The 72,089-nt window shown below is 41.6% G+C and overlaps 2 protein-coding genes across 9 annotated transcripts in view; both read left to right on the top strand.

The window, feature by feature from the left end:
- The window catches only part of chd9 (chromodomain helicase DNA binding protein 9), a 162,600-nt gene extending 134,260 nt beyond the window's left edge, over nt 1–28,340 (top strand). For 5 of the 6 annotated variants that reach the window (XM_080428483.1, XM_080428484.1, XM_080428488.1 and 2 more), the window contains 16 exons: nt 3,982–4,071; nt 6,576–6,679; nt 7,172–7,289; nt 8,991–9,048; nt 9,700–9,748; nt 12,158–12,446; nt 13,451–13,656; nt 15,065–15,976; nt 18,851–19,032; nt 20,119–20,355; nt 21,441–21,621; nt 22,888–23,042; nt 23,637–23,903; nt 25,571–25,723; nt 26,289–26,393; nt 26,748–28,340. In XM_080428483.1, the coding sequence (XP_080284609.1) occupies nt 3,982–4,071; nt 6,576–6,679; nt 7,172–7,289; nt 8,991–9,048; nt 9,700–9,748; nt 12,158–12,446; nt 13,451–13,656; nt 15,065–15,976; nt 18,851–19,032; nt 20,119–20,355; nt 21,441–21,621; nt 22,888–23,042; nt 23,637–23,903; nt 25,571–25,723; nt 26,289–26,393; nt 26,748–27,845 (4,204 nt within the window). In that variant the 3' untranslated portion in view covers nt 27,846–28,340. The remainder of the gene's footprint in view (nt 1–3,981; nt 4,072–6,575; nt 6,680–7,171; nt 7,290–8,990; nt 9,049–9,699; nt 9,749–12,157; nt 12,447–13,450; nt 13,657–15,064; nt 15,977–18,850; nt 19,033–20,118; nt 20,356–21,440; nt 21,622–22,887; nt 23,043–23,636; nt 23,904–25,570; nt 25,724–26,288; nt 26,394–26,747) is intronic. The other variant, XM_080428485.1, reaches the window with a different exon arrangement.
- A 5,057-nt stretch (nt 28,341–33,397) lies between these two features.
- On the top strand, nt 33,398–64,014 carry LOC308083326 (retinoblastoma-like protein 2). Of its 3 annotated transcripts, XM_080425610.1 has the most exons (15): nt 33,398–33,536; nt 34,033–34,164; nt 40,735–40,871; nt 42,632–42,741; nt 44,719–44,822; nt 49,100–49,237; nt 50,876–51,040; nt 53,032–53,128; nt 53,365–53,414; nt 55,139–55,315; nt 56,009–56,080; nt 56,825–56,888; nt 57,300–57,460; nt 58,739–58,969; nt 60,621–64,014. In XM_080425610.1, the coding sequence occupies exons 3-15, from the start codon at nt 40,798–40,800 to the stop codon at nt 60,843–60,845; spliced, it is 1,668 nt and encodes a 555-aa protein (XP_080281736.1). In that variant the 5' UTR covers nt 33,398–33,536; nt 34,033–34,164; nt 40,735–40,797; the 3' UTR covers nt 60,846–64,014. The 3 variants fall into 3 exon arrangements, with proteins under 3 accessions (XP_080281736.1, XP_080281735.1, XP_080281737.1); XM_080425609.1 differs by lacking the exon at nt 34,033–34,164; XM_080425611.1 differs by lacking the exons at nt 34,033–34,164; nt 40,735–40,871.
- The last annotated feature ends 8,075 nt before the right edge of the window (nt 64,015–72,089 follow it).

Below are 72,089 nucleotides of genomic sequence, written 5' to 3'. Positions count from 1 at the left end.
CTCCCCCAGAAGCAAAGATTTGAGTTACAAATGTTTGCTCTAAAAATATATATATTCAAAGATTTGCACACATTTTCACGATTTTTCTAAAAATAGCAGATCTACAAGCTATTATACAAGCTATATATATATCTGCTATTTTTTGAATAGCCAAAGAAATCTAAAAAATGACACACAGATGGTTCCCCGGTCTTAAAGGGTTAACGGTTGTGTAACGGTTATGTAATCTTTTGAAAAGGTGGGTACAGTAGTGTGGCGGTGAATGCACAATGGACTGCAGGGGAGGCTCGATTATCTTTGAATAGTAACATAATTGAGTTGATGTGGATCACAATCCGTTTAGATTCCATCGTTATCAAGTAATTGTGACATTTGGAGATATGATTCTACAAAAGACTGAGATTTTGGATTAACCCATTCAATCCGGGCAATGCATCGGTGTCATTTTTAGATTTGAGCTATAACCATTATTTTATACCTTAGCTATTCAGAAATAGCAGATCTGTGCCACGCTACGAGCTTGTAGATCTGCAATTTTTGAAAAATATTGAACATTTGTGCAAATTTTTGAATACATTTTTTTTTAAACAACATTTTTTAACTCAAATCTTCTGGAGGAAAATATTTTACTAATGTTCGCTTAAAAAATATACATTCAAAGATTTGCACACATTTTCACGATTTCCCAAAAATAGCAGATCTACAAGCACAGAGTGCCGCGCTATGAGCATGTACATCTGCTATTTTTGAATAGCCAAAGACATCTAAAATGACTGAGATGCATGCGTTCCCGGATTGATTGGGTTAGACATTATTGCCATGGTGCCTAGTCGTTTTATAATTTCTAACAATGCAGAGCATGGTCTCAAGAGTAACACGACTTAATACTCCAAGACCTCAAGTTCCAAACAGCAGGTGTCACATTCTTCCAGCGTGTGTGTGGTGGTGACTCATATTTCATTCAGCGGTTACCACACATAATTCCCTGCGATCACCGCGAAAATCTCAAGTTAAGCTTGACATCGCAACAGCAGGGTATGGTGCCGCCATTGTGCTGTCATCCCGCGGCTCGCTTTATCATCCGTGTCTCTCCCTCTCTCTCTCTCTCTCTCCTCACATCACGCCCCGCTAGGCTGTGATGTGTGACCAGGCATCACACAGTGCTAATGTGTCCCCTGTGACTCAGCCCTGTCGCTGCCTCCTCCTCGTCAGCCCCGGGGGGGCAGTGGTTCTCAAACTTTTTTTGTGCCAAGGACCCCCAAATTGATATGTGCCCACGGACCCTCTACCCTAATCTACATAACGTCACCTTGCTAAACTAATGGCCTAAGTAATTTTTTGAGGAAAATTATATTTTTGCCTAAGTCAGCTCCTCATGACACTGGCCACCTCTGGTAAAATCGCCCATCTCCTAATTGAAAAGGATCATGCTGTTCACTCCCCTTTTAGTATAATGGCCTAACACCCTAGTGTGACTTAGGACAAAATAGGCAATTTTTTGGGCCTAAGTCAAATGGTTTTGTGACTTGCAAGAAAAATGCCTAAATCATTTGGCCTAAATCAGATTTAATCTCTTATGTTACATAACTGACAGTGTTATTTTTATTTTAATAGTCATAATTTGTTATAAACATTTTGGGTGAAATGATTAAGAAATATCATATAGTTTTGTTTTGGATCAGTTTTTTTTTTTTTCTAAAAAACTTTAAAAAATGACATGGGCCATTAGTTTAGCAAGGCGACAATAATAATAAATACATCTACATTATTATAAAGTTTCCGTTTTTGCCTGGACCACTGGCGTATCGGTCCAAGCACTTAGGCTCAGTGTAGCCTGACAGCGCGTCGCGGATTCGAGTCCCGACGGCCTTTGCTGCGTGTCACTCCCCGTCGCTCTCTCCCCATTTCCTGTCAGCCTACTGTCCTGTCAATAAAGGCATAAAAACCCCAAAAGAAATATAAAAAAATATATTATATATTTTCGAAAATAGCAGATGTACAATCTCGCAGCGCGGCACAAGAGTGACGCGCCGTGAGCTTGTAGATCTACTATTTTTGAATAGCCAACGTATAAATGGATAAAGTGTTATGCTAGGTTAACTTGAGTACAAAGGACTCCAATGGAAACAAGCCATGGGCTCTCTTGGGTTTTAAATCCTCTTAGCTGACCTTGTATTGAACTGTACTTTCATGTGCTTTTTTTCTGCAAACTGCTAATAAAGTTTTCAGTCAATCAAACAACTACTTTTGCTGGGGACCCCCTGGTACCAACCCCACTTTAATGAGCCAATACAACTACTGTACTGTACATCTCTCTGAAGAGAGTGGCACTCTTCCCTGCGCCTCACTTCTATTCTCACCCCTCACAATGCCCCTTCCCCCCATTTCTGCCACGGTAACGGTGCCTTTTGAAATACTGGGCTATACTGTAATTCCCCTACATGGTCCTTATACAGTGTGTAGTTTGAAATAACAACGTATTTCACTCAAGATGATGGATTGAGTGTGTAGAATAGCTGTCATGAATGGTGTGCTCTGCAGGGAAACCATGAACGTATGTGTAATAATCAACGAGAGAGAGAGACTGTGTGTGTGTGTGTGTGTGTGTGTGTGTGTGTGTGTGTGTGTGTGTGTGTGTGTGTGTGTGTGTGTGTGTGTGTGTGTGTGTGTGTGTGTGTGTGTGTGTGTGTGTGTGTGTGTGTGTGTGTGTGTGTGCGCGCACAGTACAATCCTCAGAGTTATTGTAACAGGTAAGTTAGCCCTATATACTGTACTTCATCACATGAAGTGTGAAAATATTGCTTGATTGATTGAATACTTTATTAGTCAGAAATGTAAACAGCACGTGGTACAGTCAGACATTAAGGCTAAAAGGATGACACAAAAAAAGTCCTGTGGTCTTGTTTCCATTGTGTATTCAATTCAACAACATAGCATGGAAAATTAAGACATTAAAACGGAGAAAAAGGAAAAAACGGCAGTATAGTGAGCGACTCCTCCTTTCGTTGGGGATTTACATTTACCTCCTCCTTGTGGCTCTCTTGATGTTTTTTTCAGGCCAATTTTGAAAGAAAGCAGTGATTCACATATTTTAATGGATGGTGTCAGGAGGACATTCCCATGTTTGTTATACATTTTGGGCGGTACCAGATCATGGTACCCTCTACCCTCTAGTGTTGTGGCTGTGGGTGTCACTCACGTTGGAGAAGTAGTTAGTCAGGTATGAGGGTATTGAGGGCACTAGCCAATCTGCAAGCCCACAAACCGCTCTACTAGCTCACAACTTGTGAGCAGCCATTTTTGCTACAGTATATTTAAAAAAAGATAATCTTTACAGGTTTTGATGGTAACTGGAAGACTCACCCCAAAACACACTCGCCCCCAGTGGTTCTTGTATTCTTATATTTGTTTTTACTGAGGATAAGGTTAGACATCAGTTTAGGGTTAGGCATAGTTTTGCTGAGGTTAAGTTTAGGAAAAAGGTTAGTTTTTTGGCACCGTTTTACTGAGGTTAAGTTTAGGAATAAGGTTAGGTTTTGGCACCGTTTTACTGAGGTTAAGTTTAGGAAAAAGGTTTTGTTTTAGGCATAGTTGACTGAGGTTACGTTTAGGAATACCAGGTGGCGACTGTTCCGAGGTCGCCGGATTTGCCCCGGGGCAACTGTGTTTTGGGGTGAGCGTTTTGGTATTCGTTTTGATAATATAGGGGCGCCAGGTTGAAAAAGTGGTTAAATTAACACTCAGGATTTTATGCTGTGTACATTAGTGTGTGCGTGCGTGCATGTGTGTATGTTGTGGTGGGGGGTGGGGGGTGGGTGCTGGGGTGGGACTGTGTGTGTGTGTGTGTGTGTGTGTGTGTGTGTGTGTGTGTGTGTGTGTGTGTGTGTGTGTGAGTGTGTGAGAGAGTGAAAGGCGTTCTGCTCGCTCAGCGTTTGTGCACGGTCAGGCTTTGTGGTGACCACTGGGTTTGTCTCTGTGCAGGGTTCTGCTCCGGGTCAGAATGCTCTACTACCTCAAACAGGAGGTGATCGGCAGCCAGGCCCAGACGGTGCTGGACGGCGTGGATGCCAGGTGAGCTCAATCACTACCGGAATGAAAAGAGAAAAAAAAGAAGAAAAAAAAAAACACTTCATTATTGACAAGTAATAAAAGAGGATAACACAAGGATTTGATTTAAATTTTATTACCATTAATGCAATACTAGTGAAAATGTGGCAATATGATTTTTTATTGTATTTCTCATACATGGTGCAGCTTGGATTCACAAATTAGGGAAATGGGGTGCTGAAGCCAAACATTTTGCTTAAACGGCTCTAACCAATGCCACTGTGAGGATTTGAACCATGTAAGAAAGAGAATACTTTGTGTATTTGTGTGTAGATTATCCCCAGTTACTGGTATACTGAGCAACTGAAAAGACTGTATGAACCTGTAGAAATACACTACCAACACGGACAACCAGCCAAATAATTAACTTTCAGAGGACTAAGAGGTTTTACTGGCTGTGCTGTTCAGTTTCCGTGTCGTCTCCTGCTTGTCAAATACAGTGGAATTGCGTTTAAACTTTGTGATGTTGATGGAGAGACAAAAATGCCACTTGTTGAAGTCAGTCAGACTACTTGAGAACAGAAAGGTAGCTGCAGAGCTCCCCCTGCTGGTCAAATATGTATCAATTGCTAATAATCATTATTTGTATAATGGTTTTATTTAGTATGTAAATTACTGTATTACCTACAGTACGATCGCTCACTAAGGCTGTCAGTGATGAGAACAATCTTTATTCTAATATGTATGTGAAAACGAGATGATGCATCTCAAGGGGTTTATCCTTCTAATAAAGGTATTATATAATAGTGTGAAACATTTCTTGAGCTTAAATTGAAGGTGATCTGATTGTGTGTGGGAGTTGCATTTAGTTTTTTAAAGAAAAATCCCGATAGCATGAAAACAATATTTGTTTTAAAATGTTGCTGATGTAATCCTATTGCTTTCTGTTATAAGTTGTGTCCAGGAAACATTTTAGCCATTGGGCTCATTTTTTTTTGGATTTGGCTAGAAACAATGACCCATTTCCACAGTGGCAGCATTATACCACATAACCTGTCCTTTCAGAGGGGTTATAACCCCGTACTTGTTGTGCTGTATAAAAGCAGAAACTTCATTGCCAAGTAAGGAGCATACAAAGGCCAGTGGTGACGTGACAGCTCGACCTAAAACAATACAACACTTCGTTGCTGTCTGGTGCAAAATGTTTCCAAAACTGTTACTTTTCAGGATTCAAATTGAAAAATAGCAAAAATGGCAGATCTACAAGCTCAAAACGCGTCACGTTTTGAGCTTGCAGATCTGCTAGTTTTGCTACCTTTGTGTTGCACTGTAGTATGGCAAAGTAGGGCATTCATTTACGGGAAAAAAACATAAAAAGTTAAAATATGATGATAAGAGGTTTCTGCATGACAGCAACGACTTATAAGTGCACACACCACCGGCAAAATACTGTACATGGATATACAGTACAGGATTCACATTGGCGCCTTTAAAGGATAACTTTGTTTTTTTTACAACCAAGGTTTATATTTTAGCTTGTAATTAAAGTAAATAAAAGATGAGTGTTATTTCTTTTTCATTTACTGCTTTCTATAGTTTTAGCAAATTTCGCGATATTTTTTACAGTGGGCGGGGGCATTCTGTCCGGTGGCTAAATATGCCTTTTTTTACACAATAAAAAAGGTCCTGTGGTCTTTGATGGCCAGATGTGAGTTATTGGGGGCTAGAAGAGCTACTGTAAATAATAATAAAGAAAACGCGGGGTTATTGTGTAAAAAAATACATATTTAGCCACCGGACAGAATGTAAAAAAAGATCGCGAGAATTGCTAAAACTATAGAAAGCAGTAAAAAAATATATATTAACACTCATCTTTTATTTACTTTAATTACAATCTAAAACATAAACCTTGGTTGTAAAAAAAACAAAGTTGTCCTTTAAGACGGTTGACTAAACCTTGCAGACCTGACCTGCTGCAGAAACTGAACTCAAGCAGGCATTATAACCCTGTACTCCTCCTAGTGCTCTATAGCCTGATTTATACTTGGTTGCGCACCAGTGTAGTAGCCAAAAATAGCTGAACCATAAGCTCACAACACGTCACAATGCGACTCCTTGTGAGCTTGTAAATCTTCTGCTCAGTCTATCATCTGAGTAGATCTGCTGCTGCACTCCGTACACTGGCATGCAGCTAAGTATAAATCAGGCTTTTGAAGTCTCTGAAGCAAGCTTCATAAGATTTGTATAAACACTAGAGCAGTGGCTCTGCTCCCGAATTGATGTATATTTGGCCATGGACCTCCTTTTATAAAATATTTTTAAGACGGCCCGTAAGAGAAGATTTGTGTCCAAAAATATTTCAAGATTTTTCAAAATGTTTCAAAAATAGCGTCGCATAGATCTGCTACTTTCGAATAGCCAAAGTTTAAAATAGTCTAAACTTGAACCCTAAACCCCCCCCCCCTATGAGGTGTCTTATGTTATGTAACCCCTAACCCTCTCTGACTAACTCTCTCTCTCCCCTTCAGTGAGGTGAAGATCTGGGTACCAGAGCCAGACAACTCGGAGCTTCCAGCCCTGTGGTGGGATGCCATCGCTGACAAGTGTCTGCTGCTGGGGGTGTACAAACATGGTGAGTCTCCTCCAGGGCCCTAGGCCACAGGGCAGGCTGTCTGACTTCATTGAAAAAGTGAAAATAATGTTACAGTTGCCACAGTACTGAGAACTATTAACCCCAAAAAACGCCATTGTGCGTAGCTTGGTACTGGGGACCTGGAGGAGGAAGCATAGACATAGAGACGTTTGTCAGTCATTATCTCTGGAATATACCCAATAATAATGTCGCTAATGCTACGTGTCATCTTGTTAGCATTTTGTAAGAGCATGGCGTGACATTCATGAAGTGACACAGATGTCACATTGGAACGGCGCTCCTCATATGAAGTTACACACATGGAGGAGTTTTCCATATCCTATCAGTATCCATGACATGTACGCAGTGTGCCTGCCTCTGTGGGAAACTGTCCAGGTTGCATAGACTATGTTCTGAAGGTCATGCCATATGCATGGAAGGCTTCCATGCGCTATCCGTTTTAACCACGTCGTTCCTCTTATGTGATTGCAGGCTATGAGAAGTACAACACCATCCGTGCAGACCCTAAACTGGTTTTCTTAGAGCGCGTGGGGCGGCCGGACGATAAGGCCATCGCTGCCGAACAGAGAGCCAATGACTTCATGGACGGGTGGGTACAAACACCAGACACTGTGTTTTTTTTAATGTAAATTAATGCCCTACTTCATCATGCTACAGCGTCACACAAAAGTATCAAAATTAGCGGATGCACAAGCTTGAAACGTGGCGCGTTTTGAGCTTGTGGATCACATTTTTTTATTTGAATCTTGAAAAGTAACAGTTTTGGACATGTGAGGTTTCCAGCCGACAGAGACGAAATAATAGTTCTTGTTCTCGATTCTTTGTTCTTATAAAGACAAGAATTTGATTGAACCACATGAACCCTAGTGACCCTATTCTGGGCATGTCATAGTAGACGAACATTCTGCAAAACTATAGGCGAAAATTTGGTGAAAAGACACTTTTAGATCAAGAGCTTGTAGATAGGCTATTTTCTCTATTTTGATGTACAATAGGGTGTTAGTGGTTAACCTGGTGGGATTCTTTCCAGACGGTTGTGATTTATTATGGTCAGATGGTGTGAGCCAAATTGGCCGTCACACAACTAATTTGTCTTTCAAACGCTTTGTTGTAAACATCTAAAGGTTCTGCTTGTCATTGCATTGTCTCATGTGGCCAGCCGCACCCATCTGGCGCTCGGATATTAAAACGAAACCTCGACAACACGTTTGCAAATTCCATTCAACCACTGGCACACACACACTGTTGAAGCTTCTCAGTTTACTCATCAGAAGTAGCACCTCTAATCAGCAGCACACAGAAACAGGCTGCAGTGGCACATGGACTACATGTCCTAAGACAGTGTTTCCCAAACAATGGGTCGGGTCTTTGTATCTAAAAGAGTGAAAATAGCCAATGTATAAGCTCCTGGGTTACCACGGTCATGAAATTCCTGGAAATATTTTGAAATTAGAAACACAGTTTTCCAGACCTGGAAAAGGTTTGGAATGAATCAAATGCTTTGTAAAATGTTTGGATATACATACAGTTTTTGGCTACTGATTTTGTTCATAAAAAACATGTCCCAAAACATGTCTAACATTATGTGAAATACCTGTGACCTAATGTGTACAGGACATTGTGTGACAAAAATAATAGAACTACAAGCTGACAACAGGTTGCATTGTTAGCTTGTATATCTGTTCTTTTCGCTCGAGTCTGTTTTGGGGCATTGATAGCACACATGTGTAACAGCCTCATTATTGCACCGTATGGGCCTGTGAATTATATACTGTATAGGCCTTGAAATGGGGTAATATACTTTGGAAAAGTTCTGGAAAAGTTTTGAAAATATGTGGGAATCCTGAAGCTCATGACGCTTGTAGCTAAAGCTATTTTCACTATTATTGAAACAGGGTTTACAGGGTTTACAGTAAGTGATTCATTCATGTATTTTTGTGTGGCGTCCCGGGGGAGACAAAATGTATCTTTTGTGTCTCGAGCTGAAAAGTTTGGGAACCCCTGTCCTCTAAGAGAACAAAGTGTACTACCGTCCATTCCACATTATAGTTCTTCATAACACCACCTGTCACAAAGGTCAAAATCCTGTATCGTTCACATTTATTAGCCAAATTCTCCACTTGGTAATAATCACACAACAGGGCTGTTTCCTGTGCCAGGCACTAGGCAGTGGTGAATGTGAATGTTGAGTGGGTGTTTTTTTTTTTGGGAGCCAGTACCAGCTGCTGCTCTGCCAGCAGTCACCTCGTGTGGCCCCAGCTGACTGGGTCTTTTTTATCTGTGTGCACAGGGACGTAGATGACCCAGAATACAAGCCTGCCCCTGCCTTGCTGAAGGACGATATGGAGGTAAGGCCCCAACGGGAGAGAGAAGCGAGGCACCTCTCTGATAAGACCTGCCGAGCACTCTGGACTCATACCTAGGCAAATGGAACACTGTTCTCTCATTTTGCAATGTGTAACTTGGCAAGGTGAGATTAAATTAAATACACGTGTATATCAAGCAGCTAAAAGAAAAGGGGAAAAAAGAAAAGCATCTCACTAATGAAAACAACAACACACGAAACCACCCAAGACCTCCCAAGAAAGCTATTTTTTAGATTAACATTATTGTTATGTAAGATAGCATTTGTTTTTTTTAGACAGATGCTAGGTTTGATGTTTATCTGGTATCTTAATTAATTTGTAGCACTTAATTGATTTAGCTGCATTTCTCTATTTACTTGACCATTTACCCTGCCATTTGTTGACTATAGGGTTCATGTCATTTAATGTGTGATCTCGCACTTTGTAAGACGCTCTGAATAAGAGTGTCTGATAAATGCCTAAATTGTAATCTCTAATAGGCCTTGTAGAAGAAAAAGTAGTGTGGTAGCGAACTGCATAGGTGTACGGTTTTTCGGTTGTTGTGATTTGCCCATAAGATTATAGAGTTGTTTATCGCACTATTTATCGACTTCAATCTGTAAGTAAACATCCTCCCTTCTTCTCCACTTGCAGGATGATGCCTCTTCTCCTGGAGACCTGGTTGTCACAGACAGTGCTGGAGGTGAGTGGGATTAGTTGCTATTAGTATACTTCACAGGGGATTAGTATTCCTATCATAAAATATTAACCCATTAAGACCGGAAACTAGGCATGTAACGATTCACTCAACTCACAATACGATCCGAATCACGATTTGAGGTTCACGATACGATTTTTCACGATTTTTTTAAACTAAAATTATTTTCCAGACAAATGACAGATTTTTTTTTTTTTCTCCAGTATTCCAGTATTTTCTTCTCTTTTTTATATGTATATTTTTTTTACAATACTGTGTTTTCTCTTATCCTCTTTTAAATACAGTAGCAAATGACTGAAAACTCTTTATGAATTCTCCTGTATTTTCTGTTGCACATACAGTATCAGTGACATCACTGACGAATCCTTGGTATCTTTATAACCAGCTTTGAACATAATGGCGTACATCTGTGCTACTTTCAGGTTGCATAGTGACATCACTGTTGAATCCTTGGTATCATGATCCCAGCCTTTCAACGTGTCAGTGTTTACCAGCTGCGTCACTACACGCTGTGTTTAGATTTTTTCACGCTCGCACTAATGAAACACTAAACAGAATTATTTCATGTCAACATTCAAGTACAACTATCAGAAGATGTAAACCAGGTAAAGTAATGCGTCACTCTGCAAGTTTAACTAAATTTACGATAAATCGTTACATGCCTACCGGGAACGCATCTGTGTCATTTTAAGATTTCTTTGGCTATTCAAAAATAGCAGATATACAAGCTCATAGCGCGACACCGAGTGCCGCAGACAAATACATATCATTTTGGGTGGTCAATTCAATTCAATTCAATCTTTATTTCAGACCCAAGGGGGTCCTTGACATGAGAAAGAAGTTTGAGAACCACTGATATTATAGCAACATAAGTTTTTTTCAATTTTATTTTTTTAGGATTTAGAAGACATTTGTAGAATCCCCAGAAGCAAAGATTTGAGTTTAAAAAATGTCGCTTTAAAAAAAAAATATATATATTCAAAGATTTGCACAAATGTTCACGATTTTCCCCCAAAAATAGCAGATCTACAAGCTTGTAGCGTGGTACTTTGTGCCGTGCTATGAGCTTGTATATCTGCTATTTTTGAATAACCCAAAGTACAAAATAATGGTTATAGCTAAAAATCTAAAATGACACTGTAGCCTATGCATTCCCGGATTTAATGGGTTAATGCAGGCTTTGCACAGTCATTAGAAAACCCTGGAAAAGTAGACTTAGAAAGGTGTGTTTTCCAGTCCTTGGAAAGTTCTTGTAAATGATATCCAAAATGTATTTCGGGATGTCTTGGAAGCTTGTTTATCGTCTCTGTCGGGTGAAAACCTCATATTATGTCCAAAACTGTTTATTTTCAGGATTAAAATTCTAAAGTAGCAGATCTACAAGCTCAGACAGCTTGTGGATCTGCTACTTTTGGTACTTTTGTGTGGCGCTGTAGGGCATTACACAAAAGTTAAGTAGGGCATGAATTTACGAAAAAACACAAAACGTTCGAATATGAACTAACTCTGCCCGACAGCAACGGTATACTTCTTTAACCGGAGTCCCCCAGGGGCCTATGATAGGCCCCCCTTTTCCCCACTGCGTCAAATGTCTCTTAAAATGATCTCTTAAAATAGTCGATATACAATCTCATACTGTAACTCAAAGCATAGCAACACGTTGAGAGCTTGTACTGTAGATCTGCTACTTTCACCAAATATTTGCCCCAGAATAGGGACATGTAGGGTTCATGTGGTTAACTTCAACTAACTCGGGTGCCGATGACCTAGTGGTTAAGGCACATACCACATATAGGCTCTAATGTAGCCACGGGTCCGATTCCCGAGCCCGTCGACGTTTGCTGCGTGTCACTCCCTGTCTCTCTGTCCCTGTTTCCTGTCTGTCTCTACTGCATTGGTTCTCAAAGTGGGGTCCGGGGACCCCCAGGGGTCCTTGGGGGGGTTCCAGGGGGTCCCCAGCAAAATGTGTTAATATAGCATCACAATAATTTTAACCACTTTAACCTTTTATACTTTGGCTATTCAAAAATAGCAGATATACAAGCTCATAGTGCGGCACCGAGTGCCGCACTATGAGCTTGTACTGTATATCTGCTATTTTTTTTAAATAGTGAAAATGTGTACAAATCTTTGACTAGATATATATTTTTTAACCAAACATTTGTATCTCAAATCTTTGTTTCTGGTGGGTCCCTGGACAAAATATTTTGAGATGGGGGTCCGCAGCCAAATACATGACATACAATTTTGGGGGTTCTTGACATGAAAAAGTTTGAGAACCACTGCTCTACTGTACAATCCAAAATAAAGAAAAAAAGAAAAGCAACCCCCCCCAAAAAATAAAATAAAAATTGAGCTAACTCCCTGGCTTGTTGTGTGTGTGTCTCCATCCAGATGCAGCTCCAGTGATGGAAGGAGGGGACAACACCACCACAGCCTTCTGGCCCTCGCCCTCTGTGCTGACGGCCAGGCTGCGCCGTCTGATCACGGCCTCCCAGCGCTACACCAAGAGCCGGCAGATCCTGCACATCCACCAGGCCCAGGTCCAAACCCACCCCCATGAAGCCCCGCAGACGTCCACGTCGTCCATGATGATGACCACGCCGCTCCTACCTCTGCCCCCCATCCTCAACGACACCCTCATCAACCCCAAGATGGCCGCCAAGATAGAACGCCAGCAGAGGTGACAAGGCAACACGACACAGAACTGAACTGTAGATCTTCGTTGTCCATTGGCCACAGTGGGCTCATGAAGTCTTACATTCACCGGCTTTTTTTTGCATTTCAAACAGGGTTAAGGAGGGTTTTTCCTTAGTTGCACACTGTGAATAGTCGATCTACAGTGTTGTGAGCCTGTAGATCAGCTATTTCCGGTGTGCAACACGGCATGCAAACAAGTATAAATCAGTCATTAGGATCATTGAATGATAGGTGGTCATCTATGCTGCGAGGGCCTGATCGTCATATGACAATCAGACTTTATATAGTCAAAATGTATCAGCGTGTGGATGTTTGAAAGTGTTAATATTCCACCCTGATATGGGATAAAGAAAACTGGATCACCGGAGGTACAGTACTCGTAGATTAAAATGCACACAACCAGCTCTCTGTGCTTAAAAGGTTGGACCAATAGGTCCTCAAGGACCGCCAGGGGGTCCCAGTGACATAGGTGCACTCAGTGGCTGTATCATTGACATCTTATATAACAAAATCTAACTATTTTTGCTTTCTTTTCATAATACAAAAATGGCGATTCGTAACTGTAAAATATCATGGGACTGAATGGAAATGCTGGTTCAGTCAGTCTAACCGTTAGATTGGGAGTTATACCCAAGACAAAAATGGCAAGACATGCCATCTCCGGTTTACTTCCTGTATCTGCGTTAAGTAGGCGGACGCCTTTTTAGGAGAGCGGAAGCAGGTTGGAGTCTATTAATTCCAATGGAAGAGTGAACGTGAACACATCTTCTGAACCATTCTTTAGCTCCATGGTCACTGAACTAAATATTGGATCCAATCGTCACACAATATTCCCAATATTTTCATACTAAAATGGCTTTATTCAGAGAGACAAATCGGAGAAAATCAACTTTATTATCAACGTTTCTCAATTGGGATGGTGTATCTTCATAAATTAATCATCTTTGGTTATACTAGGCTAATAAATATCTCTTCCTCTCTGTGCAGATGGACCAGGCGAGAGGAGGCCGACTTCTACCGCGTCGTCTCCACCTTTGGCGTGGTGTTTGACCCGGACCTGGGCCGCTTCGACTGGACCAAATTCAGGGCCATGGCTCGGCTGCACAAGAAGACGGACGAGAGCCTGCAGAAGTACCTGTGGGCCTTCACCGCCATGTGCAGGAGGGTGTGTCGCCTGCCGCCTAAAGACGGAGGTCAGAGATTCACACACACACACACACACACACACACGCGCACACGCACACGCACACGCACACGCGCACACACACACCATTTTTTTACTGCAAGCATAAAGCCGAAAAATAGCAGATCTACAAGCTTGTGAGCTTATAGATGAGCAATTCTTCGGTGCATGACACTGTTAAGCAACTAAGTATAAATCATTTTTAACTCTTAATTCCAACCCCTAAACCTAACCTCTAAATGTCTAATCCTAACCCTAAACCCAACCTGAATCTTTTTGTAATAGTAAATCTTATCTAAAAAAATTATAATTAAGCAACTTTTTTTCCCGTGAGGACTACGGAAATGGTCCTCACTATTTAGCATATTCTAGTATACTTGTGGGGACATTTGGTCCTCACAAGTATAGTAATACACACACACACACACACACACACACACACACACACACACACACACACTAGGGCATTCACGAATAGTGATTTTTAGCATTCGAATTATTCGACCTATAAGTATTCGAATATTCGATTAATCGATTTGATTATAAAAAATAAAAAAACGTCACACCAGAGCTCACAGCTGTGTCTGCTGTAGAAAAGCCACAATTTTTTTTTATATATATATATATATATTTAATTTTTTATAGAATAATCGACTTTGATGTACAGTGGTCGAATAGTGGTTTGATTGTTGAATATTCGAATATTCAATTATTCTGTTAATGCCCTAACACACACACACACACACACACACACACACACACACCCCCACACACACACACACACACACACACACACACACACACACACACACACACACACACACACACACACACACGCCTACACACACACACGGCTGTCAGATTATGAGGTGCCTGTTTTTTGTTGTTGTTGTTACTGCTAATCATTACCTGCATTAATGTAATGTTACTTTGACTTCCCGATGCCTCCGCTGCAACAGAATTCACAGTTCTGTTATCACCACCTTTCAAAAACATGGAAATGTGATTTTGACAAATAAATTAGCCTTCTATTAGGCTTTAGCAAAAATAAGATGCTGCATTGTCTAAACTCTGTTGTAGAAACATGCAGCCAACGTGATGCACTGTGTTGGCCAAAAGGGCACAAAGAGCACAAGCCTTTTAAAAGATTTCTTTCTTTATTGCAGTCTTTTTTACCTTTTGAACAGTAAACATCCAGAGACAGAATCCTTGTTAAACAAGCTGGCTCTGTGGTGTTCTCATGTTGGAAACGCCAATATAAGATTAATCATTCATAGAAAAGCAAACAGTCTGGCACTTTAACTCCAGACACAAACAGACGCACTGTATAGTTTGTTCCGGTGGCTCGGCCCTAACGTTCCTCTTCTCCTGCGTGTTCCCACGTTCTTAACGCTTTGCCTCTCTCTTCCCTCCTCCAGACTCCGCCGTGGACCCCGCGCTGTCCATCCAGCCCATCACGGAGGAGCGAGCGTCTCGGACCCTGTACCGGGTGGAGCTGCTACGGCAGGTGCGGGAGCAGGTGCTGCGCCACCCGCTGCTGTACGAGCGCCTGGCCCTGTGCCAGCTGGGGTCCGACCTGCCCGTGTGGTGGGTGCCCGCCACGCACGACCACGACCTGCTCTTCGGCGCGGCCAAGCACGGCGTCAGCCGCACGGACTACCACATCCTCCGGGACCCCGAGCTGAGCTTCATGGCCGCCCAGCGGAACTACAGCCAGACCAAGACCGCTCAGCAGCAGCAGCAGTCACGCACACCCACGCCTCTTTTACACCCGCAGTACCACCAGACTGCCAGCGGTGCGGTGCTGAGCGGGTCTCCGCTCCCCACCCTACCCACCCAGCAGGACACAGGGATCCAGACCACTGCCGCCGCGGGCATCGTGCCCAAGGAGGAGCCGGCATCGGAGGGAGAGGAGAGCCAGGAGATGCAAGGGGAGAGTTGGACGCCTCCCCCGGCGCCGGCCACGCCCACGGGTCTAGAGGAGAAGCCCGTCGTCGGCATCAAGGAGGAGAGCGAGATTCGGATGGAGTCGGCGCGGACCAAGCCCCTCACGCCCACCTCGTCGGAGAGGAAACCCAAGAAGGAGAAGAAGAGGAGCCGCAAGGCCGCCAAGCGTGGCTCCGGCTCCGACTCGGGCGGGTCCTCGTCCAGCTCTTCGTCGCGCTCCTCCTCGTCGTCGTCGTCGTCTTCGTCGTCCACCTCGCGCTCGGGGTCCGGCTCCTCGTCTTCCTCCTCCTCGTCTGGCTCCTCAGGTTCTTCGTCGTCCTCGTCGTCCTCCTCCTCATCCTCAGAAGACAGTGCGGACGAGGAAGGGGAAGGAAAGAAGAAGGGTGAGTGTTCTGTGATCTGTAAAACTCTCTACACCTGGACATATGAAAGCTATATCATGATTAATAATATGTCAATAGAATATAAATATTAGATACAGTGGAGGAAAGTAGGGTACAAATTCTTCAATCCACCAATGACATTTTACAGTTGCACCATCTAGATCAGGGGTGGGCAACCTTATTTTCCAAATAATAATACACTTTATTTGTATAGCACCTTTCATGACATCAAATGCAAAAAGAAAACAAAAGAAAAATGCAAGCAAAAGAAAATGAACAGAACATTAAACAAGAATATATTATATATATTTTTTAGAACAATTAAAAAGGAGGCAAGATCAAATTAAAACAATACAAGAAAATAGCAAGAACAAAACAGAAATTAAATGGAACAAGGCAAGTGTGACAGTGAAAACCACCATTGCTTTTATGTCTTATGAAAGGCTGCTCAGTAGAATAATAAGTAAGTGGTAAACAATAAAACCTAACGATGAATCGGTCCATTTTTGTATGAATAATAAAGGTAAGTATTACCTTTCTGCGAAAAGCTTTATGCATATCAAACAATAATGGTTAATAGTGTTTGTGATCACTTGGCATATAAAACATTGGTCGTTGACCACCCCTGACCTAGATTGTTATTGTTAATTGAACAACCTGCTTAAAGTTTTTCTCAGTTTTGTTTTTAGCTGTGATCTTGCGGCTAGTATAGGTCTGTTGGTCTGTCTAGAACATTTTTTAACACAGTCCGAGAGCTGGTCACTACTTACGGATTACATGCATGTTCATTTTGTAATGCTTTTACACAGGCCAGTGTAGAGAGACGGGAGACTAAGCACACAGAGTGTGAAAGACATGGCACAACATGATGTGATGTGATACAACTGAAGTGTACAGTTTAGCAGACTCATTCATTCATGTTCCTTGGAGAGAGATTCTTGGAAACGTGAGTTATTGTCAGAATGGAACGACGTATAAGACGACGACAGCCAGCGTAACTTCTTGTTTCAAAGGGGATTTCCCCTGAGGGGGACGTGATTAGAGGAAGTTAATTTATAGCGGATTGGAATGCAGCCTTGAACTGGTTGGCTACAGGGTCACCTCTCTAAAGACATGTTTTCATCCAGGGTTGCCATGGTATCGGAAATTATTAACCTCTTAAACCCTTTATGTTTTCTGTTGTTGTAGGGAAAGCTTTCGCTGGAAATAGCTCACAAGCTTGTCGATCGGCTATTTTCCTGCAAAAGCTAACCTCACAATACGGATGCAGGGGTTTTAAGTGGTTACGCTGGCGTATGGTGGCTACTGCCTGGGCACAAGTTACAGAAACTGTCCCGTTTTTTTCCCTCCTGAGCCATTCCAAGTGCCTAGTAGTGTTTACAAATGTAACAGCCTTGCTAAAAATGTACCCACATTTTGCAAAGTACTGTAGCTTGTTATTATTATTACATTGTTTTTATAGATGTTTTAGGTTTCAACAACAACAATACATACATACACCACAGGACTACATATAACCACACAGTACATTAACATATCTTAAATAAAAAGAGACAGTAACAAAACCAAAAACATAAAAGTAAAAAAAATAAGAAATCATGTCATTCTCATACAGATTATCACTTGCCATTTTTGATTAAAATAATCCAAAAATGGCTGCCAAACCTTGTAGAATTTCTGGACTGAGCCCCTGGTGGAATATTTAAGCTTCTCAAGTTTTAAATGCCATCACATCTCCAACCCAGCGTCGATGTTATGGAGAAATGGCTGATTTCCAATTGAACAAAATAAGGCGTCGAGCCAATAAAGAGGAGAAGGCTATAGCATTAGACTGAGCGAAGTGCTGTAGCTTGTGCTCGTTTTTGCTAGTTTGAATATGGTACTCTCTGTGAGGTTGATGGAAGGGAGCCTGCTGTGCCTCATAACCAGATCTCCTCACATGCTGGGTTAGAGCAAAGCACTCTGAAAGGGTTCTGCACACTGACAGCATCTCAGAGCCCAAACAGCCCCCAAACAAACACACTAATATTGTAATGTTGTATTAAGCGCTAAGACTGTTCTCCTCTTCTTGATTATTCCTTTTTTGGTTTATTTTACTTGATGTATATCTTAGCGTTCGTACAGAAACTATTATTCTCCATATTCTAGCTTTGTTAACGCCCTACTTGATCACACTGCAGCATCACAGTAGATATAGTCGCTAAAACACCTTATGATATTCAGTCAACTAAAACTAGACTAAAACTAAAACATTTCAGATGACAAAAATACGACAAAAACTAAATGGAATGTTATTCAAAAGACTATGTTATGACTAAAACTAAAGCGAAATGTTTTGTACTGTATGTTGTGTGTGGTGGAAAGTAACTAAGTACATTTACTTAAGTACTGTACTTAAGTACAATTTTGAGGTGTTTGTACTTTACTTGAGTATTTCCAATTTCCAATACTTTTACTTCTACTCCACTACATCTCAGAGGCAAATATTGTACTTTTACTCCACTACAATTATTTGAAAACTTTAGTTACTTTGCAGATATAAATTATTATATTATAAAACATACATTAACCACTTTAGCCCTATTTTATACCTAGGCTATTTGAAAATAGCCAATCTACAAGCTCAGAACGCGTCGCGACGCGTTGTGAGCTTGTAGATCTGCTATTTTCAAATATTTTAGTACTTTTACTTTTGGTACTTTAAGTACATTTTGATGCCAATACTTTTGTACTTTTACTCAAGTACATTTTTTATTCTGGACTTTTACTTTACTTTTACTAGTATTGGTACTTTTACATGAGTAAAGAATTTGAGTACTTTTTCCACCACTGATGTTGTGTCTGAAGATGGTGTTGTGCCCTGTGTGTTTCCAGTGCCGGCGGTGGCCAGCATCGTGAAGGGCTTTGACGAGGACAGCGTGGCCTCGCTCGGCGCCACGCAGGACGAGACGCAGGACAGCCACGTGGCCCAGAACGGCATCAACAACAACTCCTCACATCATCACCATCATCCCTTCCAGGGAGGCTACATGCTGGCCGCATCCTACTGGCCCAAGGTAAAACATTACAACAAGCTGCAAAATAATCACCCAAAAAATTAATCATGCTGAATGATGAAGAAACATCATTGGAGTTTGTCCCCCTCTGGACTTTTCATGTCAAGGAACCCCCAAAATGTACATCTCTTTATTTGAAAAAAATAAAGTTAAATGTTCGCTTTAGATGTGGTTAACCCATTAAGACCTGAGGCCGATTCTACAAATGTCTTCTAAATCCTAACAGTTTTCTGAAAAAGTTATGTTTCTATATCAGTGGTGCTCAAACTTTTTCATGTCAACGACATTGGCCGCCGACCCCCATCTCAAAATGTTTAGTTCCAGGGACCCCCAGAAGCAAAGAATAGAGTTAAAAATGTTCGCTTTAAACAATATATATTCAATGATTTGTACACATTTTCACGATAAAAAAAAATAGCAGATCTACAATTTTCTGCAATTTTTTAATAGCCAAAGTGTAAAATAATGCTTTTTAGCTCAAATGAAAAAGTGACACAGATGCGTTCCAGGTCTGAAAGGGTTAATAGGCTACGTGTTAACATTATAAGTACCAGTGGTATAGTTGGTTGCTAATGTTATATCTACTGTATGTTCAGAAGTAAATCCCAAAGGAGGGGTCTTCAATCACACCCACCTGTGTAAAGAAAACACAGCCATTCCAATGTAGTTAATATTTAGTCACAAGCTCTTGTTAATACTTTTCATTGGTTAAATATTTATAAACCCCACAGACAGACAGACTTAACCACTTTTCATTTTGGGCAAATCATCAAAGACTTTTTTCATGAAATAGCGAAAATAGCTGATCTACAAGCTCACAACATGTCTGTCAACAGGACATGCTGCGTGCATGCAGACGCTATTTTCACTACTTTTGCATCGGACAATAATTTATGAATTTTGTACTTTTACTCAAGTAAATTTAGAATACCAGACTTTTTACTTGTAACAGAGTATTTCTACATTGCAGTATTGATACTTTTACTTGAAAAATATGAGTACTTTTTCCACCACTGTCCAGCACTAGTCTGACCCTCCGTGTGTGTGTGTGTGTGTGTGTGTGTGTGTGTGTCCTCCCTCACTCAGGACCGCGTGATGATCAACCGTCTGGACAGCATCTGCCAGGCCGTGCTGAAGGGGAAGTGGCCCGGGACGCGGCGGACCTACGAGCCGGGTGGGGCCGTGGCCTCCTTCTACACCACCAAGCTGCTGGACAGTGCAAACAACAGCCTGGGCGAGGACCCCTCTGCCTCGCCCCAGGGGTCAAAGGTGAAGAAGCTGCATGTTGCAGAAAACAAGGAGTTCTCGGTCAAACTCAACGATGTATGTTGATTTTTCGTTTCTCCACCAAAAACAAAACCCTCCTCGCCTGCCCTGTGCTGCCGCTCTGCCCTTCCAACCTGCTACTACTTCTTCTAACCAACATTAGTCGCCAGTGTTCAGCATGTTTCTCTCTCTCCGTCTTGGTTTTTCTGCCTTTTCTTTTTTCCTTTGGTGATGATTGGTGGTTTTGACCACTTGAAGTGGGCTTAATTTGATGGCAGCCTCCCTCAGTCTCTAAATAGGTTTAACCCACTTGATCTGAAATGGCCTCCGAGGTTGACATTATGCCACTAGAAAGCCCTCGTTTCTTGAGAATATAATAATGGCTTATGTTTTGATTATATGTAACGGTTTTGAGCATCTGGATTATATTGTGCTTGAAATTTAGCCTTTCGACTGTGGGTGCTGCCTTGATTTATTTAATTACAATTTATATTTGAAGCACTTAGCAGGGAATCTTCACTCTCCAGTCAGAGTGACTTAACAAAGAGTAAATGGCAACAAACAACAGGGTACATTTTCAACATTAATAGATTTCAAAGTAATACAAAGTAATTAGGATACTAAGTAAACTTCAATTAATTCTTAATTGTTTGATCTGAATTCAGCTTAACTTAATACCAATGTGACGGATGAGTCAGTCAGTGATGAATATGCTGATAGCTGCTACCCTGTGACGTGGCTTATCACCGCACACTAGAGTGTGATTGGATCCCTTTTCCCTTTACACCACTAGCCACTACCCCCCACTTTTATTGTTTTTTACTTGTGTGTAACTTTGAGGGAATGTTTTCCAGGCTTTCTTTGTCATTGCTTTGAGTTCTGAGTCGCATCCTTTAACCACTTCCACGCCTCTAGTCTTCTGTTCAGACCGGCAGCCCAAATCCAGCCCAAATCTGATTTGTGGCCTGTCCAGATTCGATTGGAGTTGCATTGTTTTTATGCAGTCTGAACAGCAAACAAAAAAAAACACATGGAAACTGATTTTGTTTCCTTTTTATCAATCCTACTTGTTCCTATACCTGTTTGACTCTGTGTGTGTGTGTGTGTGCGCGCGCGTGCACTTACCCCCCCCCCATGTGCAGCAGGAAGGGGGCTTAAAGCTGACCTTCCAGAAGCAGGGTCTGCCTCTGAAGAGACCCCTGGAATCGGAGGAGGGGCCCCAGCAGGCCCAGCAGCAGTACCTGGCCCGGCTTCACGAGCTGCAGAACGCCTCAGACACAGACCTGGCTGACATGACCAAGCCACAGAGCAGCTTCCAACACGGTACTTCCAGTCACTTGGAACATTCACTGCCTTACGCTGCTCTCTCTCTTGGGTGGAAACCTTATATCAGTGGTTCTCAAACTTTTTTCATGTCAAGGACCCCTAGATTAATGTTTTTGGCTGGGGTAAAAGGAATCTTTAACAACTGTGTATACTTTGAAAGATTGAGCACAAATTGAGCATTGTTAATCAGGTTATGCGTACAGCAACACCTAGCCTTTGGATAATCGGCGTATTGCCTTATGTGGGGGTATATTTGCATACTATGTGTGCGTGTAAACGCACTGATGGTTTTGTGTTTATCACTAGTGCCGAAGGTATGTTTCCCTGGTATAACCACTAGATGGCAGCAAGCTGACATCACTATTTGGAGAGTTTTCTTACTTCAAAATCTGAAATGCACTACTGTTTTCATATGGAAAACAATAATCATGAGATGAGAATAATTAACTTAATAATAAACTTATATTTGCAAATATTCAAAATGTGTGTGACTAAATATACCCGGAATTTAAATAGTTATAAGACACATACTCATGTAATAGATGTGTGGATGTGTAAAGGACATACTGTAGGTAATCATATTGCCAAGATATATGCATATTTAAATTTGTATTAGTGAATAAAGCAGTAAGTAAATTAATTCTACAAAGAAAACCAACTATGACAAATAAAATTTAACAGGGAACAAAAACAGAGGGATAAAAGCTGTGGTTAACCACTTAAACTATACTTAATTGATCGGAGTCCCCCAGGGGTCTATACTTGGCACCCTCCTTTTTTCGACCAAAATGAATGAAGACCGCTATAGGGTTGATGTGGTTAACCACTTAAACCCCCAGCATCATCTGTATTCCGGGGAAGACAGTCGCCAAAAATATGTAATTTATTGATTGAATATTTTATTAACAGTTTGCAAAAAGTACAGTTAATTATACAATAATGCTAAAAGGATAACACAAAAAGCCCTGAGGGCTCGTTTCAATTGTGGCCCTATGTATTCAATTCATTAGACAGATCTAAAAATGTTTTACTCAAATCTTTGCTTCTGGGGTCCCTGGAACAAAATATTTTCAGATGGCGGTCCGTGGCCAAAAACATATAATTTTGGGGGTCCTTGACATGAAAAGGTTTGAGAACCACTGATATAGCAACATAAGTATTTTCAGAAAACTGTTAAGATTTAGAAGACATTTGTTGATGCTTTCCCGGATTGAATGGGTTAAGTGGTTACATCCCAGCTAACGGGCTGCTTTGTCCCCACAGTTCCTCCAGGTGTGGCTCCTCCTGGTCAGATGAGGCTGAACGGGGTGCTGGACGGCCAGCCGGTCATGAAGAGGAGGAGGGGAAGGAGGAAGAACGTGGAAGGCATGGACCTGCTCTTCATGAACAGGAGCAGAGTCCCCGCTGTACCCGATCACGTAAGCATTCCTTCAACCTTCACTGCTGTGTGTCTGCCTTACTGGTTGGGTTGAACAAGGCATTTACCCTTTCATTTCAGTGAAATTATATAAAACAATAACTTAATGCTGCAGTTTTTACATTTAAAAGTTTAACGTGGCCATTTGTATATTCAAATCGACTGTTATTGACTTATATTTCTTAATTTGAAACATAAGTTATTTTCAAAGCATTGATGGCTTTGTCAAGAATCAAGAGGGATTTATTTATCACTCACTCATACAAGCAGCTAAATATTATTGGCGCCGCACGACTATACATTATAACGATATGATGATGATAATTATTAATAATACTAATGAATGTACTTAAAATAAATGGTACGATAAAACCTTTTTAAGACATGTATAGTATAAAATATGTTGTATTATTCCCAAAACAGTAAATTCATTACATTTACATTACATAATTGTTAATTTCAACATGATGTTTTTTGTTGTTTAATTTCTCTCCTATTGTCTTTAAAACCTTGACACTACTACTAGCGCTTCCTCCAGTTGCCACCGCTTTTCCTCACCCAGTAAAGTACTGTTTGCATGCGTTTCTCTCTCCAGGTGCTGCCAGGGTGGGGGGGCATTGGCCAGTTGGCTGTCCCTAGTGCCACCGCCTCCACAACATCGGGGTACAGCCAGCAGGGCCCCAGTCATCAGGGGGGCCCCAGTAGTGGTGGCGGTGGGGGGGACACGGAGAGCAGGGTGCCGGTCATCAACCTGAAGGACGGCACGCGGCTGGCAGGGGACGACGCTCCCAGGAGGAAGGAGCTGGACCAGTGGCTGAAGGAGCACCCAGGCTTTGTGGCCGACACCGGAGCCTTCATTCCTGTGAGGACCACCTTCACTTCACTCTGTCCTCTGCTCCTCTGCTCCTCCTCCTCCTCCTCTTCCACCTCTGTTCCCCGTTTTGCTGATTCAACGCAGCTTGTCTGAAACCTAGCGTTCACAGGGGGGGTCCCTGGAACTAAATATTTTGAGATGGGGATCCACGGCCAAATACTTATCCATTTGGCCGTGGATCCATACTTTTGAATAGCCGAATCTTTGCTGAATCTTAAAATGACACAGATGCGTTCCCGGTCTTAATGGATTAAAGTTGTCAGTCGCCTATGAGTCGATCGGTCAGTTGGATCTACAAGCTCACAACATGTCCACAGCGCGACGTGTTGTGAGCTTGTAGATCCTTGAGATACAAGGTCTCTGCCCCGACTGCGACAATGATACTACATGGACACACAGACCTGATCGTGAGTCCAGCCTGTGACCTGTGTCACGCGTTCAGTCATAGTTATGTCACTTCCCTTTCCTGTTTCTCCCCACTGTGCTGTGTAACGACCTGCGAAACCAGATATGCCACAGTAGTCTGGCTATATTCGACCAATTCGTCAAAGACTTAACCCTTCCCAAAGCATAATGGGACTATGCCTAAACAGAAATACCCCAGGTCGAGTGTACCTGTTTAGGCAAACACTACATGCACGTATTCTATTAATAGACACTGCGCACACACTCACCCATGGTCCACGGTGAGGAAGTTGAACCCACAGGTCCCTTGAAGAATTCAACTCTTACGACTTCTCTCGTAGAAAAACAAGTTTTATTTTAAAACTCAAAGTAATACAGGGTATGGCAATAGTATAAAATAATAAAAAAGGGAAAGGTAACATTTCTGGTAAAACAGACAACAGACACCCATGGCTCTATCTCCCAAGTCCTCAATCTAAGGCACCCGGCACCGACAGAAGAATATCCTCAGACAACTTATTCAACCAAGATACGGGCTTGCCTAGAATTCTTGATTGAATGTTAAATATGGAAAATATCCATCCTTACCGTGCCATGGGCTACCTGAGATAATGGGACCCAGCAATTGCTAATGCTAGGAGCTGACAAAATTCTCTGGTTATTCAACCAGATTATGGGCATTGCCAAGGTCCCAGTCAAATACAGATAATTTCAATATCGCTCCAATCAACCTCGTTGCAGTCTGGTCACCAAGACGATCTAAAAGGAGAGAGCCCAATAGAATATGGGGGGGGGGCCGTACAAGGCTATATGTCCCTCGCCCGATCGTAAGTCGGGGGAACATTCTGACACCTCATACGCACACCAGGCTCCTCTACCAACCAACCCCCCGAACAGAATTTTACAGCAGTATTTATACAATTTGATTACATCCGACAAGCCTAATATGGCCTTGCTTCCCCAAAAGTCCCCCATTGCAGCTAACACCATAGCAACGGGTCATAACATACAGTAGGTTGTCAGAAACAGCAAGTCATTGATAAGAGGAAGTTATGGTGTAGGCCGTTCTGATGCAATCATGTCTGGCGGACCTCAGGCCCGCTCATCTTCATCATGGGGGAACAGGATGTGGGTCAGATCCACATCCACGAAGACCCAGTCTCCTCGAAGAATTTACTCTTTGAACTAACGATCTTAATTGTACGTGTGTGTGTGTGTGTGTGTGTGTGTGTCTATGGTACATGGTCCAGGGCGTGAACAAGCAGATGCAGATGCACTTTCAGTTCCAGGACGGCCGGCCCAAGCAGAAGAGGCATCGCTGCAGGAACCCCAACAAGATCGATGTCAACAGCCTGACGGGAGAGGAGAGAGTCCAGATCATTAACAGGAGAAATGCACGCAAAGTGAGTTCTTGAGGAGTGTGTGTGCGCGTGTGCGTGCGCACGAGTGCGTGCGGGTGCTTGTGAGGTATACTAGAATAGAAGAAAAAGAAATTATGGTTAAAAAACTATTTTTAGAGATTTTTAGAGTTTACTAAATATTCAGGTTGGGGTTAGGATTAGACATTTAGTGGTTAAACATGATTTATACTTTTTTGCATAACAGTGTCATGCACCGGAAAATAGCTGACCTATAAGCTCACAGTGCGACAAAAGCTTGTAGATCTGCTATTCTTCGGCGTTAGGCTTACTGTAAAAGAATTGCAGAATGTGTTAAAAATAGCATTCATAAAATCGCTGTCCAAAAATGTTGATGTAGGAACCGTAAAAAAAAGGGATATTTATTTATGACTCATAAAAACGTGCCCGCGACCCAAAAGTGGGTCCCGAACCCACTGTTTGGGAAACGCTTCTCCAGATTGCATGTATTGTGTGTGTTTATCAGCTTGTGTGTGTGTGTGTGTGTGTGTGTGTGTGTGTGTGTGTCTGCTACACTGTGGTCCATGCTAACCTGTCCTGTTGACTGCAGGTTGGTGGTGCCTTCGCCCCTCCTCTGAAGGACCTGTGTCGGTTCCTTCAAGAGAACCCAGAGTACGGTGTTCCACCAGAGTGGGCAGATGTGGTCAAACAATCAGTGAGTCAACTATTTACACTTCATTTCCAATAGTCAAAACACCAGGTCTGACAATTAAATACCTGTGTGCGTGTTTATATAACTGGAATACGATGGAAACAGAATTTCACAATTTTCCAAAAAACAAACATATTTTGGGCACTGGTCAAACTGCTTAGGTAACCCTTGCTGTTCTTTCATGTGTATATTTTACTATTATGAATACGTCAAAATGAACTTACATCTTCAAATCAAGGTCTGTGGATAAAGCGGATGTGGATTAAATGTATAATTATTATAATACTTTGTAAATCCTGACTTTAGGACCAGGCTGTGAGCTAATCCAGCGTGTTTGTTGTTTTGTGTACAATCCAGGGCTACCTCCCAGCGAGCATGTTTGACCGGATCCTGACGGGACCCATCGTTCCTGAAGAGGTGAGTCGGCGTGGACGGCGTCCCAAAAACCCTCTGGCCAAGGCGGCGGCGGCAGCCGCCACCGCCAGCTCGGCCTCCTTGTCCTCTCTGGGTCTGAACCCCCTGCTGGCCAACGGCCTGCTCTCCGGAATGGACCTCCCCAGCCTGCAGGCCTTCCAGCAGAACCTCCAGAGCCTGCAGTCCCTGCAGCTCACCGCCGGCCTCATGGGCCTGCCCACGGACGCCGGCAACCTGGCCGCCAGCAACCTGGCCGCCATGTTCCCCATGATGCTCTCCGGCATGGCCGGCCTGCCCAACCTACTGGGCATGAGCAGCCTGCTGGGGAAGCCTCCTCAGGAGGGGGGCGGAGGCGCTGCCGTGACGCCAAAGGCCTCCTCCTCCGTGGACAAGGCTCCCAAGGATGCCTCTGCCTCCAAAGCCCCCTCCTCCTCCTCCTCCCACACCTCAAACACCAAAGGAGAAAGGACAGAGGGCCCCGGCGGGGGGAATCCGCCCTCCACCTCCGGCACCGCTGCCTCCTCCTCCTCCTCCACCTCCTCCTCCGTCACCACCGCCGCACTAAGTGCTTCGGCTGCCTCTGCGTCCTCAGGTCACCCGCTGTCTCTAAACCCCTTGCTCCTGTCCAGTATGAATCTGATGTACCCAGGGATGCTTCTCACTCCAGGCCTTAACCTCCCCATGTCCAAGGCGGCACGGCAGCAGCAGCCGCAGAGCTCAAACAACACGGACCCCAGCAGCCTCACCAAGCCCCCCGCGCCGCCTCACCAAGCCGGCGCCGCCTCCCAGCCGTCGGCCCACAAGACAGAGCGGACCCCCGCGCCGCTGAAGCTGGGAGAAGGAGCCGACGACGACGACGATGAGGAAGAAGGGGAGGAGGAAGACACGCAGGAGGAAGAGGAGGAGGAGTCGGCAGAGCAGAAGGACAACAGTGGTCCCGAGGGCTCGGGGAAAGCCGAGCCCACGGACTCGGATACCGGGGACGACGAGTCGTCGTCATCGGACTCGGACTCGGACTTGGACTCGAGCGACGAAGACTGATATCCCATGAATATATAAATATAAATATATTTATGTATCACTTAGAAATGTACACATATATATACACATATATATATGGATTTCCCTGCACTTAACGTTGTGATTTCTTTACATGTAAATATGAGAACTAACTAAAATGTTGTGTAATAAAGACTTGAAAAAACTAAACTAAACAAAAAAAAAAACTTAAAAAAAAAACTAAACTAAACTAAACAAAAGAACCACGACTTAAAGGAACTGAAATGAAATTTCAGTGTTTGTTCACAAGGTACAGTCTTGTTTTGAGAGACATTTTGCATGTCAGATTTTAGTAGGTTTCTGAAACTCTTTGTGAACTTGTATTACATCATGATGTACAATTGCAACAAACAAACAAAAAGAAAAAAAGAAATCAAAATGGCATTATTGTAATTACCATGTCAGGATTTAATTTTATTAAAAAAGTGAAACTACATACACGCTCCTGTCGAGCTGTACTAGTAATATATTTTGAGTGTGGAGGGAGGGAGGGGAGGGTGGGGACGGACTTTTTGGTTCCATTTTGTAAATATACTTTTTCCAGGTTCCTTGACACTTATGCTTTGCAGATCATACTTTGGATATGTCAGCAATAACTCGGGCAGCTAATGAATGTCACTGAAGCTGTAGATCCTCTCTTGTCGGCCATTTGCAAACCCCAACTGCACAAAGTCACGCAGCCTCACCCACCTACCTATCTACCACCACTAAAGCCTGAGCTATACTTGGGTGCAGTGACACCGACTCGCAACTAAGTATAAATCGGCCCAACTAAACGTCATATCAAACCCAACCAGAGTTCATTTCTAAAATGCCATAGTTTCATCGTGGGGGTGGGGAAAAAAACGTACCTGAATTTCATCATTCTGTATCTCTATAATATTGGGGTTATTGTGTGATCTTTTGCCAATCAATTCTTTTGAGTTGGTATCTATCAACAACAACAACGACAACGAAAACAATTTGTTTTAATTATGTACTATCATTCTGTAAAAGTAGAGGTCAGATTTGTAATTGTTGGATATGGATATTTCATATTGGAATGAAAACTCTGGTGCACTTTAGCTACACATAAAAGGCTTACACCCACACTCACTTTGCGCATCACTTGATTCCTAATACAGTGTATAGGTCCAATAAAAAAAAACGCTGGGACTATGAAGACAGAAATTTTGAAGACAACCTTTTACTGTGTGCCAAATACTGCCCTTGTTGACTGTAGTGGAGTCTGATCAGTCAGTGGTCTCTGTGTAGTTCTGGTTCACACCAAGAGACTTCTATACCCGCTGGTGTGTTTAAAATGCATCGTACCTCAACTGAAGCTTAAAGGGATTGGGTTCACTGTGCTAATATGCCCTCTAATTTACATGCATGTATGGGTTTGGTGTGCTCGTGCACGCGGACATCAACATGCACATGTCCGTGTGTGCGACGAGGTCTTTTCGCCTTTTCCTTTGCCCACTGAAATGTGTGTCAGTTAGAGCCATTCTCCAGAGCTTCCTTTCACTGTGTTCTGCCCGTGTGCTTGAGGTTGGCTGGGCTTCTTTTTCCCATCTGGACTTGGCCTGTTGACTCCGTTGGTATTAGCTGCCTCCATAACGTTCCAATCTGTATGCTTTGTATTAAGGAACAACCTAAATTGACAAGAAGGCCAGGCTATGACAAGTAGAAACCACATATTAAACATTCTCAGAGCTTTTGCCTTGGTCTGGGTATTTACGCTATTTACGCCATTCTGGTTTGGAAATCATGTTGCACGACAATAATGTGCCTACTGAAGGAAGGGGTACATGGTACAAGCAGTTAGTGGTTTAAAATACGGATGAGGTGGCGGTTTCATTTATCAGGTGCTGAATTGTATACAGTACTTGACAGGCTTACTGTAGGAAGGGCTCAATATAGCGCCTGTATTGCTGGCAGTTTTTAGGCTTCATTTATGTAATAATTTCACCTGTTCCGCAAGTCTACTGGTCCACTGACAAAGGAAGCATCAGCTAGCTGTAGAAGTGTCCTTACGCTGTACTGTACTTCGCCACCTCTCTATCTGCTTCAGTCCCAGCAGCTCATTCCTTAACCACCGTCTGTTGTTCCTCTTTTTTATCCTTTCTTTTTCTCCAGTTGCCCAGGCATGTTATTCTCTTATCGCTACTACATTTCACCGCTTATTTCAGCTGTAACAAAGACATCATGTAAACACTGGAATTCATTCAAGCCCCCAAATAAACACCTTCTGTGATTTATGTTTTTTTTTTTTGTTGAACATGGCACTCCCCCAAGGGCCATGCTTTTTCTTGGACTGCTGGTACAACATGAGGGCTGTTCGGTACACATTCTGAAATGATGTTGAGGACAAAGCGAGATGTTTGTGTTTGAATTGGTGGACAATGGAGTGACACAGGATTTGCGTCTGTGTTGGAGCAACCTGTGGTCACTGACCCAGTCAGCAGTCAGTGTTTGTTTTTAGTGGTTCTCTGTTGCTATATACAAACCCCTTGCAAACCCATTCATCAGTGGGTGGTGGATTCAATCACCTGGCTTCAAAGTGGCTTCAAAGGTGTTCTTTAATTTATCCGTTATGTGGTTTTCACTTGCGACATGATTTAATTTTGTCTTTATTTTCTTTGCTTTGTTTCATCTCCCACCACTGAGCAGGTGTAATGAACTTAAAAGAACAATTCTGTCTTATTTCGCTATTCCTTAATCTTGTAGTGTCCTTTAGACAAAAATGCCCAGCCACACTGTTGATTCTGCCATGGATTCACTTTTTCCTTGAATGATTGTGAAGCAGACTTGTGCCGTCAGTTCCCCATAGCAAAGACACTGGTGGGTGTTTGACTGTGTGTGCCGAGTCTTGTCGAGCTTGACATCACTGAACACCTTAACTGAGATCACGGAATGATATTAAGACTGGGGGGGTGTTCGCTCTTAACATTTTTGCTTTCATTGCTTTTATTTAGCTTTCTTTTAATCTGATTTTGTAGGTTTTTACTAGGATTCCCAGTGTCACACATACTGTACACACACGTACATATACACATAGCCTACGCGTACACATGACCAGAAGCAGTCTTATGCCTGCGTTTAAACAGTCAAGGAAACAATGACCAATATGCAAGCAAAAAGTCTACAACCCAACACACTACTACTGCTGTACATGGAGGTTCATTTGACTTTTACATAATGTGTAAAGTAGTCACTGAGATGACAAAAAAAAAAGAACTAGAATTATTGCCTTTGTATTATTTTTTCAAGCTTGGTAATATCCTAAATGTCACCTTGAAGTCAATTTCTTATTGTTATTTTTTGTTTTGTTTTTTTCTTTTGTTTTATTGGACAGTTGCAATATTTGCAAGTTGTGGTCTGTGTAGTCAAATAATGCTTTATGTAGTAGTGGAGGGAAAAGCGTCTTAAAAAGTTGTTTGTAATTTATTGAATTACTTTCTATGAAGTTCTATAGAGGAAATTGAGGTTTAATTATTTTTATTAAACATATTCTTCTGACTATCCATAACGTCTGTTTGCCCGTTATTTTTCCAAGTTAAGTGAAGAATACGGAATGTAAAAAGCATTATTCTAGCACATTGCAGACCTAGTTAAACAATGATCAATTTTTGTGTGTGTAAACCAGTCAAAAAACACCACACAGTCTCCATGTTAATAGCCTACGAGTCGCCCTAGTAGGAATCAAACCCTCCTATGTGGTTAATTTTGGTGCCATTTCCCACCCATTGGATTTCCTAGGGAATGGAACCCATAACCCTGGAAGTGTTTGTGTCATGCTCAACCCATGGACCTATACTCTCAGTAACAGAGACATTTCCTTGCATGACATGCTACTTTTCTCTATAATGCTCCAATGTTATTTGTGCTGCATCAGACATAGCCTGGGGGGGACCAGCTGGATGTGGCATAGCAGTAAATCAGTCTAGATTTCTGCAGGCTACCGCAGACAGTGGCCACAGGGCACATGGAAGGCTCTTCTGTCTAAATGAACCAGTACAGTACCCAGTAGAATCCTCAGTTTAATTTAACTCAGTGTACAACCGTAACCACATTTTGGTTACAGTTGCTCTTGAGTTACCAATGGATACATTAACTTTACTGTGTAGATGCAGTGTGTGACTACATCTAATATGATGTGACAGTTCCACTTAAAAGGACAGTTTGTGATTTCTCTTGTTTTTCCATTTGATGCTGAAGTCCCCAAGCACAATACTGTAATACAGTATTAAAGCCAATATACAGTGAACAAAATTGGATTGCTTATCTTAAAGTGTTGTTTGTGTGTTGTTATTATTGCTACTTTATTAACAATGCTGCTTTCCTGTTAGCATTTCATTAATACTTCTGTCAAACTGTAAGAAAAAGAAAAACACTCCATTATCATTTTCAGTATACCGTTGTTGTAGAAAACATGTTTGTGCTAAATAGTTTTCATATTCAATACACTGAAAAAGCAGGTAGTATAAACAGTATTACAGTGTTACACTAATGACTTACTGTATTAGTAACCACTGTTGAATTCAGAAAAATCTATTTCTGAATGTACCTGAACTTCTACCAGCACTTTGTTTTTGCAAATGATGGCATGTTTATAAATTTTTTCTATCATGGGTCAAAAGAATTATCCTTTGTTTTTCTGTTGGTAGTAAGTAGTAGGGCATTAATTCACGAAAAAAAAAAAAAAAGCCTGACACAACGGCGATATATATATGAGCTGTGAGTGACTCACACCCCGTCTTCAGGGGCGTAGCACCAAATTGGGCCCTGGGGACAAAGATTCACTGTGGGCACCCCTAAGATTTTTTTTCCATTTAAAAAAAAGGCCCCCTTAGTCCCTTAGCCCCTAGTAACTCAATCCCACTTGAGCCCGCCCCTGCGTCTTCAAGCACTGCTGCTTAGATCCCAGAATGAGTTGCACAGGTTGTTAAAGGGGAATTCCGGACCCAAATACTTATATATTGTGTTTGGCTATAATCATTTACCAACATACCTGATGCAGTTGACTTTTTTCATAGAAGCCCCTGTGCTCCATTCTGCAGACCCCTTCCACAGCTAGAATGGAGCCTAGAGCATAAATCTAATTCGGCTATTTTCGTTGCTCCAAACTTATTTTTTTCCCCACAAATCCTCTTTATGTAGTGTCCTGGCACTCACACATGCACTGTTTGTCACTCATGAGCTGCCGTTTGTACAGAGCGGCTCTCGTAAGTGACAAACAGTGCATGTGTGAGTGCCAGGACACTACAGTTTGGAGCGACGAAAATAGAGTTATCGTTCCTCCACTCATCATCATCATCACAGGCCCTGCTGCTGCGTCATCCATCCTGCTGCATCATCACAGTCACTCAGTAACCCTGCCCTCCGGTTGAGTCACCTCCTCTCCCTCTGCTGGGAGCTTTATCATCATAGCAACCACATGCAGATGACAAGTCGGGGCATGTCTCCTGTAGGCCAATCAGCTGAACTTCCTGCAGGCTTGCAGCACCATTGCACCCTGCTGCCTGCATGCTCCCTCTCTCTTTCCACAACTCAGCTCCTCCACCACCACACCACCACCACCACACTGCTGCCCTGCTGCATACAGAGGCTTCTCTGTGAAGGAGACGCTACTGTATTTGGTCTACAGTAGGCTATCTGTCAAGGCACAGCACACTCACTCCATTTGTACATGTAAGTACTGTAGGAACTGCATTGCCTTTGGGAGCTGTCATCTGTGTTACTGGTCTGTTTACTCTTCGTGTGTAGGTTACTAGAACATGAAAACATCTAAGCAACAGGTTGTTTACCCTGCCTGACAGATTGGCAGGCCTTTGAGAAATAATTGTTGAAAGAGACCTTTCACACCCCTCTCAAGCAAAAACAAATGTATTTACTTTCATTTTGATCTTTGCCTCTTTTGTATTTGGTTTCTTCTTTGATTCATTGTGCTGTGGTGTGAAACTGTTGTAACTGTGTTGTTGTATCGTATTTGTTGTTATCTACTTAGTTTAGACTCTGCACACTGCTTTGAATGACTATTTGAAATAAGTCTTCTTGTAGGAGCAGCCCCAGCGTATAATTTGCCCTTACTTAACATCAGGGCAGATTCACTCCAGATAACACGTGTCACTGTCACAAAGGGGACAGTGGCTCATTCTGGTGACATGTCTCTGTCACTGTGTTACAGTAACGTTGGCTGTCTGTCTGGGAGAGTAGGCTACAGGAAGTTATCTACAAACAGGAAAAGGACGAGGCCTGTGCAGTATAATGGTTAAATTTTAAGTGCTGCGCCCACTTTATCCAGAGCAGCTGACATTAAGTGCCACCATAAAACAAAGAAGCTTCCGATCATCCGAGAATGCTGAAATGACTGTACAAACGGCACACAGGAAAAAAAGTCCTCAGTGTTTATCAACTTGTATATCTGAGAGCGTACCAATTAATAACATTTGGATACTTTCAGGGTTAAATTAACACTGAGAATTGTGGATGGACTGCGTTTCCTTGTTCTTCAGTACACAGATTATTGACATAAAACATGCAATACTGTGTATACAGTAAAATCCTCAGTGTCTATTTAAACTGTGAACTCTGTACAAAATGTGTACATTTCACTCTCTGAGCCACAGATTGATAAATTAACAGGACTTTTCAACAGGAAACAGGTTGAGCATGGCAATAACACTGTCAGGGTTCAGGGTTTGACTCCCGATCTAGGAATGTTGCTCTAATCCATCATTGTCAAACTGTGCACAAGTAAAACAAAACGACAACAAAACAATACTTCATAACTACAAAAAAAAGCAGATACGCATTTCGAGCGTGCAGATCTGCTACTTTTGATGCTTTTGTGTGACGCTGTAGTGTGATCAAGTAGGGCGTTAATTTACGGGGGAAAAAATAAAAGGTTATTAGTAGTTAAATATGGAGATACAAGGTTTCTGCCCAACATAACAGCAACGATAGGTAACTTCCTCTGAGTCGTCTGGTCGATGGGGACACCTGTACTGAAATGACCCTGTGTGACAGATAGATGGATCATTTACAGTGTCTGGGACTTTGTGCTGAATTGAGATGTAAGTAGTAGCAATATGGACAGATAGACACATGCACCTGTAGGGATATACTGTTGCTGTTGGTACAGTAAGAGGTTGATATCGTTGCTGTCAGGCATAAACCTCTTATTTTCATATTCTAACTTTTTGTGTTTTGTCGTAAATTAATGCCGTACTTGATCATACTACGCCATCACACAAAAGCATCAAAAGTAGCAGATCTACAAGCTCGAAAAGTGGAGAGAAGCGACGCGTTTAGAGCTTGTAGATCTGCTACTTTTGCTATTTTTGAATTTGAATCCTGAAAAGTAACAGTTTTGGACAAATGAGGTTTCCACCCTCATTATGTAACCACATTATATGGAATGTTTATGACAGAGAGAACTTGTCATTTGAATAATGTCCTCCATGGACACATGTCAAGTCCTGACTGTTCATTTAGCTGTGAGTGAGTGTACAAATCAGCCCATATGTGGTCAATTAGGGTCAGTTTATAACTGTGTAGTTACGTGTGTGTGTGTGTGTGTGTGTGTGTGTGTGTGTGTGTGTGTGTGTGTGTGTGTGTGTGTGTGTGTGTGTGTGTGTGTGTGTGTGTGTGTGTGTGTGTGTGTGTGTGTGTGTGTGTGTGTGTGTGTGTGTGTGTGTGTGTGTGTGTGTGTGTGTGTGTGTGTGCGCGCGTGCGTGCGTGCGTGCGTGCGTGCGTGCGTGCGTGCGTGCGTGCGTGGCATTTGAATGTGAATAGATTGTGAAGACCTTTCTGGCCCACTGACATGTATCCATCCATCCAGTCGGCACTACTTTTTCTATAGACCAGTGGTCTATAGAAAAAGTTCTATAGACCGGTGGTTCTCAGTGGGGTCCGGGGACCCCCAGGGGTCCTTGGGTGGGGTTCCAGGGGCCGGGGGTCCCCAGCAAAATGTGTAAATACAGCATCACACTCATTTTAACCACTTTATCCATATTTTATACGTTGGCTATTCAAAAATAGCAGATCTGTACATCTGCTATTTTTTTTATTTAAAAACATATCCAGGAGGGGCGAGATCCGAAAACGACGTTTGGCGGTAGCCTTGGCTGATAATATTGGATTTATTTTTTACATCAAAACCTGCTCTTCTGTAAACGTGCTAAAGTGCTTGGCTGCTTGCACAAATATATGAAAGAGGGCAATCTCAGAGGTATGTTAATACACAACAAAAGGGACACATCTTTTGTATAAAAGGCAAACAAAAGCGTGCGCAGCAGCAGACACACTGTGCAGACACACAGTGAATAGAGTAACCCAGAATGCTAAGATCACATGCATGTAATTACATGTGTAGAGAGAGAAACACAGTTTCTCCATTGAGTCTCGTCCGTCCAGACAAGGACAGCATTTGCTGGATCTATAGAAAACTGAACACACTGTATACACATGCACGCTGTTAACTTCTTAACCACTTAACCCATTAAGACCGGGAACGCATCTGTGTGTCATGTTTTGATTTCTTTGGCTATTCAAAAATAGCAGATATACAAGTGCCGCGCTATGGGCTTGTAGATCTTTTTTTTATTTATTTTTATTGTGAAAATGTGTGCAAATCTTTGAATATAGATTTTTTAAAGCAAACATTTGTAACTCAAATCTTTGCTTCTGGGGATTCTACAAATGTTCTACACATTTTTGAAAAAAAACGTTTTCATCTCAAAGACCCCCAAAAGTATATGTATTTGGCCGTGGAACCCCCCCCCCTAACGCACACACACGCGCGTGCGTTAGTGCCAGGTGGCCCCCCTCAGAATAATTAATGCCCCCCTGCCGGCACTGGGGACCAAAGCTAAGGTGCTATTAGGTTCCCTCCTCCTTTTCCCCCCTCTAGGCCGCCTCTACATGACCTCTCTCTTCATGGTAAATTAGCCGATGTAAGCCTTAGCCTGCAGATCTGCTATTTTCACCAGATATTTGTCTATCATTATGACATGCTCAGAAAAGGGATGAGAGGGATGGTGTACTAGGCCTAGGGTTACATTTCGGTGTTGGGGATGGGGCGTTCTACACTTACTTTACGGGTAACTTCTGTGTGCACAGACACTTTTCAGGATTCAAATCCTCTTTTTTTTTTAACTTTCTTTTTATTCTTTTTCGTTTTTAGAACAGGCAGGTCATTTTGGGCATCACATTACATTACATTAGTACATTTCATCCTTCCATCCGTCCATCCTAATCTAAAGCAATTTCAGTCTTTTTTTTTGTGGAAAGTTCTCAGTCTGTTTCTCCTTGATGGTAAATTCCATGGTGGTTTGCCAGCAAATATTCCAATGGTTGCTGTAGACCCATTGCTCTTCAAGTGGAAAATAATGTGCTGTCCACACCAAGCACTATACCTATAACAATGAATATATTCTTTAAAAAAAACAAAAAAATATATATTGCAATGCTATTGCATTCAGTTTGGCGGTGTGACTTTGCTCCTGTGATACTACAGATTATCTGTGCAAAACATGACACAGAATCTATATGGGACCAAAGCTAAGGTGCTATTGGGTTCCCTCCTCCTTTTCCCCCCTCTAGGCCTCTACACCAAAAATCTCTTCGTGGTAAATTAGCTCACAGTGTGTTGCATTGTAACGCATTTGTAAGCCTGCAGATCTGCTATTTTCACCAGATATTTGTCTATTATTATGACATGCTCAGAAAAGGGATGCTAGGGATGGTGTGGGGTTACATTTCCGTGTTGGAGGTGGGGGCGTTCTACACTTAATTTACGAGTAACTTCTGTGTGCACAGACACGCTGCTACTTTTCAGGATTCAAATCCTCTTCTTTTTTTTTCTTTTTTTTTTAAATTCTTTTTCATTTTTAGAACAGGCAGGTCATTTTGGGCATCACATTACATTACATTAGTACATTTCAAGTATCATTAACACTCATTATGTTGTGGGCTATTCAGTCCAGATGAGGGATCCTAATCTAAAGCAACGTCAGTCTTTTTTTTTTTAAGTTCTCAGTCTGTTCCTCCTTGATGGTAAAGTCCATGGTGGTTTGCCAGCAGATATTCCAATGATTCACTCCTAATTCCATAGGTGGCGGGTAAGCTTGACAATTGGGAAGGCTGCGGGTCGGCCACCGAAATCCGTGCACTCGCACGAAGCATTGCGGTTTCTGGGCGGATTCTGTTAGTTTCTTTGGGGTTTTTGGTTACTTTATTTCGGTTATAGGGTTAGGGTTAGGGTTAGGTTAGGCTTAGTTTTTTTAATTCATATTTTTGCCTGATTTGACTGATTTATTATTTAAAAAATTAGTAAATAATGCTGCGCACAACGCACATAATTATATATGATTTGCACAATTCCCAGAATTTCCCACCATAACATTTGGGAAGGCTTTAGCCTACCCTAGCCTTCATAATTCATTACCCGCCGCCTATGCCTAAAACAGCATGGTGAACAGGCCTCCAGATATTTGCAGAAAATTTAAATAAGAAAAACAATAATACAAACATAGAGAAATAGTACCAGAAATAAATGTTACAAAAATGTACAATTCAAGCAATATACCTCCACACATAACACAGATTCACACACTCATAATGACATACAGATATATATTTATATATATTCAAACACCCACATCTATATACAGATCGTTTACAGAATATCCATTTTCATATGTAATATCCATTTTAATCAATATTTATAACATTTATCAGGATTCAAATTCAATTCAGTGTACACACTAATAAAGCATAAATCAGTAATATCAGACCGACGCATCCAGAAACACATGGTTTACATTTTACTATTGGTTTTTTTTGACAGTAGGTTTTTCAATTATTTTCACATTGCCGGTATCCGTGTGTTTGTGATATGCAGCATGGAAAACCACTCTGTTTCCTGTCGGTACGACCTCGTGGCTCAGTGGAACTGAAAAGCTGAGAACCTGACTGAAAGCACACAGCAGGCATGCACACAGGCAAAGCCTCACACATAAACACAAGTGCTCTCTCTCTCTCTCTCTCTCTCTCTCTCTCTCTCTCTCTCTCTCTCTCTCTCTCTCTCACACACACGCTCAATATTGTGAGGCCTAACAGGTGTGTTTTAAGTATGTCATCGTGAGCATATTGTTTCCATACTGTGCATTCAGTTGATAGCTAACATTATTTCCAGTGGAATATGACCGGTATAACTTGTGTGTCATTTGCATTATTGCATGACACGGTTCGGTTGCCACGGACAATGTTCAACCCTGTGTTCACTGTCACTGTACAAAATTGTATATCATTTCCTGATTATAATGATCATAATACACGGACATGGATTAAAGGTCTCAGTCGCCACGACCGATTTCAGTCATTAGGAAGCATGTCGCGCAGCGAAGGTAGACGATCTACAAGCTTGTAGATCTGCTATTTTCGGTTATATCGCAATTTTAAGATTAAAGACTTGAAGTGGTCAGTGAAGATTTGAAGTGGTCAAACTAACTAATAGAATACGTGCTCAGAAACATCTTCCATAAAACCCTAATGGTCTTGGATATTTCATAAAAGCAAAGGTTAAAGCTTCAATCTGTGTTTATTTCTTCAACTGGTTGGCTGTATGTAGAACAGCAGGAACACAATGGGCTTTAGAACAATAATACCTAAACATAATTTTACATATCGTGCCAATTGTTTAGGAAACAGAGTACTAGTGTGTGGTGGGGACTCCTTTCATGCTGTTGCACAAATCACAGACCAGGCCTTGGCCTGACAAAAATGCTTCAGTCAAGAGATTTCATTTAGCTTTATTTCCATGCACGCATTGCATACTGTGTTTACAAAGTGTGTGCTTTGACATTACTTTTCTGGTTCAGTCTGTATAGCTGAAGTATGGCGCTCTCTGTTCACCCCACTTATGCCTGATTTATAGTTGGTTTCACGCCCGGAGCAAAAAATTAGATTACATACTCTGTGACATAAACTGCCTCAAAGTTTACTAAAGTTTACTGTACAATACGTTGTTTTGTATGAGTTGCTGTAGACCCATTGCTCTTCAAGTGGAAAATAATGTGCTGTCCACACCAAGCACTATAACTATAACAATAAATATATTCTAAAAAATAATAATAATAATAATAATAATAATAAAAATATATATATATATATATATATATATATATATATTGCAATGCTATTGTATTCAGTTTGGCGGTGTGACTCTGTTCCTGTGATAGATTATCTGTACAAAGCATGACACAGAATCTGAGATCACAAACCCCCCAGAAGCAGAGCATACGATACAGAGTTAGTTATGCATCAACGTAGAACCCTTCAAGGCCATAAATTAATATACAGATTAACATCACAATCTACAGAACATACAATCCACAGAAACAAATATTTTAATATTGAGCCCTTTAAAGACACATGTATTTTAAAGCCCTTTAAGACACACAGACATAACATCATACCATCCACAGAATCATACATTTACTTTGATGTCTGGGGATGTGCAGGGAGTTTGATAACAGACAGCTTTTTTTCTTTTTTTCTTTCATTCAAAACTTTTTGGGGGAGATACCGCCATACCGTTGGTAAACAGTGATTTATTACCATGATAACTAGTTAACAACATAAGATCACAAAAACTTAAAAGCATACATTTGTTAAATTAAACGCCTAAAACGAATAATGTAAAAATCCCTATATTTAGGTTGGTGGTTCCCAAAGTGGGGTCTGTGCATGGTCTCTAATACATACCAAACTGGGAGTCCTTGAAATAAAATAAAAAAAGTTTGAGAACCACTGATTTAAGTGGCCAATCAATGGTGTACTGTACCTTTAAATAACGCACCATTGCGTCCTGCTCCTTGTGCAGGTGCACGCCTCCCCTTCCCCCCACCCCCTCCTCACCGCCCCCACCCAGCAGTGAGAGGTCACCATGGCAACCCAGCTGCAGGGCATGCTGGGAGGGCAAAGGATCGGCCCCAGCGATATGCTGGCTAGTGAGTTCAGGTTAGTGTCATAGACTGTTATCACTTCATATGAATAATACTGGGACCATTCCCTTCATCAATGTTTATATCCATTTTTTATTAACTAGATTTATTTACGTCAACTAAATAGCATTTATTTATATAATTCTTATTTTTTTTACCTAAATAAGTATGAATATAAATACTGAACAGGGTGTCCCCAGCAAAAGTAGTTAAAGGGATATTTCACTTTCAAAAAAACGTTTGGTCATTTTATCGTCTACTCAGGCTTTTGTGAGCCCCCCAGACCGTTTTTAAGTTGCTTGATTCAGTATTTAGATATTTGATAATCATTTTATCAGACACGCCCCCTTCCTATACAAACCCATTATAACTTCAAACTCCATTTTTAACATGTTAGATTCGTCAAAAACACCCGTCCTTGGTTCTGGTGACTCATACCGCCCTCCTAATACGCGAGGGGGCCGTGTTTTTTCGATAACTTTTTTCATCTATTTTTGGGCGGTGAAACCGCCCCTATAAGTGAGATTTGGAAAAATGTACATTTTCCTGCGCTGAGATCTGGGCCCAGGAAATTTGTAGAATTATCCTGCGCTGTGATTGGCCAATCACAGTCTATTCAGGACTGTGATTGGCCAGTGTCACATGACACATGTGCATAGCCCTATATAAGCAACCATAACTCGAAAAAAACCAAAACTTTGTTTTTTTCGAGTTATGGTTTCGTCCATCATAAAGAGTGTTTCAATAAATGTATTTATCTTTTGTACATGATTGGTTGACTCCATTCAGTATTGTGATTAGCTAGCAAGACACCGCCCACTTCACACAGGGTGTGATTTTTAATATTTTTTTTGGAAAATGAAAAATATAAAATACATAAAAAAAATTAAATAAAATAAATGAAAAAAGTAATCGAAAAAACACGGCCCCCTCACGTATTAGGAGGGCAGGGTGAGTCAGCAGAACCAAGGACGGGTGTTTTTGATTAATCTAACAGGTTAAAAATGGAGTTTGAAGTTATAATGGGTTTGTATAGGAAGGGGGCGTGTCTGATAAAATGAATATCAAATATCTAAATACTGAATCAAGCAACTTAAAAACGGTCTGGGGGGCTCACAAAAGCCTGAGTAGACGATAAAATGACAAAGTTTTTTTTAAAGTGAAATATCCCTGTAAAGGTAAAGTGATATTTTATTTAATTTAAAAAAAAAAATGTTAAAAGGTTAAAGGACCATATTCTGATAGTAATCATTGCTACAGGTTTGTTTGGTCACAGGGGTCTCTCCAGCTCTTTAGTAAACAGAATTATGTACATTTTCAGGTAGGTGACAACATTTAAGCCAATCAGGAGAGAGCATTGAAAATGCATTTTTTGTTTAATAAAGAGCTGGAGAGACATGGGAGACTCCTTTTACTGAACAAACACTCTATAGCAATGAGTACTATCAGAATATAGAGCTATTTAACACTTATTTTTAACAAAAGTAAATCACTTACCATACCTTTAATATAGCATCACAATTACTGTAACCACTTTATCCATTTATACTATACGTTGGCTATTCAAAAATATCTAAAATGTCTGGAAAATGTTGAATAATTATTTTTTTCATAAATCTTCTCTTCTGGGGGTCCCTGGCACAAAACCTTTTCAGATGGGGGGGTCTGTGGCTAAATACATAAAGATGTGGGGGTCCTTGACTTGGAAAGGTTTGAGAACCACTGACTTACGCCTACCTGTAAATTGTTCTCATCCATGGCTCCCATACCGTACAGGGCCTGTTCCAGAGACTCAACGGAGGCCGTTTGGACCACACTGAGACACATGCTGCATGTGTTTATGCAGCATCACAGGGAACCTGGAAACGGGAGCAACCTGACAAACGGTAACACAGACAACGTGTTTCATCCTGTAGCACATGGGTCTTTCATTTGAGCTTGTAGATCTGCTATGTTTGGCGAATGTTCCCCCCAGAATATAGGGATGCGAGGGTTTAAGTGGTTAATGTAAAAATAACGTGTGAATAATTACGGGTCCATTTGGTTCCACTTGTACACTGTCAGAGTTACAGAAACAACAGTTACAACTAGACGCGTCGCAATTCTGGGAAATTGCAAAGTGTGGTTGCGCCGACGCCGGTCGCGGACGCCGGGACTCGAGGGATACGCCGGGAGGAATACCGTCGGAGGCTGCGCGACGTGCCATTCGAATCGGGTGCCGATCGGATCCCGCCTTCGTGATACGTGCCGTTTTGATTTTAGGAAATAGGCCCCTCCCACTAAATAAATAGACCCCTCCCACAAATGTAAGGGGCCAATCATATTGTCACGTCACTCCTGAGATCGCTTTTATTTCATTTTGAGAGGATTGATCCCCCCAAAAATCATGTTTTTGCATCAAACGGTTACGTTTTGTGCATTTGTGGCGCCCCCTATGGGTCAAAGTGGAAATGCTTTTGGGGATTCGTTGAGTAAACCACCCTCGACATGTGATTCAAATTTGGGATTGACCGGACGTTTTGTTCGTGATTTCTGGCATTTTTGGTAAAACGGGCCCCTCCCTATAACTTTGGAAGCCATTTACGGACGAACAGTAAAGACTATTAAAATGCCGTTTGGATATGTTTATCGCATGGGCCCAGAGATCATGTGTACCGATTTTTGAAAAAGTATGTGGGAGGAGGAGCTAAAAGTGTGTTTTGAAGAAAATTCAAAATGGCGGAAAATCTATCCTGACGCAAATGGGCGTGGCCTGTATGGGAAGTTGCGTCTTGACCCTAGAAGATTTTTATTTTACGACCTACGGTTAAAGAGTTATAGGCCAAAACGTAAAGCGGGCTTTTATAGCGCCACCATGAGGCCGACTAGTGTAATTCTTTTTTTGATCATTTCGGACTAAATTATGAACCTCCCCTCCAAGTCTTGTAACTCTAGCCCTTACAGTTTCTTTTTTTTATAATGATTTATTTATTGACAATGCACAATGTACACATCATTATCACATTTCTTCTTTTTTTTGTTTTTTGTAAACAAGACATAATAAAAAAGACAAAAAATAAAGGAAAAGACACAATACACAAAATCACAAAAGAAATAAGACAAAAATACAGAAACAGTCCTCCCATGCCCTCCCCCCACCCCTTTCCCAGAATGGTACACTACTCAACCCTCAACATTCTCTTATTTTCCTTCTTTTTTTTTTCACAACACCTTTCAGACAGTATCAAATATAATAAAGCAAACAAAAAAAATAAAAAACCAGAGGAGATAGAAAGATCAACTATTAGGAGATAGTGATGGAAGAACTTCAAAGAAATTACCCCAGAGCCCTTACAGTTTCTGAGAAAAAAATACTTGAAATCTAGTTTTTTCATTTTCCCATTTTTAAAGTGGATGGGGAAATGTAATTCACTAATAAATTAATATCAATTAAACTATGCAACCAATCTCTTAGCAAAATACAAGCACACGATTCCCGGTGGTTGTGGTGGTTGGTGGTTGTGGTGGTAGTGTGGTTGCCCTGTTAGGGCAACCACACTAATAAAGCACGCACATCGACTCTAAAAACCAGGTGCTGGGCTGAGGTCACAATCCCCAAAAAATATAAAGTCCACACACTGTGTCATGCTCCAAAGCTTAAAAAAAACTAACTTTTTGGACCGGCGCGAAACAACCGCTTAAATCGCTTATTTAGTCAGCCTGTGGCCATGTTTTCCATTCAACCCGGACAAAAACCCTACGTCCTACGGTGCCAGTACTGCTCCCGGTTCGGCTACAATTCGGCTATAAAAAACTGTTGAGTACTTTTTCCACTTTTTCCACCACTTGTTTCATATCCCATGTGTGTTGTTGCTGGTTCTCAGAGATGGCAGCCAGAGTCTCCCGGCAGACTCAAGTGTTGTTCTACAGAGTGTTGGAAGCCACCGTCACTCATGAAAAGAAGAGGCTCGGGGTCATTGACATCTCGGTGAGTCTTTCTCTCATGGTTGCCCTCTCATGGTGACCACCATGTTGTCAGATAATTGTCAAATAATGTAAGAGGCAAAAATGTTGAAAATAGACGATATACAAGCTCACAACGCCCTGCGTTGCGAGGCGTTGTGACATTGTAGATCTGCTATACACAATATTTATCTGTGGAACCGAGTAAAAAAATGTAATGCCTCAACTCCTACAATTCCAAGTGCTTGTCAGGATAGGGGGGTCCCCAGTTCAAATATGATTATTTTGGGGGGTCCCCAGTTCCCCCAGTCCCATTTTTGTGACGTCACATTTGTCAGTGCTCAGAGTGATGCCTGTGGTATATACTTAACATGCAATATATATATATATATATATATATATATATATATATATATATATATATATATATAATATTATTCTAGCCAGAAGATGGCGATCCACTCTAGGGTATGCGCAGTACTACATTTGAGTCGTTATGAGCTTGTAGATCTGCTATTTTTGGCTTAAGTTCTCCTCAGAATATGAATGTTGTTCAAGTGGTTGATGTAAAAAAAAAATCTCATCACACAAAGATTTGCAGGACCCCCCTGTAGTAACTCTGGGACCCCCTGTTGAAGACCTGGCCTAGAACGGTCACCTCTGGCTTCGACGGGTCAGATGTATCAGTGCTCAGAGTAATGTTGCTGTTTGAATCTCCCCAGCGTAGCTTACAGGCGAGCGTCATGCTCCTCTTGTGTTCGGCCTCACACCGGCACATCGTCCATGTGGCAAAACGACGTCCTCGAGCCCTTCTGTGACCTCCGTCACCAGCAATCTGTTCCGAAAGTGTTCGGGGGCGCGGATGCTGTGCAGAAAGGTAGCTGTTGGAAGTATAATAGTGCCATAGTCAAAGGATCAAGATTGGAATAGCTGTACAAATTGGCGCCGTTGCATTGCTTGGCAACAGTTTGTGTTACGTGTGATTTCACGCCAGAATATACAAGAAGATGCAGGCGTTGAAAATGAATGTAGGAGTTGAGAGAGTTGAGAGAGCCAGGGATAGGCAGACAGACAGACAGACAGACAGACAGACAGGGTGATGTTGTGTTGGACGGTTTCCAAAACAATAGACGGGGTGTATTGGACCGTTTTCAAAGCAAAAAGGCGAGGCCACTATGCGTCTGTAGCGGTGAGGAACAAACTGTATTACTTTGGCGCCTTAGAAGCATGGACCTTAGAAGGAGGGAGCAACAACAACATGTATCAGATCGATGTGCATGTCTTCAACACAGTGTCTTTATGCTGGTTGAAGTTGCCTCCGGTGACACCTGGAAGAGGAGGACCATGTCACCCTGAGATTCCCTCCACACGCTGGGGCCACATAACTGTGCTGGTAGAGGATACAGTCTACATCTGGGGAGGGTTTCCTCACTGCAACGTGCTTTATGGATTTGATGTCGACACCCACAGATGGTTCAAGCCCAGGGTTTCTGGGACTGTTCCAGAGGGCAGGGGCAACCGCGCAGCCTCTGTCTTGGGGAAGGTCGTGTATGTCCTTGGAGGATACACCCACATGTCTAATAACCTCTACAAGTTGGACACCAGCACAATGGTCTGGTCTTTAATTTACACCAGAGGCACACCGCCACCCTGTTCACTGCTTAACCATGCCATGATCATCGGGACAAAGCTGTTTGTATTTGGCGCCTTGTGGTTTGTCACCACAAGGAGTAACTACATCAGAGTGTTTGACACAGAGACCAACTGCTGGCTGAGCACGCCAGCGCCATCTACACAGCTTCTTCCAGAACGACTCTTGCATTTTCCAAAATGTTTTGCCTACAATGGAGAGCTGTACATATTTGATCGCCGCGACCGGAGCCAAGCCTCCATTGATATGTGGAAATTCAGTCCAGAGACCTTCTACTGGAAGAAGGTTGAGCCCAAGGGGGAAGGCCCGCAGAGTGAAATGCATATGTTGTGCTGTTGTGTGGTGGGAGACCGTGTCTTCATCTTTGGAGGAAACAAAGACAGAGAACCCGCTGATCTGTACATCTTAGACTTGAGTCCTAGTCTGAAGACGTTATGCAAACTATCAGTTATTCAGTCCGGTCTGGAGCAGTCTGGCCTCCCACACAACATCAGGTGGGAACTGGCAGCCATGACAACCAACAACAACAACAAAATAAACTAGAGAATGTGCTCCTCGGAGCACAGGTCTCCGCCAGTACTGTTCCTGATTAATCCTGTCTTACCTCCCCACCCCAGGTGACAGTCAAGTGACAATTTAAGGACTTTTAAGACCTTTTTAATACCTAAAAAAAAGAAAGAAAGAAGACCATTAGTGCATCAAAATTATTTAAAAAAAACGATTGAAAACAAATATTGGCCAAATTGTTTAATAATCTACAAGCTGATCTACAATGTACTGTATCACTACTATGACACCAGTCGCGGTCGCGAGGCGATGTGAGCTGGCTATTAGCGTGGCTATTTTCTAAATTTGAAAATATTGACAAAATATGGCCAAATATTTGACACTTTGGCCAATGTTTGACCAGTTTTTTTAGTATAGTTTGTTGAGTACGCACGGTGGCGCAGTCGCTAGCGCTGTCGCCTCACAGCTAGAAGGTCCTGGGTTCGATTCCCGCCGCTGTGGGTGCTGGGAGCGAGTCCTCTCCTCCACGTCATCAGTTCCCATACACAAGGTGGGGTTGGCGAAAGGGCCTTTCTGTGTGGAGTTTGCATGTTCTCCCCGTGTCCCCTAGGGTAGGTACCCTCACAAAAAACATGCAGTAATCCTGGTCTATATACTTCCTCCCCCTGGTCAGCCTGATGGAGGGGAAAGGAACTGTTTGGAATAACATGTTCCTTCCACGCGCTACGTCCAACCGGGGATACTCAGGCGATAAGAAGCAGCTTGCTAGCTCCTCATGCATTAAAGGAGGCATGAGCTCGGATGAGCATGGGCTTTCCCTAGGTTGGCAGAGGGAGAGTAGTGTCCAGGATTACATTGGCAATTGGTACTGGGTGAAAAAATGGGTTACAAAATCGTGGGATAGAAAAATATATAATATATTTTTTTGTTGCCAGACCCAAGGGGTCGGCCTACATGAGGCTTTGTACCTGTTTTCTCCATACATGGGCATGCCCCCCTTTCGTCCATACATGGGCATACACAGGCTGACACGTCATGTGAAGTCCGTACATGGGCATAGACACAGGCTGACACGTCATGTGAAGTCCGGCTTAGCCGTGACGTAGTGCTCTGATCTGATAAAGTACTTATTCTGGGTCTGGCAGAACCAGGTCTCCTGGTCTTGTTTTTTTTACACAAACAAACAAACAAACAAACAAAAAAAGTATAGTTTGTTGATTAGGCCTACTTGCAGTAATGCAGTAATGGTATTTTTTATTTTCTTTCTTTTTTTTTTTTATTAAAAAGGTCTTAAAAGTCCTTATATTGTCACTTCACTGTCACCTGGGGACCCTGGGGCTCATGTTGACCACACGCAGTTCATCACATGGTGAACTGCGTGTTGCTGCCCACGGGGGGAGCTGTATGATCAAGGAATAATTACATCATTCTTTGTTGTCACCCTGAGCTATTTCAATTCAATTAAGATTGTATTAAAGTGCCAAATCACAACAAGTTGTCTCATGAAGACACGGTATATAGAGCAGAGACCCGACATTATTGTCCCACCCTGAGCAAGTAAATTAGCAACAGTGGCAACGAAAAACTCCCCCTTAACTGGAAGAAACGTCAGGCAGACCCAGGCTCTAGGGTGGGCGGGCATCTGCCTCGACTGTCTGTGTCACACTCATTTGTCAAATATTTATCAACCTTTTTGATAATGGCCACCATTTGTGTATTGTCACTGTTGGGTGGAAACATCATATGTCCGAAATTGTTACTTTTCAGGATTCAAATTCAAAAATGGCATCAGAAGTAGAAGATCTACAAGCTCAAGACGTGACGCTGTACTAGTATGATCAAGTAGGGCGTTCATTTACGTTAAAAACTTAAAATATGGAGATTGTATATTGTAAGAGGTTTCTGCCCGACAGCGACGATATTTTAATAATATGGACAATAATGGAATTTCATTCTGAGTGGGTTGTGTGTGTGTGTGTGTGTGTGTGTGTGTGTGTGTGTGTGTGTGTGTGTGTGTGTGTGTGTGTGTGTGTGTGTGTGTGTGTGTGTGTGTGTGTGTGTGTGTGTGTGTGTGTGTGTGTGTGTGTGTGTGTGTGTGTGTGTGTGTGTGTGTGTGTGTGTGTGTGTGTGTGTGTGTTTACCAGGGCACGGTGGGTAATGAGCTGTTCATACGTTCCCTGGTGGCGGCTTGTCTGGAGATGGTTCTGTTTGACCTGTCTCTGCCAGGAGGCTTCCCTGTTCTCCTCCACCTCTTCAACCTGCCTCCATACCTCTTCTACGGGGTGTGTGTATCACTACACTTGTGAGGACCAAATGTCCCCGCAAGTATAGTAGAATATGAGAAACAGACGTTGTTATAGGACCATTTTCCTTGTCCTAACAATAAAATGTTTTTTTTAATGGGTAAAAAAAATATTTTAAAGATTTACAATCAGGAAAAGATTTAGGTTGGGGTTAGGCTTTTAGATTAGACATTTAGAGGTTAGGTTTAGGGATTAGAGATGGATCACACAACGCATCGCGCTGCGCCACGTTGTGTGCTTGTAGATCTGAAAATGTTCTATATGTCCACGTGTGTTTTTTTTTCGTGAGCAGACGACATGCCTCAAACTGTGTTTGCACACATTACACAGGAAAATCCAGACTCTGACAGTGCTCAAAATGTCCATTCTTAAAACCCTCAGAGTTAAATTGACACTTTGGATTTGACTGTGTAATTGAAAACAAGCTTGGAGTCGTTTATATTTTACTTTGGCAGCAGTGATTGGGATTTTGCCCCATAGGACAATACAACAAGTAATTGCGCAGGAAAGTGTGGCAATTCAACATAATTGTTCTGTACTATCAACCAAGATTAAATCATTTTAAACGCCATGATGCAGTAAATCCCACATGTATACGAGTTATTTCAAAATACAAATTGATTCAGGGGCTGGTTGATCGTAATGTCAATGCTAATGAGTTGTTGTTTTTTTACTTCATCTTTGGAAGGAAAGCTCTTTTTAGGCCCATGACTGATAATATCTCCAGTTGACACCTTAACTTTAAATTGGCAGTGTTTTCCCTTAAATGTACAAACATTCAGAATAAATGTATGCTTTGGAAAATGGTCGGAAATATATATATGTAAAGTACACATGATTTTAACATGCACGGTACATCATTATCAGACCTAAATTTACCCTTCAACTTCTTGTTTATTCCCAAAATGACTGGCTGCCACAGGTTCTGTAGCAATTTATCACCTTTTTTAGAAATATCGGGCCTACATTTAATAACAAAATTATTATATGTATTTGGGCCCCTCATTTGTCAAATAAATGTAGCTATAAAATCAAATATAAAATAAAGAACGTTTTTTTAATGGTGCCCCAAGTGTTCTCGGGGCCCACTGTTCCGGTTACCGACTCAAAAGCCTTAGGTCCTGTATCCACTAAGGCTGAAAACACCAGGGTGCTCGCCTAGGAGCGCTTCCAGGCACTCGAGGTGAAAATATTTTAGCTCTCGGCAGGCAGAGGAAAGCGAGCGCAACGTAAATGCCCAGCGCCACGCCAATAGGCTGGAGTTTCCAAAAAAACATGGCGGCGCTCCCATTATAAACAATTAACTAATTTAGACCTAAGGTCGTTTAAAAAAGAAATCTTCTAAATCCACACAGTTTTCTGAAAAACGTAAGTTGCTATACTATATAGCGTCGTTGTCGGGTGGAAACCTTGTATGTCCAAAACCGTTCCTTTTTTAGTATCACTTTTTAAACATTTAAAAATAGAGAAAATAGCCGATCTACAAGCTCACAACTCCTAGCATCGCGAGCTGCAACACTCTTGTAGTTGAAACATGAAGACACAAGGTTTCTGCCCGACAGCAACAATGTGAAAACAAAGCATCTTGGTGGACACGGCCCCTCTGCATTGTTCCAGGTGATAGAGCTGTTGCTGCGGGCCGAAGAGAGCCTGCCGGCCACGGTGGTCCGACACCTGGGTGTGGTGGAGGAGCAGGTTGTGGAGGTGTTGGCCTGGACCACCGACTCACCCCTGTGGCAGAGCATCACAGACAGCCAGGCCCCGCTCCCTGTCTGCCAACAGGTTAGTGGTGGCAGACACAGTTTACATGCAAAAGTAAAAAAGTGTGTGTGTGTGTGTGTGTGTGTGTGTGTGTGTGTGTGTGTGTGTGTGTGTGTGTGTGTGTGTGTGTGTGTGTGTGTGTGTGTGTGTGTGTGTGTGTGTGTGTGTGTGTGTGTGTGTGTGTGTGTGTGTGTGTGTGTGTTTACACACCAGTGGTTCTGATTTCTGGTTATTGTTTTTAACACATGGGGTGCCAAAAACGGTCCGGACCGTTATTGAGAATCCAAACGAGGAGTGCCAAAAACGGTCCGGACCGTTTTTGACCCAATTTTATTTTCATACGTGGGGCCCACGTGGGGCGCTCTAACGAAACTTTGGGATCATCCAAGGAGTTTCTGAGAAGGAGAGGCCGGATATGGATCCATGTCAAAAATCCTTCCGGTCGGCCTTTCCAATGTTAACTCCTTGACTAAAAGCTTAATATCTCCATTTCTTTTTAACGTGGTGGAAGCGAGCCGTTTTCGATCGGCGATCACTCTGCAATGGAGGATCGCGTTAGAAATATTATTGTTCCAGGCGTTAGTCGGGACCCTCCGCCGTCTCGCACGCACGCTTTGTTTACATGCACTTCCGCGTCGGGGCTTCTACAGCACGAAACGTATCAACGTAAGTGGATGGAAGAATAGCAGGCACTTAACGTATAATATTTTAATAAACCTCTGGCACCCAATGTGTTAATTTCAAGGACCCCCAACTTGGTATTCATTACACCATGGACCCCCATAACTGACTAGTGTACAAATGGACCTATAAGGGTCCACTTAGTTCCTAACTATTAATGATTATGCCCGGGGACCCCTTGGAACCCCCTCAAGGGCCCGTGGGGGTCCCCGGACCCTATTTTGAGAACCTACCGGTTTCTTCACACACACGCACGCACGCGCGCAAGCACAAACATAGACGTACACAGAAGAGCGACCTATCACTGATAAAGAAATATGTGGCCGTCAGTGAAGCAGTGTAAGCCACTTATCTCGGGTGTCACACATGACCTTGTAGGCCTGTCTGAATCCCCATCACACTTCCTCCTGTCTCCTTTATGCTGTTTATCTCTCAGCTTTCCTACTCTTTGTCTCAATGAAGGAAACTCTCAATCTCTTTTTAAAGCTTCAATCCAAAAGTTTTATGTCCTCTCCTGACGGATTGAGAGAGCAAACAACTACCGCTGAGCCAAGAAGGAATGCCTTGTTGACCAGAGGAGATATTGGGCTTATGAGCATCAGTTAGGGCTACTTTTCATCAACCTCTTGATGGAAGATTAGGGAAGCCACCTCCAAGCACTGCAGACGTGCTAGTTGTATTTTATTCATATACTCTACCAACATGGATTGGTTAAAATAATGTTTTATTCATTAAAATCATTTCTGGATTGCAGCTTTTAAAGGTAGAGTATAAGTGATATTTATTTTGGTTAAAATCAAAAGTTTTTTGAAGCTCTATACTCTGATAGTAATCATTGCTATATAGTGTTTGTTCAGTAACAGGGGTCTCCCTGTCTCTCCACCTCTTTAAGAAACAGAAAATACATTTTCAGGTGGGTTGCCAATTTCAACCAATCGGGAGAGAGCACCCACAAATGTTGTCTGCTCATTTATTTTTTGTCATCACTTCCAATTTCATTTGTTTATCCATTGTACGCACGCACGCACGCACGCACGCACGCACGCACGCACGCACGCACGCACGCACGCACGCACGCACGCACGCACGCACGCACGCACGCACGCACGCACGCACGCACGCACGCACGCACGCACGCACGCACGCACGCACGCACGCACGCACACACACACACACACACACACACACACACACACACACACACACACACACACACACACACACACACACACACACACACACACACACACACACACAATGTATTTACATCCACCACCTCATTTCTAATTCAGTGTGAATTAGAGCTGTTTTTCATTCTCGTCCATCATCAGGTGATGCTCCCCAAACACTTTGAAGATCCAAATGATGTGGTTCACAACCTTGGACAGACCCGTCCTGAGCACATGGCCAGTGGACACCAACCAGGAGGTACAAACACAGCCACTACACATTATCATTCCTCATGGTTTCTCACTGGGTTAACCCATTCAAACCGGGAAAGCAACTGTGTGTAACCACTTCAACCATTATTTTATACTTTGGGCTATTAAAAAAATGGACTCCTTTCACGCTGTTTCACAAATCAAATCACAAAAGAAATGGACTTGGACTAACTAATATGTTTTTCAGTCTTGAGATTAAATGTTTTGCTTTAATCCATGCAGACACCAGGTCACAGAGAAGGAGCTCCCAGCTCTGTCTGTTCTTTCGCAAGGTAGGTGCCAGTCCTGGCTCACCTACATCTAACCCCCCCCCCCCCAATTAGTATGTATTGGGCCGCAGCAGACCCCCATCTGAAAAATATTTTGTTCGGGAGCACCTTACAAGATTTGTGTTTTTTCACAAATTAATCCAGATCTTTCATATTTTCTCAAGATGTTTAGATTTTGTGACTACAAGTTCAGCCTTAAGCAGCCTTCCATGTTTTGAAGCTGCTGTAGTTTTGAGCCTGAACTGGAAAACACATTTCAAAACACATACATGAAGGGTTTCATCCCCCTTTTAAGCCCTATGTAGTATTGACCTAATAGTGAAAATAGTTCAGTATAGATCTACATGCTCACAACCTATTGCATCACCATGCAATAGGTTGTGAGCATGTAGAGCTGCTATTTTCCAGCACATACTATAACAGCTTCAACATTCTCTGTTGAGATATTAGCGGGTACAATTTATCTTATTTGTATGCATAATCAGGTTTTGGCACTCGATTCAGATCATGTCAATCGGGTTAATAGCAACCAATAACAGAGACGAAAATGTAATTGACTTTTCTTTTTCTTAGGTGGTGGTGTCTGGTGTACCATCCACCCACCTACTACCAAATTAATATAAAACTAATTATTTTTGCAAATACTCTTTGACCTAAAGCTGCAGTCCATAACTTCCATGCACTACCTGGGATTTGAACCACAGTCCCCCACGCAAGTATAGACATTTCTACTGTCGGACATTTAAGACCAAAATGGAAAATAAATAAATCAAATAAGACCATTACTGTGTCTCAAGTAATCAACAAACCATACTATTAAAAATGGTCAAACATTGGCCAAATTGTCAAATATTACCTAAGAAAGAGGCAAGAATTTTGGCTATATCGGCTATTTTCACAATATTTATCTGTGGAACCGAGTCAAACTAAATTACATGCCTCAACTCCTACAATTCCAGCTTTTTAAGATTGGTTGCAGCTTATCAAAAAGGATGCAATCTGGGAACCCATTCGGTAAAACATTATATTTTTCCCCTTTAGTTTTTGCCTCTTGGGGCACCACCTCCTTTTTTTTGTGTAGAAACAGGAACTCGGTTTGGCTCCTCCCCTTTCTTAGTCCACTTCCTCCCGGGCGCTTCTGTCATTTATTCCTACTAACAACAACACTACATGTTTAGGGCAGTGGTGCTGACAGATTGAGAGATTTTACAAAGGATTTGACTGATGTGTTGTTGTGACTGACTGACTGCTCTCTCAGGTGCAGTGGTGTAAAGTAACTATTACTCAAGTACTGTACTTAAGTACAATGTTGAGGTACTTTTTCTTTACTGGAGTATATCCAATTGTCTATACTTTTACTTCTACTCCACTACAGTACATCTCAGGGGCAAATATTGTACTTTTACTCCACTAGCATTATTTGAAAACTTTAGTTACTAGTAACTTTGCAGATATAAATTATTACATTATAAAACATACATTAACCACTTAAGCCCTATTTTATACCTAGGCTATTTGAAAATATTTTATACCTAGGCTATTTTCAAACATTTTAGCACTTTTACTTTTGGTACTTTAAGTACATTTTGATACCAATACTTTTGCACTTTTACTCAAGTACATTTTTAATTCCGGACTTTTACTTGTAACAGAGTACTTCTACATTGCAGTATTGATACTTTAACTTTAAAGTAAAACATTTGAGTACTTTTTCCACCACTGCTCAGGTGTACAGCTTGATGAGCAAGCGTCTGAGGGACCTGTGCTCCAGGCTGGCCATCGGGGACGAGCTGCGTCTGAAGATCTGGACGTGTTTGGAACACTCGCTGGTCCACTGCACCCAGCTCATGCTGGACAGGCACCTGGACCAGCTGCTGATGTGTGCCGTCTACGTCATGTGCAGGGTGCGCTTCACACTACATGTTTTTATTTATTATTTTAAAACCATCTTAAAGGATCTACACCATGAATTTAAAAAATAATAATAATATTTAATATCATATTGTTTATGTCACTCAAACGTTTTTCAAAAGGTTTGAGCCTAAATCAAGCCTCAGATATACTCATTCCAACTAACTTCTCTCTAGCTTATAAAGCACTTTCACCTGCAATACCACATTGTCCTGTTTGGCACGGGGCGCTATTGAGACAGTTTGTATGCATGTTATCTTTATCTTCTGGTTCTGTGTGAAAAAAGGGAGGGATTGTACCCTGACGTGACGTCAGTGTTCAAACTGGGATATTTTGGGGGATAGAAGAGAGGTAGGGGAGACCAAAAACACACAAAAAAGAAGAAAAAGTTAAAATTCATGGTGTATCCCTTTAATGGGTGCTCCTGTTTAACCACTTAAACCACAGCATCCGCATTCTGGGTATGTCAAATAGCAGATCTACAAGCTCACAACAACGCATCGCAATGCGATGCGTTGTTGTGAGCTATAGTATAGAGCCCCGAGGGGCTCCGGTCGACCAAGTAAAGGGTTCAAGTGGTTAATGAGGTAATACAGTGAGAGGAAAAAGCTGTGAGGTGGCATTTAATGCAAATCAATTGTCGATAATGATATATCAGCTCTTGTGTATGTGTATTATTGCCACAGATTACCAGGACAGACATTCCCTTCAAGCGCATAATGAGATGCTACAAAACCCAGCCCCATGGCAGCAACAGCGTAAGTAGACCTGTCCTAATCTCATCCACCATGTCGTTGCTGTCGGGACAGAAACATCTTATCGAGGGCGCACGGTGGCGCAGTCGGTAGCGCTGTTGCCTCACAACTAGAAGGTCCTGGGTTCGATTTCACTGGGGACGAAACGGTCTGCTCACTCCTCATGCGTTGAACTGAAGCTCAGTTCGGGGCTCTCCCCAGGCTGGCAGAGGGAGAGTAGCGCCCAGGATTACAGCTTAGGCAATTGGGTTACAAAATCGTGGGATTTGAGCTTGTCGATCTGATACTGATACCTTTGCTATTTTTTTTATCTTGAAAACTAACAGTTTTGGACATATGAGGTTTCCACCCGGCAGAGACGATAACTTAGTCCTGTAAGAAGTCAGCAGCCAATTTACCAAATAAAGCAATATTCCTGTATTAAAGTGGTTATTTGTCACTCAGAATATATTGTGACCACCTTTTGGCTTCTGACCCGCTAGGCCGCTACTTGACAAACATTGCTTTATTCAAGTTCTAAGATGCAGACTTTCACATGTCAAAAAGATGGCTTATCATATCCAGCTAAACCAGCCATCGTTCAGATATTGATTCTGCTACCGTGTCCATGCTGATTTGATATGATTAACCACTTTCGACCTGGCATCACTATTTTTGGCATGTTATTGTACAACAAAAAAAAAGGAATTTCCCAATTTAAAACATTTGCGAAAATTTACAGACTCACAATGTATCGCCTTTCCATAGGTTTGCAGAAATGTGTTGATTTCAAGAAGAGTTGCAGAGAATTATCCTGCTGGGCCCAACAGCAGTAAGTATTGTAAAGTACTTTTACCCCATGTAAAGCGTCTTTAGGCACTTAGAAAAGCGCTACAGTATATACATTTGAGATATTATTATTATTATCTTCATGGCACTTTTCTGCATTGCAATTTGGTAAGCCATTCTGGATAAGAGCGTCTGCTACAGTAAATGCCTGAATTGGACAAAATTGTCACAAATAACCATACTGTATTCCACGGTCCACTATATTGCTATCAGCATCTCAGGACAAGATTTTATGGAATGTATTCACTACTGTATGTTTTACTTTTAAAATGTTGTTCTCAGCATTTTTTCTTTTTTATATTTATTGCAAAGCACATTATAAATTACATTATAAATTACTATACCTTCAAGTTCAGGAGCAATTCCCTTTTCTTTGTGACTACAAATAACACAGACAGCAGAGAGAGCTTTCCCACTCCCGACACTCCATCCAGGCATTCTACAGCTGACCAGGAGGAGAGAGGAAACCTCATCTATTTCTACAACAATGTCTACATATCACAAATAGAGCCATTCGCCGTTCGCTTTTCCCCAACTTCTCAAGCCACAGCTGGGGTAAGCTTTCTGTCTTAATAATAATAATAATAATGATAAATCTGAAGAGGTTTTGTGCCAAACTTATTCAACATTTTTCAAACATTTTTGATATTTTTTCAAGAAGTATTCATAAATAGCCGGTGCACAAGCTGTGAGCTTATGGACCTGCTATTTTTGAATAGCCAGCATACTGTATAAATGATTGTGGTTAAAGTGATTGTGATGCTATATTAAGTACTTTCGCTGGGGACCCCCTGACCCCCCCCCCCACTTCCCCCCAAGGACCCCTGGACCCCACTTTGAGAACCACAGGTGTACAGTACAACAATGTATGCTAGTTGAATTGTCTGCGAGAAGCAAGCAGCCGAGCGTGTGTGTTCAGTCAATGTTCCGTGGGATAAATAAAACGGTTTACAAATGATGTTGTCAAAGGACACACATTGCTGGACCTGGGCCATTGGTTGTAGTTGAGGAACACATCTTAACCGTCTCTGTGGATTCCATTCAATTAAACTTTATCAATCCCCCCCTGCGGGCGCAGTTGATATACAGGCAAACTAAATGCTTTAGACAACAATTAGTCAACAGACATAAAAAACACAGAGAGAGAGGGAGCAGAGAAATTGTGGCTAGTTGAGCGCATCAGTCCACTCAGGGCATGTGGTTTCTGTGAAACTTAGGACATTGGTTCTCAAAGTGGGGTCCTTGGGGGGGTTCCAGGGGGTCGAGTGCCGCGCTACGAGCTTGTACATCTGCTATTTTTGAAAAATCGTTGAATATATATATTTTTTAAATGAACATTTGTAACTGAAATCTTTGCTTCTGGGGGTCCCTGGCACAACATATTTTCAGATGGGGGTCTGCGGCCAAGTATTGATCAATTTGGGGGTCCTTGACGTGAAAGTTTGAGAACCACTGACTTAGAAGGCCATTATGTCCTGGCAACCATAGTCATCCCAGCAGCACAAAAACATACAAATTATCACATTCAATCTGGGAACACATCTCTGTTTGATTGATTGATTTCTTTGGCTATTCAAAAATAGATTTTTTTTTGAAAATACGCGACGCGTTGTGAGCTTGTAGATCTGCTATTTTCAAACATTTTAGTACTTTTACTTTTGGTACTTTAAGTACATTTTGACACCAATACTTTTGAACTTTTTTTTAATTCTGGACATTTACTCGTAACAGAGTATTTCTACATTGTGGTATTGATACTTTCACTTAAAGTAAAACATTTGAGTACTTTTTCCACCACTGTTTGTAATATTGCATGTGCTCCTCTGTGCGCAGGAAGGCACTCCTCCCCTGACTCCATTCCCCAGACAACAGAAAGGAGCTCCTCCAAGACGCCGTCCTTCCAGAAGACACTCCCTCTACGTAACACCTTTAAACACTGACGTCCAGCCCTCTATTCCGTCCGGCCGCTCTGCTCCACCCAGCCCCTCCGCTCCGTCCGGCCCCTCTACCTCTACCTACCCACGAGTTGCACTCAACTACTACTTCTGCAGCAGCCCTTCTACGGTCAGTGCCACACAGTACAGATGTGCCCAAAAAAAAAAGGAAAATGTTTTACTTAACCCTGCAAGACCCGGATATATTTCTACTTGCAAAAAAAATGTTTCAACCTTTCATATGGTGTTGTAGGAGTATTTTGGAGAGGAAAATATAATGTTTTTAGAAAAAAATAGTTTTCGAAGGTTTTATTGAAATGTTGTAATATTACAACATTGGGTCTAACAGGTAGCAGAATTTCCTATAGGCCATTTTTACTCACTGTCAGAATAACATGGCAAATGTCTATATACTTCACTAAAACAACTTACGGGTTCATTTATATGGTTATGGTTTATTATTTGGCCTCAGAACAGTATACATTATGAATAATATTTGGCCTCAGAACAGTACATTATGAATAATAACATCAATAAGCCATATTTTTAAGATTTTATTTTATTTTAGTCGATGTCCACATCACTCTCTCCATTCATTACAATATCCAACACATCCCTTGCAGTGAAGCGAGCCTCTCTCCTTGATTGTGGCATTCTGAAATGAAAATAAAGACATACCTTTAGTACATTAGTAGCACATCTCACTGCAGGTACATATTTCACAAGTCACACAAAACTGTCTGGCCAACCTTTTGTGCTTTGCTTATCCTCACAAAGGCTAATCACCACTGATGGTGCTTAGCCTAACAAAGGGATTGAGGATGGCTGTAAATGGGCAATCCCCAACACCCATCACATGAACAATGATGAGAGAGTTTTAACTGGGCGACTCCCATATGAACAATTACCATACACTGATTGCTAATCACAAACATTACCAAAATGTTTTGCTAAAACATTATAGGCAATGAAATGTTATAAGCTAATGCGGTATATTTGTCTTCGAGTACAATTGGTTACACAATACAAATTGGTATGTATATGCGTGTATATCTATCTATCGATATAGATATATATAGATATAGATATAGATATATATAGTAATGCATGTGGGGGAAATACACATATAACTGTATAAATGTATTGTGAAAACTAATAATACTCCACTCCACTCCACTCTGCCAGATGAACAGGTGCATTGCTATTTGCTACCACCATGACCCAATGTTGTAAAAATACAACAAGTATAAAGCATGCTCTAATTTACATTTGGGGGATATCTTTCACAATAACAACATATGTACATGTTCTAGACATTCTAATGATCACCAAAAAAAATATTACAGACATTTTACTTACTTTTTTGTGAGGAATCCTGTCCAGTGAAAAAGAGATTTTTCTTCCTTCAAGGATTTTCAAGTTGTGACATTTCCTGCCTCTGTGGGGGGTATTTATATGCAAATATCCTGGCCAACGACATTGCAAGACTAAACAATAGGAACCAATGTTTAGGTGAAACAATAACAGGAAAACAAATGATTTATACACTTTTTTTGATAAAATACAAATGTTGTATTATTACAACAGCGGGTCTTGCAGGGTTAAGTAAAAGTATCGATACTGCAAGGTAGAAATACTCTGTTACAAGTAAAAGTCTGGAATTCAAAATTTACTTGAGTAAAAGTACAAAAGTATTGTTTTCAACTGAAATTGAAAACATGAAGGCAAAAATCTAAAACTATAATAATAACCATGCTTGCTCCCACCTCCGTCCCATGCAGCGCCTGCATGAGATCAACAACATGCTCAAGGCCAGCACCAGGAGACGCTCTGCAAGGCCGCTGAAGCGAGAGGAAGACGAGAACAGAGAGGAGCCAGAGGAGGGCGTTCCCGCTTTGAAGAGGCCCTGCCCGCTTCGTCCTTCAGCCTGGCTGACCCGCCTGGAGACGGTGGTCACCGACAGGGGCCAGATTCGGAGACAAGGCCAGGACCAGCTAGACGGCTAGACAGTTAGAAGGTGCATATTGCATAATAATAACTGCAAAAGTACACACTGAATGCATACAGTATGTCAGTGGTTCTCAAACTGGGGTACAAGAACCCTCCGAGATAACTTGAGGGAGTTTCAAATGTACCCATTACCAGTTTGTAACTATGAGAGTGTTCAAATGGAACCAAATGGACCCTTATTACGCGTCTGTGTGGTTCCATTTGCGTGTACGCTCTCAGAGTTATGGGGGTCCTTGAAATAAATAAAAAAGTTTGAGAACCACTGCCTGTTTTGTGCATTGTTGTCTCGGATTTGATTGGAGAAACAATGGGCAAAACAGTGATATTTTGTATTTATTTTTTTATTAAGCTTTTGCAGATACAGGCTTTATGAAAAAACATTCAAAGAACCTATCACTGATCTGCAGCTGCTCAGTCAGGGGTATATATAAACTGAATGTTTGATGATTTAATGTCCTTGAGCTTCATGGGATTACTACAGTCACATACTGAGGAGGTGTTTGCTCAGCCTCTTCTTAAAGGCATGAATACTACTTGATGTAATGTCTCCAACAACCAGAGGGGGAAGGCTGTTCCATGTTGTTATAGCAGAGTGGAGAAAGCTCCTATAAAGGTGTTTGGTGTTTGACTTGAGGATGGTCAGGGCGTGGCTTGGTAGTACCCTCCGGGTGATACGACCTGGGATGGGAGCTTGGGGTAGCAGTGCTTCGAGATCCACTGGACAGCTGGGAGTGTGCATCTTATAAAGAACAGTTGTTGCTGCAACTGGTCGACTGTGCATAATGTCACTCCATATACTCCCACTTTTATTAGAACAACAGCATTTTTGTAATATTATGCTTCTTTTACTACAGTAAAGATATTGTGATATATCTTTGATCTGTTTCGATCTCACTTATACCTTAGATGTCAGATTTAAATGCTTGTTGAAGTTTCAGTGTGAAACTGAAGTATATATATATATATATATATATATATATATATATATATATATATATATATATATATATATATATATATATATATATAGTGTGTGTGATCCGATCCCTCAGATTTTTCACATTCCAGCCTGATTGGCGAATTCCGAACATTTCTGGCCCACACTAACCTACCTGACCTGGCGGAGACCTGTGCAGCAGTTTTTCTAGTTGAGCACTGGGATCTGAGAATGGTGATGTTGTCTGTATGGTCAGTTCAAGCTACTTAGGTCATCGTTACTGTCTTGCTTTTAGACTCTTAGGAGGACCCTGTTTTGGGGAAATAGACAAACTTCTATACAACAATTTGAAGATTCATTTTATAAAGTTAGTGACATACATACTAATAGAGGAGAGAGAGAGAGGGAGAGGGAGAGGGAGAGGGAGAACACTTCCATTCATGTGTGGCGTTACCTGGGACAGTTTTAGAGTCTCTGAATAGAGGGTGTGAATCATTCTATTTCACCGTTTTTCAGGCGTTGCAGGCCTAAAAACAAACTACTCGTCTCAAAGAATCTCAGTCGACTGAGGGGTCCCCAACAGATGATTTCAATCATTGACTTTGACGAGGCAGCCCGAAATAAAACTCATTTTGTAGCTATGAGCTTAGAAACCATTTTTAGATGATGTATTTGACCGCCAACCCCCATGTCAAAATATTTTGTTCCAGAGACTCATCCCAGAAGCAAAGATATGAGTCAAATGTTCTTTGTATATTTAAAGATTTGCGCAAATTTTCACAATTAAAAAAAAATGTGCAGATCTACAAGCTCATAGCGCGGCACTCGGTACCGCGCTATGAGCTTGTATATCTGCTATTATTTAATAGCCAAAGTGTTAATAATGGTTAAAGTGGGTACACAGATGCTTTCCCGGTTTTAATGGATGTAGAGAGAAACCAAGCAGAACAGAGCAAAGACAGATGGAGACATTTTTAATTTATACTATTGTATAGGGCGGAAGTGGCTAAGGGAGGTATTGTATAGAGTGGAAGCCTTGGAATCTGAAGGTTCCCGGTTTGATCATCCACAGCTCCTCCTATAGCTACACGGGTCAAAGTGTCCTTGAGCAAGTCACTGAACCACTAACTGCTCCCCATGAGCAGGTTTGTGCCTTGCATGTTTTCCTCTGCCACTGGCGTGTGAATGTGTGTGTGAATGGCTGAATGTGAAGTACATTGTAAAGCGCTTTGGAGAAAGGCGCTATATACAAATGCAGTCCATTTACCTTAATACTGTACCTGTCTAGCTGTCTTTGACACTGGCAGTTACATCTGAATGTTTTGCAATCATTTTAGTCCAGGGGTCTTTAACAGGGGGCCTGGGATCCCTAGGGGGTCCTCAGAGTTACTACAGGGGGGGGCCGCCACATCTTTGTGCGATGTGATCTTTTTTTATTATTACATTAACCACTTAAACCCTAGCACACCATTCTGAGGAGAACTTTAGCCAAAAATAGCAGATCTACAGGCGTTGTGAGCTTGTAGATCGGCTATTTTTGGCAAAGAGGTATAGGTGTAGAGGGAAAAAAGAGCAGACCAAGTAAAAAAAAAAAAAGATCTGAAACACAATTTTATACAATATGTAGTGTGTGTGTGTGGGGGGGGGGGGGGGTGCCTGCTTCATCTCTCTCAGCTAAGGGGTCCTTGGCCTGACATTTTTTGAAGACCCCTGTTTTAGACAAAAGCTTATGGGTAGTTGCTTTGTAAATCAGAATGTATAGCTTTATTTTTAGTTGTCTGCCATTTCGGTAGACCAATCAATGACTTTGTTGTTCAACAGAAAGTCAGGTGTTTTTTTCTGGATGTAAAAAAACATGTTGATAAAGTGCACTATTTAATAGTCCACCGTACATACAACATCACATTAAGTTGTATTTCTCTTAAGTACCCTAATGGTAGAGTTACGATTCTACTGTTTTTAAATGTCTAATGTCACATTTGGTAATATTTGGTAATCTGGAAATATCTGGCAATAGCTAAATAATTGCACCAACCACGCTAAAGTATATTCATAAACTTTAATTTTGCTTTTATTTTGTTTTGTTTTTCGTCATATGCTGATATGATGTCATGATGTCTGTGCCTTTCGGTCACGACTACAAATATGTATTACTATAATGCAATAAAAATTGTTTTAAACAAATATGAGGTTACCCTTTGGAAATAAATGAGTAAATACTAAATGTCTCTTTCGGTGTCTTCATATTGTAAATAAAAACCTCTTTCAGAACGTCTCAGAACATGCAGCCATGCCCAAGGTTCCATAATACGACAATGACAAATAATTTGTTGATCACATACTCATAGCCCGACTTATTCACAAAGATGAGAAAACACCATTTGAACAACACTTACATAACATACTGTTAAGGAACTATCCAATTTATACATTTTATCTATTATTAAACCATAATTGATTTTAATAAAATAATCAATGTTAAAACATCAAATATAGATGTGGTTAATCAGACTAATCCATTTGATTATAAAAAATCTAATACAATTTAAGCGTTGATAGAAAAATATGCCTCAATGTATCGATTACTCAAATAAGTAATTGATAGAAGACAATGGATAGTTGCAGCCCTACATTCACAACACCAAGAAACTGAAACCTAATACGTCCCTCTTTTGTTCTGGTGTCAGACTGGTGAACTGGAAGTTGATTCATTCCGGTGTAAAGGAATCAAAGAGATAGCCTATGATTAAACATGAATGTGTTTATCTTGCCATAACCCAACCTAACTTTTCTGATGGTGCAATTATTACATCCTAGATAGATCAAGTTTGCTAGTTCCAAAAATGGAGAGAGAGAGAGAGAGAGAGAGAGAGAGAGAGAGAGAGAGCGCGCGCCTCTGGTTAAATAATATTAATTAATGGAGGCAGCAGGGTAGGGCAATGGGACTAATTAGCCATTAAATGGTTAAGTAAATTTTTTACTGACACCACTGGGAAAATAAATGGCTTAATCTAACCAAGTGACTGCATTCCATAGCCCTGCCTCTGTTTTGTCTGTTATAAAAGCTTATTACACGGTTTGGTTGAATGCTCGATTCTAATTAGTAGAACCTGGCTCAGTGAATCCCTCATAAAGTTTATATCAGTGGTCATCAAAGTGGGGTCGGCAGCCTTAAGCAGCCTGCTTTACAGTATTCTGTGTTACATTTTGTCGTTACATTTTATTTTCATTTTTTATTTGTGCCATTTATTTCAATCTGATATGGAGCAACACCCACAGTGTGCTGGAATTCTTCCTCAGAATTAATCTCATCCGTTTTAAATGTCTAGTCTGCCTTAACCCATTAAGACCTGAGGCCGATTCTACAAATGTCTTCTAAATCCTAACAGCTTTCTGAAAAACATTTGTTGCTATATCAGTGGTTCTCAAACTTTTTCATGTCAAGGATGGAGGACCCCCAAAATTATTATGTATTTGGCCGCGGACTTGCATCTCAAAATATTTTGTTCCAGGGACCCCTAGAAGCAAAGATTTGATTTAAAAATGTTTGCTTTAAAAAATGTATTCAAAGATTTGTCACAATTTTTCAAAAATAGCAGATATACAAGCTATGAGCTTGTATATCTGCTATTTTTGAATAGCCAACCAATGTGCTATATATATATATAGCTAAAATCTAAAATGACACAGATGCTTTCCCGGTTTGAATGGGTTTAATATAAAAGCCTATTCTGTCCTACAGTACAGGCTGTACTAGTCTTGTGCCATTTGTCGCATACTTTACAATACAAACCCTCCTTTATGTCCTGACCTTTCTGTCACTAAATGGGCGGGAACGGCACCGGATCCACCTAACAAAATGGTTGTGCCCTACCGAAGGGCGCTAATCCCACCACAAAGTTGTATGCACCCGTGCGAAAGTTCTATGCACCCGTGCGAAAGTTCTGGTAACTATGACCCCCCCCCCCCCCACACTTTGATACCCCCAAGTGGTGTAAAGTGACTAGTACATTTACTCAAGTACTGTACTTAAGTACAATTTTGAGGTATTTTTACTTTTGTGGAGTATTTCCAATTTTCAGTACATCTCAGATGCAAATATTACAGTATACACCACTGCAATTATTTGAAAACTTAAGTTACTAGTTACTTTGCAGATATAAATTATTATATTATAAAACATCCATTAACCACTTTAGCCCTATTTTATACCTGGGCTATTTGAAAATAGGAGATCTACAAGCTCACAACGCGTCGCGATGTGAGCTTGTAGAATGCGCTATTTTCAAACATTTGATGCCAATACTTTTGTACTTTTACTCAAGAAACATTGTGAACACAGGCCTTTTACTTGTAACAGAGCCTTTTTATATTGCGGTATTGCTACTTTTACTTAAGTAAAACATTTCAGTACTTTTTCCACCACCGCCCCCCCCCCCCCCCCCCCCCAGTGATTGACAAACAATCTCTCTTCAGTGTTTTATCAGTAACCATGTCCTGGCATGCTACGCCAGTTAATTCTCAACCAACTGTTGCTTGGCAAGCAATCACAGAGAGGGAGGTCAGGTCTGGCAAACAAAGGCCTGGAAGACGATACGCAGGTGCCGGCGAGCCACTCAGCAGGAGGTTCAGTGGTGGAAAGTAACTGAGTACATTTACTTAAGTACTGTACCTACAGTTTTGAGGTACATTTACTTTACTAGAGTATATGTCAATTGTTTTATACTTTAAACTTCAACTCCACTACGTCTCTGAGGCAAGTATTTTACTTCATTACAATAATTGAATAATTGACAGCTTTAGTTACTAGTTACTTTGCAGATTTAGATTATCATGACACAATATACATGAACCAATTTAGCCATATATATACTTAGGATACTCAAAAATAGTCACTGTTTAAGCTCACAACATTTTGAGTACTAAAAGTATATTTTTAGGACAATAATGTTATACTTTTACACAAGACATATTTTGAATACAGGCCATTTACTTGTAACAGAGTTTTTCTACATTGTGTTGTTGCTTCTTATATAAAAATCTGAGTACTTCTCTTCCACCACTGAGGATAAAGTCTGGACGTTGTCATGGGGAACAAGGAGCACCTGCTGCCACAACAAGGCCAAGAAGTGATTACGGTGGCGACCCTTCTGCTCAGTCTCTCCATACGCCTCCAGACATTCATCAGCTCAGCAGCCTTAGTACATTTACTCAAGTCCTGTACTTAAGTACAGTTTGGAGGTACTTTTACTTTACTGAAGTATTTCCAATTGTCTATACTTTTACTTCTCTACTCCACTACATCTCAGAGGTAAATATTGTGCTTTTACTCCACTGCAATTATTTGAAAACTTTAGTTACTAGTTACTTTGTAGATATAAATGATTACATTATAAAACATACGTTAACCACTTTAGCCCTATTTTATACCTAGGCTATTTGAAAATAGCCGATCTACAAGCTCGAGATCTGCTATTTTGCTATAGATCTACTATTTTCATCTGCTATATTCAAACATTTTAGTACTTTTACTTTTGGTACTTTAAGCTACATTTTGATACCAATACTTTTTTTACTTCGACTCAAGTAAATCTTGAATTCTAGACTTTTACTTGTAACAGAGTACTTCGTCTTCTACATTGCAGTATTGATACTTTTACTTAAGTAAAACATTTGAGTACTTTTTCCACCACTGTTTGTGTCCCGCCGTGTGCCAAAGACCATGGGGTGCAACGCCAGCCGGTCCGCTAAAGTAGTGGACCCCGCAGACAGGCCAGAGGAGAGGCCAAAGTCGTCCGGCTCAGACAGACAACAGGCCACTGTGGAGGAAACCGACAGCACGGCCAATAATAAAGATAAAGATGAACGACCGGTGGAGTCCTGCTGTGAATGAGGGGCCATCTTTTACCGTGTCCCCAAAAAACTGCTGTTCCGGGTAAGAGATCTGCTGAACTACATTAAAAAAATGCTATCTGGTGTTAACTTTACCCCAAAACGTACTGTGTCGACTAATCCTATGTGCTTTGTTGACTGGGGGTCCCCCAGGGGTCCCGTACTTGTCTCACAACGCGTCACGTTGTGAGATTGTAGATACGCTATTTTTGTCGAATGTTCTCCCCGGAATACGGACGCTAAGGTTCATGTTAGCCTCGTTCCCAGCCTCACTCATCTGCGAAGAGAAGAGCCTGGTCACGACCCAAAGCAGAGAGTGTCTCGGAAGTCCTGAGTGGACAGGATTTCCGTCGTACGTGTTTCCCCCGGAAACAATCTTTTTTGACCAATCACAACACTTGTTTCATTCACGGAGAATGTTAACAGATCTGTAAAGCATCAACGTAATTTCCTTGGTCGGTACCTTCCGCCAAATTCAACCAGTTCCGCCTAGACAATCAACAGCCCAGGTCTTGCCCAGCGTGGGTTCATGTGGTTAAATATTATACCTGAACAATAATCAATATTGACCAATGAAATCTATTTCAGAACATGTAGGCTACAGTGTTCAAAAACGACACAGTTACCCGTTTCTTTTCTCCCTCAAATGTCACTCAAAAATAATGTTTTTGATGAATTTACTGCTTCGATTTAACCGCAAAGGCTGCGACTCCTTCGCTCTTTTATCAATCCTATCAATGGAACACAGGGGTACAGTTCACACATGCTCTGTTATCAATCCTATCAATGGAACACAGGGGTACAGTTCACACATGCTCTGTTATCAATCCTATCAATGGAGCACAGGGGTACAGTTCACACATAAAACAAGCAATTTATGGCCATCGCCTTGGGGTCACTTTGATACGATCACCTCTATAACTTCAGCACTGCTTCTGTCTGAAGCTGTTTGACATGACAAATGGGCTTTGTGTGTACTGAGACGTGTGTGTGTGTGTGTGTGTGTGTGTGTGTGTGTGTGTGTGTGTGTGTGTGTGTGTGTGTGTGTGTGTGTGTGTGTGTGTGTGTGTGTGTGTGTGTGTGTGTGTGTGTGTGTGTGTGTGTGTGCAGATTGGCCTGTCCAGGGTGACGGAGGGCCTGCCACCAGGAGGAGGCTACGCTGCACAACTGTCCATCAACCCCCCTGTGTCATCTGGCCAGCCGTGATACATACAGACAGAGACACACACACACGCACGTGAACACATGAGTGCGCAACATGCAAACACACACACACACACGCACGCACGCACGCACGCACGCACACACACACACACACACACACACACACACACACACACACACACACACACACACACACACACACACACACACACACACACACACACACACACACACACACACACACACACTATAAATGTTTATGGTTCCAAGAAACTATTTTGTGATAAATAAACCCGTTGAAGAACTTTGTGCTGAAGTGTGATTTCATTTTGAGTTCTAAAGTCTCTATACCAGGGGTCTACAACAGGCGGTCCAGGACCCCTAGGGGGTCCTCAGAGTTACTACAGGGGGGCTGCCAAATCTTTGTGGGATGGGGATTTAATTTTTTTCTTTTTACTTTAAACCATTTGAACCGTCACATCCCTATTCTGGGGGGAACATGAGCCGAAAATAGCAGATCTACAAGCTCACAATGCGTCTATGAACTTTTTATACTTTTTGTTTTATAATCTCTGGGAAGGAACCCAATCTCTACTGTAAAAGAAAATCCTCAGTGTTAATTTAACTCTGGTTGTGTACAAATGTATCCATTTGGATTCATTTGTACACTGTCAGAGTTACAGACCCCTGCAAGGGGCAGTGGTTGAAAAAGTACTCACATTTTGTACTTAAGTAAAGTAAAAGTCCGGAATAAAAAATTAACTTGAGTAAAAGTACGAAAGTATTGGCATCAAAATGTACTTAAAGTATACTAAAAGTAGAAAGTACTCATTATGAAGACTGTCCCATTTCACAGGTTTCAAATGTATAAAATGTATAAAAAATTGCAGAAAAAAATGCAGATCTACAAGCTCACAACGCGTCGCATCGTGACGTGTTGTGAGCTTGTAGATCGGCTATTTTCAAGCTGAAGTGGTTAATGTATGTTTTGTAATAATAATCCAAATCTACAAAGTAACTAGTAACTAAAGTTGTCAAATAATGATAGTAAAAGTAAAAGTTAAATAGAGTAAAAGTAAAAAATGTGCCTCTGAGATGTAGTGGAGTAGAAGTAAAAGTAAAGAAAATTGGACATACTCAAGTAAAGTAAAAAATACCTCAACATTGTACTTAAGTACTGTACTTGAGTAAATGTACTTAGTTACTTTACACCACTGGTAAGGGGGTCCATTTGTCTTTGTTTGCTTCTCAAAAACCCATCACATCTCTAATTTCCCTCCGCCTTGCACACCTCTTATCCATGCTGGTAGTTCCAGCCTGCTCTTTTCAAAGGCTTTCAAGTGCACTGCAGGCTTGTGGCAGAGTCTCCCATACAGTAAGTGTCTTGTATAGGCACCACTAGCTGGGCTCCTGTTTCAAGCATCAGTGGGTTTACCTCCCAGCTCTCCAACAAGACAACATGCTCTGCAATAACACAGAATCAAATCTGCTGTTCATTTTGGAATAGATGCAGGCGGTGCTCTCGTTATATTTGCCAATAATTAAGCACTGCCAACAAATGGCATAATAACATCTTCCAGTTTCTGAATAGTTCCTGTGTTTTGCCAGCAGGGGGCTTTTTGACCAATATTGGCTGCGGTTCACCCCTACCACCACCAGGGAGCAGAAGTGATCTTTATCCACATTGGATAGTAATGCACATCAGAGGAGGGCCAGCTCCATTTGCTGAAGACATTTAATCTGAAATATAGGTTGTAAGTTTATTACCAGCTAGTGAATGGAGCTGGAATGGAATAGCCATTTCACAAAGCCATATCACAAATACCCATCTCCGAGGCAGCGGGAAATTACATGAAAATATTACCATTATACAAATGGAAAGTGTGATTGAATAATGTGCCGGAGAGAAGATAAATGAAAAGCACTTTGTTGGAAAACGCAGTGCTAAATATGTTTTTAATTTCGGTAGGTGGATGAAAGAAGTATTTTTTTTTACCCCAATTTTTTTTTGCTGCCGTGCCAATTGATTAGTGGCTGCACCACACCTGCAGATAGAGAGCTTATCTTCTCATTATCAACTAATTAATATGCATGCACACATGCCAATTATCTCTCCTCTGCCATTTAGCAGAAATGAGACATTGATGTTTTAATGGCACCACTGTTGCCTCAAAGACAAGCACAGCACGATTGACATAAATATAGCCTGGGATTGTAAAAAGGAGACAATTGAATTAAAAGCTACGTGAGACATTAGGTTATTATATTACAATACTTCATCATATGACAAATAGAGAAAAACATTGCCGATCTACAAGCTCACAGTGCATCATAATCGACACGTTGTGAGCTTATAGATCTTATCTTGTTTTTGATACAAAATGTTTTGACAGTTGTTGAAAATGTGTCCACAATAGGGATTCCAGGGCTATTGTTTCTTAGCATGGCTGTAGTACTTTGTGTGTGCGTGTCTGTGCGAGTGCGTGCGTGTGTGTGTGCGCGCGTGTGTGTGTGCGTGTACGCGCATGTGTGTGTGTGCGTAGGTGCGTGCTTGTTTGTGTGTGTGTGTGTGTGTGTGTGTGTGTGTGTGTGTGTGTGTGTGTGTGTGTGTGTGTGTGTGTGTGTGTGTGTGTGTGTGTGTGTGTGTGTGTGTGTGTGTGTGTGTGTGTGTGTGCGAACTGCACTGTGCATATGATAGAAAAAGGGCATGGTTCATGGTGCAGCATATATCTAGCAAAGAGAAAGCAGTGTGGAAACATTTTATTTGAAGGACATGCAGAATGGTAAGCTATTAAATTTCCCCACTCTGCTATGGTTTGACTATTAAAGGGCCCAAGGCCACACCCGCTGAAGCAAAGCCTAGATGAAAGTTATATTAATCATTACACGGTTACTCTACTGTACTGCATGCCCTGAATTTATGTTCATGAGTCATCGCGCTATGTATTCCACTGATGAAATATGAAATCTAATGGAAAGTGGTACTATTGATATTTTTCATTTCTGCATAAACGCTTCTCATTGCACATTTTTTTGCCCAAGGTCATTAGTTTTGTGGCTGTGGCATTTGAGTTCAAGGCCACCAAGCGAGGGATTTTGCACAATCCAAAACGTATAGCGTCCTATAATAAATAGCCAAGCAAAATCAAACCTGGAATCTGTGGTTTTCCACAACATAAAACAGCATGCGGGACAAAATCTTGCCACAGCTTGAACACTGAGTCCTACCGATAATAAAGGGGGCAAA

This window comes from Gymnoscopelus braueri (assembly GCF_963280865.1).
Source record: "Gymnoscopelus braueri genome assembly, chromosome: 1".
NCBI lineage: Eukaryota > Metazoa > Chordata > Actinopteri > Myctophiformes > Myctophidae > Gymnoscopelus > Gymnoscopelus braueri.
This window is presented reverse-complemented; position numbering and strand designations above follow the sequence as displayed.

Coding starts and splice junctions, on each gene's coding strand:
- LOC308083326 (XM_080425609.1), top strand. CDS start 40,798: ATGGCAACCCAGCTGCAGGGCATGCTGGGAGGGCAAAGGATCGGCCCC. Junction 44,823..49,099: donor TCGGGGTCATTGACATCTCG/GTGAGTCTTTCT, acceptor TGTGTTTACCAG/GGCACGGTGGGTAATGAGCT. Junction 53,415..55,138: donor TCTGTCTGTTCTTTCGCAAG/GTAGGTGCCAGT, acceptor ACCACTGCTCAG/GTGTACAGCTTGATGAGCAA.